The sequence below is a fragment of the Saccopteryx bilineata genome, chromosome X, assembly GCF_036850765.1.
Source record: "Saccopteryx bilineata isolate mSacBil1 chromosome X, mSacBil1_pri_phased_curated, whole genome shotgun sequence".
In the NCBI taxonomy this organism is placed as follows: domain Eukaryota; kingdom Metazoa; phylum Chordata; class Mammalia; order Chiroptera; family Emballonuridae; genus Saccopteryx; species Saccopteryx bilineata.
This window is the reverse complement of record NC_089502.1, coordinates 49,723,762-49,795,850: the sequence shown is the minus strand read 5'-3', so window position 1 is coordinate 49,795,850 and position 72,089 is coordinate 49,723,762.

Below are 72,089 nucleotides of genomic sequence, written 5' to 3'. Positions count from 1 at the left end.
ACTCTGAAGTAAGTGTCTTGGAGACAACAAATATGTAAATATATCTTGTATTCCCATCTATTATGCTACCTATGTTTTTTTATTAGAATGTTTAACTCATTTACATTTAAATTATTGATAGGTAAACATTTATTGCTCTTTTATTCTTTATAACTATGTTACTATGTTTTCTTCTTCTTCTCCTTCTCCTTTTTCTTTTATCTCCTTTAAGAAGACCCTTTCACATTTCCCATAGTCTTGGTTTGGTGGTAATAATCTCTTTTAGCATTTTCTTCTTTGGGAAGCTCTTTATTTTTCTTTTAATTTTAAATTATAGCTTTGCTGGGTAAAGTAGTCTTGCTTGTAGGCCCTTGCTTTTCCTCACATTGTATATTTCATGTTTATCCCTTTGGCCTGAAATATTTCCAGAGAAATCAACTGACATTCTAATGGGGGCTTCCCTGTAGATGACAGTCTTTCTTTTGCTGCTTTCAAGATTCTTTTTGTTTTTAAACTTTGCCATTTTACTTGTGATATTTCTTGGTATGGGCCTCTTTAAGTTCATCTTGTTTGGTACTCTCTGTACTTCCTGAACTTTTGTGTCTATTTCTTTCACTAGATTAGTGGATTTTTCAGTCATTTTTTCTTCAATTAAGTTCTTGATCATTCACTCTTTCTCTTCTCATCTGATACTCCTATAGTTTCAATGTCATTATGCTTCATATTGTTCTAAATGTTCTTTAAACTATTCCTAATTTTTTTTTAATTCTTTTTTTCTTCTTTTGTTACTCTGCAGGATGTTTTATGACTCATTGTCTCCTAAATCAATGATTCTCTCATCTGCTTAATTCAACCTACTATCTATTCCTTCTAGTGTATTCTTTATTTTAGATATTATATACTTCATTTCTGATTAGGTTTTTTTTTTATGATTTTAGTGTCCTGTTTTCCTTAAGCATACTTACAAACATATTTTTTTGAATACTATGTCTGGTAAATTGCTTGCCTCCACTTTATGTAGTTCTGTGTCTCTAGTAGTGTTTCTCCATGGAAGACAGAATCCCTGCTGATTTTCATAACCAGATGTCATGTGGTGTGGTGTGTTCCCCTACCATCTTTCCCTGTTTCCCTCTGGTTATTCATGTCCTGTTGCCTGTATTTATTTGTTATGTATTTGTGCTTTTTTGCCTAATCCCTTCACCTTCTTTCATCCAAGAGAGGAAGACAAACAAGGGCCTAAGGAGGATGAAAATAGACTTTACATGTGGCAGGGAGTGCACAATGCAGTGTGTAGGTGGTATTATATTGAGTTGTACACTTGAAACCTGTATAGTTAAGCAAACAATGTCATCCCAATAAATTAAAAAACTGTATAGTTTTTAATCATTTAAATTTTGGATTTCCTTCCACAGTAAAATTTAGCATGCCTAGATTAATATATATGAGATAACAAATGAAGCTCTAAGTTAGTATCTTTTCCATATATTTAAAATGTATTGCACTCAGTTAATTCAACTGTGATACTCAACTTCATTTTAAAATATCTATTGCAAATCTACTGAGTTCTAGACTGTAATCTAAGAGCTAGGTATACACATAGATTTATGAACAAATTACACAATGTCTGCCTTCAACTCAATATAACACCACCTACACACTGCCTTCATAGAGTATATATTACAATAGAAGAATATGATGAATATTTTCTTTATCTTTTCCAGATCTACACTATATTTTTTGTTATGTTCTATGCTTCAGAAAGCTAATTCTGTGGTAAAAGAAACAAGCTTTGCTATTCTTTGCCTTCTTACTAGTTGTTTTCCGGTGTGGTATGGAAATGAAGTTGATGAATTTATTTCTCTAGTTCTCTCCTTGGCATTTCACTTGGAGGTAAGCTGTATACTTCTACTTAAGACCATGAGGTTATAACTTAAAGTAACACTCTCCACGTAGCTTTCCAATTTCAGTTTTTATAATCACTCCCTCCTTTTGACTCTGCAGGACATGGGTATAATTTCTTCCCATTTTTGCTATCTTTGAGATATTGTACTATCCATTGTTAGTTTCTTTAAACCCTGGTAACACTGTCACTAATATTTCCTCAAATTACTCCTCTCAAGTGTTCCATCTTTTTCCCTTCAGAGCATTTATTGATATGCTATAAGGAGATTACAATAAGATTTATACCTAACACATATTTATATAATATATAATGCAAATTAATTTATGAACTACATCTAAATATTAATTTTAATTATTTTAAGTTCTATGAAGAATTGACTATTCAAATGATGTAGTGATGTTTGCCTGAAATCTATCTACATTTGTTGATCAGTGTCACCCTGTTAAATTTAATTTTCTTAACAAAAAAGAAAAATAATTAAACATTTTTTTTAAAAAAAGAGCCTGACCTGTGGTGGCGCAGTGGATAAAGCGCTGACCTGGAAATACTGAGGTCTCCGGTTTGAAACCCTGGGCTTGCCTGGTCAAGGCACATATGGGAGTTGATGCTTCCAGCTCCTCCCCCTTCTCTCTCTCGGCCTCTCCTCTCTCTCCCTTTCTGTCTCTCTCTCTCCTCTCTAAAAATGAATAAATTAAAAAAAATTAAAAGAAAAATAAACTAAATAAAGTAAGGTAATAAATATTTCATGATGAGTACAATTTTAAATTTAGTGATCAAGGATAATCCCTGATAAGGAGATGACTTTGGAAAGAGACCTGAAAGAATGGAAGAAGAACTTTGCAGATAGAGTAACTTTCAGAAACAAATATCTGGAGGTCAAATCAAGGTTAGTGTATTAAAAGAACTGGAGGAAGTGGAGTGTGTTTAGAAAAGAATGAGTCAATGATAGAATGGTGAAAGGTAAGAATTATTTAAGCTAATTTATATTTTAAAAAGTCACTTTGGAAGCAATGTGGTTTAAAAGAAGCTAGATTAAAGATAAAGCAAGAAGTAAGAAGTCCAACAAAAGGAAAATATTACAGTAGTCCAGAGAAGAGATAATGATGGATATGGTGAGAAATATTTGGGTATGATGTATATTTACCAGGTAGACCCAGCAGAAAATGCTAATGTACGGTACAAGAGAAAGAGGGAGTCAGGAGTGATACCCAGGTTTTTGGACTGAATAAGAAGATGAATCATCTTGTCACTTACTATAATGCAAAGAATTGGGAGAAGAATGAGTTAGAGAAGGAAAGCTCTCTCTATTAATCTTACCCTTTTTAAATGTCCAGAAATACATCAAATTTAACTCTTTATTTTCTTCATGCGTGTATTTAAACATATTAATTTCTATCAAAGCATTAGAGTTCTCATCAACTCTCTTAAGATGCTTTGATTATCACTCTACTGATCTTCTCTCCTCAAAATACAATGTTTCAGATACTTGAAGGTAACAGATTTCACTATGAAAATATGGACCACTCTTTTTGTTATAAAATCATACTTTTATTTTTGAAGGCTGAGAAGAAAAGTTTTACCAACGAGAATGTGCTTGGAGATCTTCCCTCCTGTTAGACTTGAATAACATTATTACATATTTCTGTTTATTCAAGTTTAGATTTCATTCTACTTAACATAAATGCAAACACCGAGACCAACTTAAATTTCATTTTTGAATAAGGCTCTTAAATGTAATTGTCTTGATGTTGATGTATGTAGTCCTCATTCTCTCTTTGTAAACAAAGATTTTGTAAGCAGCTTTTATTTTTAACTCATTCATTACTTCATCCCAACATTCAGTATGTAACTATTATATGTTTATATGTACCTTCTGATTGTCCAAGCTGTTATAGCAAAAAAAGAAAGTAATATAAAAGCAAAAACAAACAAAAAATTAAGAAGTAAGAAACATGAGAGGGCAAGAGACTTGAGTAATGGAACAGAGCATGATTCCAGAATGTCCTACACCATTTTAAACCATAGAGTTTTACTTTTGTCTGAATTATGTTTCCCTGTGAGCTTTACTAAAAAAAAAAAAAAAAAAAAAAAAAAAAAAAAGAGTTCCAATGATTACACCAGGTTACAATTTGCTTTACTTTATTAAAGTGTATAATTTATATAACTTCGAAAGCTATGTATTATTCATATGAACTCCATACTGGTTCTGAAATTCACATGGAATTAGGCATATATCATAAAATTCATGAAATGTCAAGAACTTTTACTGTTTCTAATCCACTGAAAGGGTTTTGGGGGAAATCTGTCTACTTCCACTGTAAAAATCTCTCCCAGATTTAGTCTCTTAGGAGCTTTGAAGTATGTAATATAATATTCTTTACTAAAATCATTATATCTCCAAAATTTTCCATATTCTAAATTCAACTGTGTACTCTTTGAGCAAAATCTCTCCAAAATTCTCACAACTCCATTCCCTTATAAGCACCATTTTACTTTCAGTTTCTTGCATTTTCTTTAAAAAATTTTTATATATGCGTAGTAGCATGCAATAATTTTCTTTGTCTGTTTGACTTATCTTGCTTAGCATAATGCTCACAAGGTCCATCCAGGTTGTCACAAAATGCAATATTTTATTTATTTCTCATAGCTGAATGATATTCCATTGTATATACCACATTTTCTTTATCCATTCATTAATTGATGGACACAGGTTGTTTCCACATCTTGGCTATTCTGAATAATGCTGCAATACACATAAGCGTACAGATACCTTTCTGACATTCTGATTTTACTTTATTTAGCTATATACTTGTAAGTGGAATTGATGGATCTAATAATAGTTTTTTATTTGTTAAGGAAATTCTATATTATTTTCCATAATGGCAATACCAATTTGTAGTCCCTCTAAGAGTGAACAAGGTTTAACTTTTCTCAGCATCCTTGACAACATTTGTTTTCTCTTGTATATTTGATAAGAGCCACTCTTACAAGTGGTATCTCACTGTGGTTTTGATTTATACTTTCTTAATGAAAAGTGATGTTAAGCATCTTTTCATGTACCTGTTGGTGATTTGATATTTTCTTTGGAAAATTGCCTATCAATTTTATTGCCAAATTTTTAATCAAATATTTTGTATTTTATTCATTTTTATAAGTTCTTTATATATTTTGGATACTGTCCCCTTCTTTGATATATGGCTTACAAATATTTTTCACAATCTATAAGTTACTTATTTTATTGATTGTTGTGTAGAAATGTTTTAGTTTGATGTCATCATTTATGCTATATAAAATTGTTGCTTGTGTTTTTTGGTATTATATTAAAAATCATTGCCAGCACTGGCCAGTGGCTCAGTGGATAGAGCCCCAGCCCTGAGTATGAGCATCCAATGTTTGATTTCCAATTAACTAATATAGGAGAAATGACTATCTGCTTCTCTCCCCTTCCTTCTCCCTCTTCTTTCCTTTTTCCCCTCCCACAGCCAGTGTCTTGATTGGTTCAAGCATGGCCCAGGCCATTAAGGATGGCTCAGTTGGCCCCAGCACTTCATCTTTAAGTGTTAAAAATTGCTCGGTACATGATCATTGGCCTCAGATGAAGTTGCCAGGTGGATCAGGTCAGGATGCATGTGGGAGTCTACTCCAGTATCTACCCTCCTCTCAGCTAAAAAGAAAATCATTGCCAAGATCAATGTCAAACAGCTTTCCCCCTGTATTTTTCTCTGTGAAATTTATAGTTTCAGATCTAATGTTTAAATCTTTAATCTGTTCTTAGTTCAGTTGTATGAGTTATATAAAATAGGAGCCTGATTTCTTTCTTCTTCATGAGCTTATCAAATTTCCTCAACATCGTTTATTGAAGAGACTGCCGTTTCTCCACTGTGTATTTTTGGACCCATTGTCAAAATATTATTTGACTGTAAATGCAATTTATTTATAAGCTCTGTACTCTGTGCTATTAGTAGTTTATGTGTTTATGTTTATGTCAGTATCATAATTATTTAAATACTATTACTTTGTAATGTAGTTTAAAATCAGGAAGTCAGGTGCCTCCAGTTTTGTTCTTTCTTAGGATTTTTTTGGCTGTTTAGAGTCTTTTGCAGGTGCATACAAATTTTAGGACTGTACTTTTTATTTCTCTGCAAAAAATCCATTGGAATTTAAATAGAGATTTCACTGAATCTATATATGACACTGTGAAGTGTGGACATTTTAACAATATTAAGTCTTTCCTACTAGAAAATGAGATAGCTTTCCATTTGTTTGTTTTTTTCAATTTTTTTTCAGTGTCTTGTATTTTCCACTGCACAGATCTTTCATTGTTTTAGTTGAATTCATTTTTTTACATTTTAATTATTGATTATTAGAAGATTGAGAGAGAGAGAGAGAGAGAGAGAAAGAGAGAGAGAGATAGGAAGAAGGAGAAGAAATAAGAAGCATCAACTTGTCGTAGCTGTTTCCTGTATGTGCCTTGACCAGGTGATTCCAGGGTTTCAAACTGGCAACCTCAACATTCCAGGTGTATACTTTATCCACTGTATCACCACAGGTCAGGTTTAAATTCATTTTTAAGTATATTATTGTTTTTGATGCTATTGTGAATAAAAATTGTTTTCTTTATTTCTTTTGCTTTTCTTTTTTGTTTTATACAGAAATATTATTTCTGTATAGAAATAATGTTGATTATTTAATATTAATGCAATTAATATTATCTGTGCAATTAATTATCTGTGTTGATCTAATATATTACAACTTTAGTGAATTTGTTGATTAGTTACAACAGTTTTATTCATTGACTCATTGGGATTTTCTGTATATAAGATTATATCAACTGCAAAAATGACAATTTTACTTCTTCCTTTCTGATTTGATGAATTCTATTTTTTGATGGTTTTATCTAGGACTTATCATGTTGAATAAAAATGTTGAGAGTGAGCAGCTTGTCTTATTCCTAATCTTAAAGGAAAATATTTAAACTTTTCGCTAAGTATAATGTTAGCTCTGGTTTTATTATATATTGTCTTTATTATGTTAAATGCTAAATTTTGTAAAGCGTTTTTTCAGCATTTATTGACATGGTTATATATATTTTATCTTTCATTCTGTTAAGGTGGTATACCACATTTATTGATTTGTATATGTTGAACTACCCTTGCATTTCAGGGATAAACTAGTTTTATCATTGTGTATGATTCTTGTAATGTGCTATTGAATTCAGTTTGCTAATGTTTTGTGGAGAATTTTAACATCTATATTTATCAGAGATGTTGGGATATAGTTTTCTTTTCTTGTAGTGCTCTTATTTGGCTTTGGTATCTGAGTAATTTTCTTCTTGTAAAATGAGTCTTGGACTGTTTTTTCCTGTTCAATTTTTTGAAAGAGTTTGTGAAAGATTGCTATTAAATCCTTAAAAGTTTGGTAGAATTTACCTGTGAAATCATTTGATTTTGGGCTTTTTTTCATTGGAAAGTTTTTGATCATTGATTCAATCTCCTCATTAGTTACAAGCTTATTAATATTTTGTACATTTCCAAATCAAAACTGCAATGAGATACCACCTCACACCTGTCAGATTAGCTATTATTAACAAGACAGGTAATAGCAAATGTTGGAGAGGCTGTGGAGAAAAAGGAACCCTCATTCACTGTTGGTGGGAATGTAAAGTAGTACAACCATTATGGAAGAAAGTATGGTGGTTCCTCAAAAACTGAAAATAGAACTACCTTATAACCCAGCAATCCCTCTACTGGGTATATACCCCAAAAACTCAGAAACATTGATATGTAAAGACACATGCAGCCCCATGTTCATTGCAGCATTGTTCACAGTGGCCAAGACATGGAAACAACCAAAATGCCCTTCAATAGAAGACTGGATAAAGAAGATGTGGCAGATATACACTATGGAATACTACTCAGCCATAAGAAATGATGACATTGGATCATTTACAACAAAATGGTGGGATCTTAATAACATTATACGGAGTGAAATAAGTAAATCAGAAAAAACCAAGAACTGCATTATTCCATACGTAGATGGGACATAAAAATGAGACTAAGGCGCTGGCCTGTTAGCTCAGTGGTAGAGCATTGGCCTGGCGTGCAGGAGTCCCGGGTTTGATTCCCGGCCAGGGCACACAGGAGAAGCGGCCATCTCCTCCACCCCTCCCCCTCTCCTTTCTCTCTGTCTCTCTCTTCCCCTTCCGAAGCCAAGGCTCCATGGGAGCAAAGTTTGCCCAGGCACTGAGGATGGCTCTGTGGCCTCTGCCTCAGGCACTAGAATGGCTCTGATTATGGCAGAGCGACACCCCAGATGGGCAAAGCATTGCCCCCTGGTGGGTATGCCGGGTGGATCCCGGTCAGGTACATGTGGGAGTCTGTCTGACTGCCTCCCCGTTTCCAACTTCAGAAAAATACAAAAAAAAAAAAAACAAAAAAAAAGAAAACGAGACTAAGAGACATTGACAAGAGTGTGGTGGTTACGGGAGGGGGGATGGAGGGGGAAGGGGAGGGGGAGGGGCACAAAGAAAACTAGATAGAAGGTGACAGAGGACAAACCGACTTTGGGTGATGGGTATGCAGCATAATTGATCGACAGGATAACCTGGACATGTTTTCTTTGAACATATGTACCCTCATTTATTGATGTCACCCTAGTAAAATTAATAATAAAAAAACACTTTGGTACATATATACTACGGAATACTACTCAGCCATAAGAAATGATGACATCGGATCATTTACAACAACATGGATGGACCTTGATAACATTATACGGAGTGAAATAAGTAAATCAGAAAAAACTAAGAACTATATGATTCCATACACAGATGGAACATAAAAATGAGACTCAGAGACTTGGACAAGAATGTGATGGTAACCGGAGGAGGGGGCGGAAGAAAGGAAAGGGGGGAGGCTGAGAGGAGGGGAGGGGCACAAAGAAAATCAGAAGGTGACAAAAGACAATTTAACTTTGGGTGAGGGGTATGCAACATAATCAAATCTCAAAATAATCTGGAGATTTTTTTCTGAACATATGTACCCTGATTTATCAATGTCATCCCATTAAAATAAAAAAAATAAAAAAAAATTTATATTTCATTATTCATTTTTAATAGATTGTATGTTTTAAAATTTTACTTCTTATACTTTATCAAATTCATTGACATTTTTAATCTTTTCTTATGCATTATTAAAAATGTTTTAATGTTTTTGACACAGTTTAAAATCAATATTATTTTGTATTAGTGTCAGGTGTACAACATATTAGATAGACAATTACATACTTTACATAGTGTTTCCCACTGACAACTTGTTAGCTTTTAAATGTTTATGGTAATTTCTGTGTTTCTATGTATTTTATTCTTTTTTTTAAGTGAGAAGAGGGGAGGCAGAGAGACAGATTCCTACATGTACCCTGACTGGAATTCATCCTGCAATCCCTATGAGAAAATGCTCTGCCCATCAGGGCTTGCTCCAATACTTGGCAACCAAGCAATTTTTAGCACCTGAAGTGGAGGCCAGGGAACCAGCCTCAGTGCAGGGGACCAAGTTGCTGGAGCCAATCAAATCATGGCTTTGGGGGGGGAAGAGAAAGAAAGAGAGAAGGTGGAGGGACAGGTGGGAGAAGCAAATGGCCGCTTCTCCTTTGTGCCCTGATCGGAAATTGAACCCAGGATTTCCGCATGCCAGGTCATCACTTTCCCACTGAGCCAACTAGCCAGGGCCTTAATATTTTTTGTGGCTTATCATATAATCTGTCCAGAAGAATGTTTCTTGTGTGCTTGAAAAGAAGGTGTTTTGTAATATTCTATATATGTCTCTCAGATTCATTTGGCTTAAAGTATGCTCAAGAATGAAGACATTTTCTTTTGTTCTCTGGTGGTCTGTCCATTGTTGAAAGTGAAGAGGGGTACTGATACCCCCTACTACATGTATAATATTATTTTCTATTCTATTGATCAATATGAATGGATTTCACACACCTGTTTGAATGAAAGTTTACAAGAGAAAAAGCAATATATTTTGCCATTAATATACTCATAGAAAGTAAACAAGCAAACCGAATAATAGTGTTAATGGGTTGCATGTTTAAGTAGACAAATCATAAAAACTTAAAGGGAAATAATAATTTAACTCAGTATAGTTGTTCACTTTCATAAAGAAGGTGGGAGTGGGAATTTGGAGGGGAAGGGTGAACTTTGGGATTGTTAAAATTGTTCTGTTTATTGACCTGGGTATTATTTGCATGTGTTTTGCTTTATGAAAATCATACAACTGAGTATTTTAGTTTTTCATATTTACATTTTTGTGTGGTATATCTTCTTATGTAAAATGGTTAAAGAAACCCAAATTAATTCTACCTGTTTCTAAAAGAATTAAATAATTTTATAATTGTTTACATAGCAAAAACAGACAGTTTAGCAAATTTTAAAATAAAGCAAAGTAACATGTTTTCTTCAAAATATATCAGTGGCATTTAATTTAGGATTGTTTTCTTAAATGCATTTAGAATTGTCTGATGGCATGTTTCAGTGTTACAATTACCATATTTTGGCATCTGTTATTGTGGGATCAAAGTTGTAAACATTATCTAATATGTAGAATAATGTGATGGAGTAAATCTCTGTTTCAAAAATAACATTCTCTTTCAGAAATATTACAAGCTAAGAATAGGTGTTTGTCAAAAGTGGTTCATGAATTAAATATAAATATAATAAGATGTAATTTAAATTGTAATATAAAATATTTATATATGTTTTCTCTCTTCTTTCTCTCTTCTATATATATCATTCTATATATATATAGATCTCTATATATATCTATATATAAATGAATATGTAGGTACATATATATGTATTTTCTCTATAGTAAGCATACAGTACATCAATGTATATTTGCATTATATATGTATATAACTCATATCCCTCAGAAAACTACTTTTATTGATTGATTAATTTTCATTCAGTTAATTGTATTAGCTGTAGGTAGCTGTGGCCAAAACTTTCTCCTGGATAAAAGTTTATAGATATAAATGAATACATACAACATATATTTGTGATCCTAAAGATTATCTTTTAAAATTCTAGTTTTCTTTGTTAATTTCAGTTTAGTCCATGTTTTATGGTTTTTTGTTTGTTTGTTTTTTTCTGAAGAGAGAAGCTGGGGGGAGGCAGACAGACAGATCCCTACATGCGCCCAACCGAGATCCCACCATGGAGCAATTCTTGGCCCCTCTGGGGCATTGCTCCACTGCAATTGGAGCCATTCTATCATTTGAAATGGAGGCCATGGAACCGTTCTCAGTGCTCGGGCCAACATCGCTCCAATGGAGCCTTGGCTGTGGGAGGAAAACAGAGAGATAGAGAGACAAGAGATGGGGAAGGCTGGAGAAGCAGATGGGTGCTTCTGTGTGCCCTGACCGGGAATTGACCCCAAGACTTCCACACGCTGGGCCGACACTTCTCCGCTGAGCCAACCAGCCAGGGCCGTTATGTTACTTTTTATTCTTCACATCCTAATTCTTCAGGAAATTTTCAAAAATTTTATATATTACACAATGAGATGTTATACTCTTAAATATGGAAAAGTAGATTCTTAAAACAATCTTACTTTCTTAATCAGTCTAACATTTTAATACACATAAGAACTGCTAATTTTCTTTTTTTTTTTTTCCATTTTTCTGAAGCTGGAAACAGGGAGAGACAGTCAGACAGACTCCCGCATGCGCCCGACCGGGATCCACCCGGCACGCCCACCAGGGGCGATGCTCTGCCCACCAGGGGGCGATGCTCTGCCCATCCTGGGCGTCGCCATATTGCGACCAGAGCCACTCTAGCGCCTGAGGCAGAGGCCACAGAGCCATCCCCAGCGCCCGGGCCATCTTTGCTCCAATGGAGCCTTGGCTGCGGGAGGGGAAGAGAGAGACAGAGAGGAAAGCGTGGCGGAGGGGTGGAGAAGCAAATGGGCGCTTCTCCTGTGTGCCCTGGCCGGGAATCGAACCCGGGTCCTCCGCACGCTAGGCTGACGCTCTACCGCTGAGCCAACCGGCCAGGGCTCATTTTTCTTTAACTAAAGTATAGTAAGCTAAAAGTATTAGTGTTATTTTAAGCCCTTTTAAAATACTTATTTTCAAACTTAATGTAAATTTCTTTTATATGAATTTTTAGTCTACAACTTTATTACATCTATTTTCTAACATGTTAAAGGTTCTTTAATGACAATACTTTTACATCTGTTTGAGTTTTGTGGTTATTTCATTTAAACTTTCCCTTAAATATTACTTAGTATTATAATTACATTACTTTGTGATTCAATTCATTATGCTGAAACATGATTGTATTTTATGTACTTTACATTATTGCATACAAGTAATTTCTTCAAATTTATCACCAAGTAAAATTCTATATGCATTATTAAATTTTATCAAATGCAAAATTAGATGGCTTAGTAAATACAGCTAATTAACATACCTTACCATGAAATGATCATATCTTTATACTTTAAAGGAAGAATAAAGTTAAATACAACCCTACAAAATTCATGTAAAATGAAGAAAGCTTTTAATCAAGAGAATGAATTTGTTAAACAATTTTTGAATTGGTTTGTGATTCAATGACTTTTTTCCTTTAACATGTGATTTTTATTCTGATTCCCATCAGCTAAAATTTAATCAGTTTTTAAATTACATTCAAGTATACAAAAATGAAATTAGTGTCTATTATGCAATAAACATAAAGGGACATCTACATGTATTTTAGGATATAGTATGTTTTTGGAGAATTGACACATGGAAATTTCATAGGAAATGTCTGGACAAATTTTACAATAGTATCCTGTGTCTTTTCCAGACTTTAAATGAATTAATAGGTTATTATATAATAAAGATATAATTTAATGAAAAAAATCTTACCAGAAACAAGTCAAGAAACTATGGTGAATCTTCACCAATTGATATTTAACATTATTTTAAATAAAAAAATAAAATTTATAGTCATATAATATTTCAGAATTTTATCTCTTTTTTTTTCCAGAAGAGATCACTTTCTGGTGCTTTTCTAACAATAAAATTGATAAAATAGCTTTGGTTTCTTGGTTACTTCTATCATACCTATAAAGAGTGAGATGAAAAAAATCAATTAACAGGAAATCTGGTCGCTGCTTCTTAAAGGGCAAGATAAAGTGTCTTTTATTTAATACTTTAGATGATTAACACTGGAGACATCCAATCACAATACTGACAGTTGATCATCTGCTTTATTTAATGGAAATATAATAAGCATGTATAATACCTACATTATAGAGAAAGACACTAAGATTTTGCAACATATTCAAGCCAAATTTTCTTTTTATGTGACATATATATGATCTCTTGAAGGTGTTCCAACATAAGATTTGCTCTACTAGAATCTCTGACTGACAGTATATCAAAATCATCTGTTTTTAAAATGAGGGAATATTTTTACATGGCAGATGGTCAAGAGCAAGAGTCTTCAAACTACGGCCCGCGGGCCACATGCAGCCCATTGAGGCCATTTATCCGGCCCCTGCTGCACTTCCAGAAGGGGCCATCTCTTTCATTGGTGGTCAGTGAGAGAAGCACAGGATGCATCCACATCCTGTGCTCCTGGAGTACTGTATGTGGCGGCACCGCAAAGCACGGCATCGCTCACGTACAGTACTACTTCCGGTGACACGGGATACACATGTCAGGCTCCAGAAGCACATCATATCACTTGTTACAGCTAGCAGTGACAAATATGGAACCGGACATTGATCATCTCATTAGCCAAAAGCAGGCCCATAGTTCCCATTGAAATGCTGGTCAGTTCGTTGATTGAAATTTACTTGTTCTTTATTTTAAATATTATATTTGTTCCCAATTTGGTTTTTTTTTTTTTTACTTAAAAATAAGATATGTGCAGTGTGCATAGGGATTTATTCATAGTATTTTTTATAGTCCAGCCCTCCAGCAGTCTGAGGGACAGTGAACTGGCTCCCTGTATAAAAAGTTTGGGGACCCCTGGTTAAAACTCTCACTCCATACGGCACAACTTTTCAAAGATTCTCAGCATGGTCAAAATATATTCAATTAATTCAAAAGATATTTTCTGAGAACATACTATGTCCCAGGCTATATTCTAGAAACTGATGATACAGTGACAAGATAAAGAAAAAATGAAATTGTTACAGTTTCCACAAATCTTTTAGTTTACCAAATTCATGGGAAATAAGTGCTATGCAGATAATATGTGACTAAACATATTCTGGATCAGTCTAATACAAATAATAGTTTTTTCCCCTCCAATAAATTTGGTGAAAAGAAACTGGTTCTAATCTTACTGTCCTATTACTGTCTTGTTGCTTCTGAAAGACTAAAGGTTTTTTTTTTCTTCTTTTACAGGTGAAAGGAGGGGAGATAGAGACAGAGAGACAGACTGCTGCATGTGCCCTGTCCAGGGTCCACTGACAACTCTTGCCTGAGATCATGCTCAGAACCAAGCTATTTAATTTTTTTTATTTATTCACTTTAGAGAGAAAGAAAGAGAGAGAGAGAGAGAAGTGGGGGAGGAGCAGCATCAACTCCCATATGTGCCTTGACCAGGCAACGCCAGGATTTTCAAAGGGCAACCTCAGTGTTCCAGGTTGAAGCTTCATCCACTGCACCACCACCAGTCAGGCCAGAACCAAGCTATTTTTAAACCCTGAGGCAGAAGCTCCGTATAGCCATCTGCAGCACCAGGCTGATGCACTTGAGCCAATTGAGCCATGGCTGTAGGAGGAGAAAAGAGAGAGAAAAGGGGAAAGAAGAGGGGTGGAGAAGCAGATGGTCACATCTCCTGTGTGTCATGATGGGAACTAATCCAGAACATCTAGACACCAAGCCATCATTTTACCACTGAGCCAACAGGCCACGGCCTGCGGGTTTCAAAGTCTGCAATAGTTTACTTTGTTTTTACTTGCCATAATTCCTTTTGAAGCTGGGTCTTAAATTTACCTATTCCCTCCTATTAGGTTATTAATATTTCTCAGTTATCTTCTTATGCTCCATGCATTATCTCTCTACGGTAAGCAGAAGTTTAAGATTACATCATGGTGACCACTCCTTGTGTGTATACCCTTTCCTCGAATGTTGTTGAGTTTGATGTAATCAGATAACTCCTTATAAAAGAGTGTCTGAAGTGAGAAGTGAGAGAGATTTTCAGCTCTCACTTTGGCCTATAGCCCTGTGATGGCGAACCTTTTTATAAAAACCGCTCACTTTTGCAGTGCTGGTCAACATGGTCCCTCCCGCCCACTAGTGGGCGTTCCAGCTTTCATGGTGGGCCAATCGTGGCGCCGTTTGGTTGCTCCCACTACTGCCCACCATTGAACTACTTTCTGTTTGTTAACAGACATCTTTTCTTAACTGGATTTTTAAAAAAATTTAACCTTTGCCTTTTCTTGGCTTTACTCCTTTTTCTCTTTATCATTGAATATTAAGAGTTTAGGAGTTATCAATACAACATAATTGCATACTATTTTATTTTTAGATTTTTATTTATTCATTTTAGAGTGGGTTAAGAGAGACTAGAGGAGGAGCAGGAAGCATCAACTCCCATATGTGTCTGGACCAGGCAAGTCCAGGGTTTTGAACCAATGACCTCAGCATTCTAGGATGATGCTTTATCCACTGAGCCACCACAGGTCAGGCAGCATACTATTTTGAGTTCTACTTTTTTAGTCAGGGTGTATCATTTATCCTGGCTTGGATTTTGTTCTGGGGCACTAACAGTAGAAATGTCTGGTACCCAGTTAAAAAGTGTAGCTCATATTAAGGCTTCCAAATTCTGAACTATTTTACAAAATTACTGTTCGTTTTATATACAGCATACTTTAGGCGTAAACTACCAAAACAATGAAAATAACAGACAGTTGTCTAAAATTCTGTATTAAGTATATTTTATATAATGTGAGGAATGGTGTTCAAAATGATTCTTAATAAATGTAATATATACAAAGAGATAAAAAGTTTTTATAACAGCAAAAAATGAATGCATTTTGCAACTGTTGTTGAAAACTCCAAATCCATGCAATAAAAAAAAACCCCAATGACCCATAAGCTTAACATTACTTACTTGCTATTTATATTAACTTTTATTTTGAAAAGTATTTGGATTAAATTATGAATTCAGATAGTTGTTTATTTTATTGAACCCTTATTACATGTAAGGATTTCTGCTGATCTCATTTCCACTTACATCATTTTTCTAATTTTTTACTAGTCTCCTATTTTTATTTTTGTCTTTTTATATTCATTTTTCTCTTTTTATTGAATTTATTAGAGTGACACTGGTTAACAAAATTGTACAAGTTTCAGGTGCACAATTCTACAACACATCTCTGTACACTGTTCTGTGTGCTCACCACCCCAGGTCAAGTCTCCGTCCATCATCATTTATACCCCCATATCCACCCCGCAGCAATAACCACACTATGTCCCATCAATTCCACTTCTGGAAACTTATCCAAAGAAACATGAAACACTAGGTCAAGAGAACATATGCACCGTTATATTTATTGACTTTTTACTTTTCTATTTAGATCTACCCAAATATACATTCTTTTTAAAAACCCATCAAAAATATTTCCCAACTTAAAAAGGAAAATCATGTGAGACAATAATTTTGTATTATTCCCTTAAGTGCTTTAGCACTCTACTTTGCTGAGAAAAGCAGCAGCTGGAGGTCAGTAAACTATTTCCTTTGAGCTATGCTGGCATCTGAATTCTGGGGTTTCAGCATGTGCAGTGGAATGAGACATTGCATTAACTTCTACCTTTACAGTTTGTAGAATTTTGTCAGTCGGCTTTCTGTTCCCTATAGTGCATGCAAAGATGTTAATGAGAGAAAAATTTGCAAGATAAATGGGTTTGAAATGTGTAAAATCAGTGTAATGATTAGATATAATAAATCCCATCTGAACCCAAATCAATACATTTTACATTAGCCATTCCCTTGGCTAATAATATGAAGAAAGGAAGGCCTAATTTCATCTTCTTACCATTCCAAATTTCAATCTTCAAATTATACCAATATTTATTCATCACAGTGATAGCTTATTCTGGCTTTAAAGAAATGTTATTGAGTCATGCTTTGAACACTGAATATTTTCTTATCTGCCAAATGACCGGAAATTAAGAACTACCGGCTATGACTATTCTGCATCATAAGAAATTTGAATAGGCCATTCATTCAGTACCCACACATATATCTACATTTATTTAAATGATCATCATATATAGTTATCTATACAAAATATTGGTCTTGTATTAATATAATACATTCTAATTTAATGTAAAATTAAAATATCAGGCTATACTGATGCACAAGAGATTATAAAGAAGTCATTTTTTAAAACTATTATGGAAAATGTGAACCTTTAGAAGTATTAAGCAGTTAATTAAAGTCAACTTTTAGTTAAAATTCATATTTAACTATTTAGAAAAGGAAGCCAAAAGCTACAGAAATTGGACACTGAAAATAAACAAGCTCATTGTTAAACCATCTATTATATATGACATAGGGAAAATGTTAATATTTTAGTGATATATGTTTAAGGACATTGATTTTTGTTGTTGTTGTTGTTGCTAATTTTTAAATGAAGTAGAATATATATCTAGAAAATTAACAAGCCATATCTGTATATCTCATTGAATTTTCAAAAAAGAAAACTGCCTGTGTAACCACAACCTAGACCAAAAATGAAACATGAGTAGCACCAATAACTTGTCTTATGCGCCATTATACTTGCCATCATTTCTCTCTGCTGCCCAACATGGATAATTACTATACTGACTTTTCTGCATTGTATTAATTTTGACTACTTTAAAAAATGATATAAATACACAATACACTAAGATTAGTTTATGGAACATTAAATTGATGAAATTTATCAGGGTTCTTATATGTAGTTGTAGCCTACTTACATTCATTTAAGAAATTTCACTTAATTAATAAATAAACCATAATTGAATTTTTGCATTCTACAATTAATTAAAATTTTAGTTGTATTTAGTCTTAGGCTATTAAAATACTATTATGAATATTACTGTAAATGTCTTTTGGTGTTCATTTTTATAGAAAAAAACATACCTTTTGTTAAATATTTAATCAATATAGAAATATATTTTATTTTTCATGTTTATTTATTTATCTTTTGTTTTTATAGGTCTTAGGTATACAATTCTATAATACATCATCTGTATATTTTACTGTGTTCACCACCCAGTCTAATCTCCTTTAATCACCATTTATCCCCCTTTTACCTTCTTCTACCTGACCCCATTCCTCCTTTCACCTGGCAGTTATCATACTGTTGTTTGGGCTATGAATATTTTTTTGTTTAAACCCTTCACGTATTTTACCAAGCCCCCCAACACCCTCCCCTCTGTCAGCTGTCAGTCTGTTCTCTGTATCTATGGGTATGTGCATTTTTGTTGGGTATATACTCAGAAGTAGAATTGCAAGGTCATAAGATATACATATATTCAACTTTAGTAAATACTGTGAAACAGGATTACAAACTGAGTGTAGAAATTTATACTCCAGTATTACAGAAAATTATATTAGTTGATGCACATTAAGACCAACACAAACTAATTGTCATTTTTTATATTATAGAAATTGTAGTGAATGATACATTATTTTGCAATTATCTAAAAATTAATGTAGAAGAATAAGGTTTTATATGTTTATTGGTCATGTGATATCCTCTTTTTTTATGTTGATTTGAGTATTTTGGTATTTTTTGAACTGATTTTGCATCCATAATTACTGAGTAATAGTTTTTTTTATGTATTGTAGGTATGGGTCTATATTTTTATGTCTTATTAAATGTCTTTCACAACCCTGAGTTCACAAAGATATTCTATTATTTCACATAAACACTTTACTGTTACACTTTTCTATTTAAATCACCAATCCATTAAGAATTGATATTTGTATATGGGGTGAAGTAGAGGTCAAGGTTCTTATTTTCCAACTGACTGAATTTTATTTCCTTAAAGAAATATCCTTTCTCCAGACACTGTTACCTTTGTCTTAAATTAAATGAATTACTCATTTTATATATTTTATTCACTTCCATTTGTGTATTTCTGCTCTTGTGTAAAAACCAAAGCAACTTTCCTGTATACCAGCAATAACAGATAGAATTTAAGCACAATTTAATTTATATTTACACCAGCAAAAATGAAATAGTTAGGTTTAAATCTAACAACAAATGTTCCTGAAAAACAATAAAACCTAGAAGAAAAATAAAAGAGGAACTAAATACATGGAGATATATTTCATGTTAATAGGAGGGCTCAATTTTAACAAGATGTTTTTTCTTTTGCCAACTTGATCTATAGCTTCAATAAAATCACAATCAAAATGCCAACAGGTTATTTTTAATGATTTTTTGATACTGGCAAACATTCCAAAAATTATATGGGTATGCAAAACATTCTGAATAGCCAACATATACTGAAGAAGAACAAAGTTAAGGGATTAATACTACCCAATTTTAAGACTTACTACAAAGCTACAGTAATCATGACAGCATGGTACTGCAAAGCTATGAATCAATGGAACAAAATTGAGTCCAGTATTAGGTCTACTCAAACATAGTGAATTGATGTTTGATAAAAAAAAACAAACAAAAAAACAAAAAAAATGCAATGCTACAAAGAAAAAAAATTTTTTTTCTTGTAAACAAATGTTCTTGGAACAACTGGATATTCATGTGCTAAAAAATAAATTTAGACACAGAACTTACACCTTTGACAAAAATTAACTTAAAATAGAGCATAGCTCTAAATATAATACACAAAATTATAAAACTCCTAGAAGCATAGAAGAAGTGCTTGCAAAATCTGTTTCATCCTTCACCCTAGGCTTGTCTAATTAGTGCCCTGAGGCTGAAGCATTCTCTTTTCAGATAGTGCCTGAGGGCTTCCTTCTTAATAGGATAAATCTTTCCCACTTCTTGGTATACACTTAACTTTTTTGTACTATTTAACTGTGTGCATCATATTGCACTTCTCCAGCCCCATTAATATATCTTCCCCTCAAGGGGGAAAATGGATTTTTGCCTAAACCACAACCGGGGTGCATTAGTGTATCAATCTTATCTCAACTAACAGGAGGGACTAACTAGGCATTGGGGACAAGTGCACATGACAAATACAGAATTTGCTGTATTGGTTCTCCTTTCTACAGTTAAAAGATTCCAACTTGCACCTTGTGCATTGAGTCACCTTTGGCAATATCTGATTCATAAAGGATGTAGTGGGCCAATGTCTCTAGGCTCCTTCTTCTGATGGTATGCATTTTACACCTTTTGTCATTCTCTGTCAAGTGGGACTCCTTACCTGGAATTGATAGCTAGATTTTCCTGCTTGAAAACAACTTGGGTTTGGTGATGACTCTTAGAACATCAAAGACAAGATTCATAAAATATAAGACTAATAAGTTGAATTGCATTAAATTTGAAAACGTCTGCTCTGTGAACTATCTTGTCAAGAGAATCAGAAGACAAACAAAGACTTTGAGAATATATTCACAAAAGTAATATTTTATAATAGCCTGTAATTCAAAATGTGCAGGTGGTGCTTAAAATTCAACTGTAAAGAAAAACCCTATGAAATAAAGGAAAAATATCTGTACAGACAATTCACCAAATAAGATATACAAATGGAAAGTAAACATATGGAAAAATGCTCACCATCATATGTTTATTAAGGCCCTGCAAACAAACAAACAAACAAACAAAAAAAGACAAGTAAAATATTGAGGTATTACTACACACCTATTGGAATAGTGAAAAAAAACCCCAAAAACTGGAGCATGAAAATCATCAAACGCTGGCCTGGATACAGAGAAAGAGGAGCTCTCATTCATTGCTGGTCCTAATGCAAAATGTTAAATCCACAACAGCTCAGATAAGGGCCTAATATCCAAAATATACAAAGAACTCATAAAACTCAACAACAAACAAACAAACAATCCAATAAAAAAATGGGAAGAGGATATGAATAGACACTTCTCCCAGGAAGAAATACAAATGGCCAACAGATATATGAAAAGATGCTCACCTTCTTTAGCTATTAGAGAAATGCAAATCAAAACGGCAATGAGATACCACCTCACACCTGTTCGATTAGCTGTTATTAGCAAATCAGGTAATAGCAAATGTTGGAGAGGCTGTGGAGAAAAAGGAACCCTCATACACTGTTGGTGGGAATGTAAAGTAGTACAACCATTATGGAAGAAAGTATGGTGGTTCCTCAAAAAACTGAAAATAGAACTACCTTATGACCCAGCAATCCCTCTACTGGGTATATATCCCCAAAACTCAGAAACATTGATACGTAAAGACACATGCAGCCCCATGTTTATTGCAGCATTGTTCACAGTGGCCAGGACATGGAAACAAGCAAAAAGCCCATCAATAGATGACTGGATAAAGAAGATGTGGCACATATACACTATGGAATACTACTCAGCCATAAGAAATGATGACATCGGAACATTTACAGCAAAATGGTGGGATCTTGATAACATGATACGAAGCGAAATAAGTAAATCAGAAAAAAACAGGAACTGTATTATTCCATACGTAGGTGGGACATAATAGTGAAGCTAAGAGATATTGATAAGAGTGTGGTGGTTACGGGGGGGAGGGGGGAATGGGAGAGGGATAGGGGGTGGGAGGGGCACAAAGAAAACAAGATAGAGGGTGACAGAGGACAATCTGACTTTGGGTGGTGGGTATGCAACATAATTGAACGACAAGATAACCTGGACTTGTCATCTTTGAATATATGTATCCTGATTTATTGATGTCACCCCATTAAAAAAATAAAATTATAAAAAAAAAAATCCACTTTGGAAGACAGTTTGGCAGTTTTTTACAGAACTAAACATACTCTTACTTAATGGTCCAGCAATCATGCTCCTTGGTATTTACCATAATGAGCTGAAAACTTACGACCTCCCCAAAATTTTTACATGTATGCTTATAGCAGCTTTATTTATAATTGTCAAAATCTAGAAGCAACCAAGATATACTCCAATAAGTGAATTGACAAATAAAATGTGATGCATCCAAACACTGGAATATTATTCAATACTAAAAAAAAAAGGAGCTATGAAGCCATGAAAAGATATAAAGAAAACTAAATATCTATTGTTAAGTGAAAAAAAGTGAATTAAAAAATATATATATACTGTATGATCTCAACTATGACATTCTGGAAAACATAAAAGTATGAAGACAGTATAAATATAAAAAGTGGTAAATGAGGATTTGGGGTAGATAGGAAGAATATTTGGAACACAGGATTTTTAAAACAGTGAAACTATTCAATATGAAATTATAATGGTGTATACATGGCACCATGCATCTGTCACAATCTACAGAATGTAGAATATCAAGACTATGCCTAACATAAACTATGGAATTTGGATGATAGTGGCATTCTAATGGATTGCAACAACTGTTACACCGAGTTGCAAGATGTTGATCGTGGGAATAACTGTGGAAGAGTGTCAGGGAGTTTATATGTACTCTCTACATATTATGTTCAATACTGCTGTAAAACTAGAACTTCCAAAAAATAAAGCCTATTAAAACAGTAATTTCCTACAGCTTTATAATACATTTTGATATACAAAAGTCATTTGACTTGTAGCACCAGTCATCCAGATTTGTTATTCTTTTTCAAGATTGCCTTGTCTAACCTTAGTCTTTATTTTAATTTGTATTTTCAGAAAATAATCATGTGGAATTTTGATTGAGATTAATTCAATCTGCAGATCAATTTTGGGAGAATTGACATATCAAAAATAGTATTCCTTGCATCCAAGAACATGATATACCATGCAATTCTTTTATTTCTTTCAATATTTTATGGTTCTCAAAATAAAGGTCTTGCATGCATTTTATGGTGTTATTTATAGATATTTAATGGTGTTCACTAGTAGAAATTATATCTTTTTATTTTGCTTTTGATGGTGTATAAAATTGCAATTCATTTTTAAACATTCATCTCATATCCACTGACCTTGAAAAATTCACTTTATTAATGCAAAATATTTCTTGTAGGATATTATCTATATAAAAAGTGATTTACAATATTTTGAAAATTATAGTTTTATATTTTCTATTCTAATTCCCCTCTCCCATATCTTTTTTCATTTGATTTCATTACTAGAGCTTCCAGTACAATCTTGAGTAGAAGTGTTCACCGTGTTCACCACGGAAAGACTAGCATTGGCTCTTGGACAAGATAGGTTCTGTGTGGCCTCAGTTATTAATTTGCAGTGTAGTATTTAAAGTTCAACACTTCTCTTGTGACAACCAGAAACAGATTTTTTACATTGTTTAGGGAAGATGGATTGATATTATAACCCTGTTTTAACCAGTCAAACACTCTGACTTAGCTCCATGACCAGGTGGTATAAAAGATGCTGTTTCAAAACATTTGCATGAACTTTCCCTAAAATATAAATTATTCACATATATCTTGGTGTTTCTGAAGGTAAAACATCCTGTGTGATGAAGAAAGGACCACAATGCACTGCTACTGGAAGTCTCTTGGGTTCCTCATGCTTACTTGTGTTTTCTATCCCCTCTGTGTCTTATCTTTTACTTTTACTAAAGTCTTTGTTATGTGTTACCTGTGAGGTTAGGTGAATTCTTTCTAATTTCTGACCTGTGAAATAATTGCAATTTTATTTTCTGCATTTATTAAATTCATTATATGCTATTTATGCTTTATTTTCTGTTAATAAGGTACATTATGTGGAATAATATTTAAGGTTTAAGAAATCCTTGTATTGTGGAACTAATTTCACTTTTTTGATTTATTGTTCTTTTCTATATTGCTTTATGATTTTTAATATTATGTTTGTTAATGTCTTAAAAGTTTAAAAGAAGTTAAGAATGAAACCTGGAGTCTTTGATCACTTTACTCTTTTCTTTGTTTAGAAATTTTTACTAATATATATTAGTTCTCTTCATTTTTTATTTAGAAATTAAGTTTAATGTGGTGACTTTGATCAATAAGAGTATATAGGTTTCAGGTGAACATCTCTATAGCATTTGAACTGTTGATTGCATTGTGTGCCCATCACTCAAAGTCAAATCATTTTCTGTCTCCATATATTTTTCCCTTTTTATTCAACTCCGCCCATCGCCTTCCCTCTGGTACCCACTTCACTTTAATCTATGTCCATGAGTCTCAGTTTTCTATCCCACCTATGTGTGAAATCATACAGTTCTTAGTGTTTTCTGATTTACTTATTTCACTCATTATAATGTTATCAAGGTCCATCCATGTTGTTGTAAATGATCCTATGTCATCATTTCTTCTGGCTGAGTAGTATTCCATTGTATACATGTACCACATCTTCTTAATCCAATCCTCTATTGAGGGACACTTTGGTTGTTTTCATGACTTAGCCACTGTGAATAATAATACGATGAATATGGGGATGCATGTGTCTTTATGTACCAGTGTTTTTGAGTTTTGGGGGTAGATAACCAGAAAGCGCCTGATCTCATCTAATCATTGTAGTTTTGATTCTTTAATAGCTAGTGAAGATGAGCATATTTTCATAGTCTTTTGGCCATTTGTATGTCTTCTTGGGAGAAGTGTCTTTTGTGTCCTCCTCCCATTTTTTAACTGGATTGTTTGCTTGTTTGTTGCTGAGCTTTGTGAGTTCTATATACATTTTAAATATTAACCCCTTTTTCGATCTGTTGTTTATTAATGTTATCTCCCATTTGGTTGGCTATTCTTTTATTTTGTTCTCAGTTTCTTTTGCTGTGTAGAAGTTTTTCAGTTTGATATCCTGCCATCCATTTATTGCTGCTTTTACTTCCCTTGCTTTTGGGGTCAACTTCATAAAATCTTCTGTATGGCCAAAATCCATAAGTTTATTTCCTATGTTTTCTTTTATGTAATTTATTGTTTCAGGTCTTATATTTAGGTCTTTGATCCATGTTGAATTAATTGTTGTGCATGGGGACAAACTGTAGTCATTTCATTCTTTTGCATGTAGCTTTTGAATTTTCCCAGCACCATTTATTGAAGAGGATTTCTTTTCTCCATTGTGTGTTTTTGATCTCCTATGTTTTAAATATAAAGGATGTTGTATCTTACCCAATGCTTTTTCTGCATTTATCAACAAGATCATATGATTTTTGCTCTTTGTTTTGTTGATGTGGTGTGTTATATTGATCAATTTACGTATGTTGAGCTATCCTTGTGCTCTTGGAATGAATCCCACTTTATTGTGATGTATTATTTTTAATGTGTATTTTTTATTCAATTTGCTAGTATTTTGTATAAAATTTTTGCATCTGTCTTCATTAGAGTTATTGGTCTGTAGTTTTCTTCTTTATGCTGTGATTGCCAGATTTTGGTATGTAGGTTATATTGTCCTCATAAAATGTGTTATGGAGTATAGATTATTCTATTTTTAAAAGACATAGAGAAGAATAGGAACCAAATCTTCTGTGAATGTTTGGTAGAATTCACTAGGGTAGTCATCTGGTAATGGTTTTTGATAGTTGTTTCTATTTCCTCCTTGTTTATGGGTTTATTTAGGTTTTCCACTTTATTGTGACTCAGTCTAGGAAGATTGTATAGTTCTAGGAACTTTTCAGTTTCTTACAGATTATTAAATTTGGTGGCATATAATCTTTCACAATATTCTAGTATGATCTTTTGTATATCTGTTATGTCTGTGTTAATTTCTCCTTTTTTATTTTGGAATTTGTATGAATCAGCCATTTTTCTTTTTCCCTTGGTGAGTCTAGCCAGGGCTTTTTTTCAATTTTATTGATCTTTTCAAAGAACCTGCTCTTTGTTGTATTAACTTTTTCTATAGATTTTTGTTCTCTATTTCATTTAGTGCTGCTCTAATTTTTAACATTTTTTTTCTTCTGCTGACATTGTGTTGCCTTTATTCTTCTTTTTCTAGTTCCTTAAGATGTTAGGTTGTTTACTTGGGATCTCCCTTGTTTCTTAATATAAACCTGTAATGATATAAACTTGCTTTTATAACTGCTTTCTCTGCATACCAATAATTTTGATATGTTGTGATATTCTTTTCATTTGTCGGTATAAATGTTTTGAGATCTGCTTTTATTTCCTCTTTGACACAGTCACTTCTTAGAAGTATGTTATTTAACTTCCAAATTTTTGTGAGATAGACCATATCACTCAAGTCTTTTAAATATGGATCTAGTGATCAGAAATGGAGGAAGTAAAAGATTCAAATCTATGGGTGATGGGAATGCTGTCATTTTTGTAAATAAAATTTCATTTTATTTATTTTTAACAAGTTTATTGGGGTGAAAGTGGTTAGTATAATTATATAGGTTTTAGGTATTCATTTCTATAACACATCCTTGTACACTGTATTGTGTGTTCAACCCTCTTCCTCGCAAGTAGTGTTCATCCATTGCCATTTATTTCCCTATACCCTCCTCTACCTCTGACCCCCTTTGGCAATTACCATGCTGCTGTGCATGTGCATGATATCTTTTTCTTTCTTTTTGTCCTATTTTGCTTAATTCTTCCACCCCCCTCAGCCATGCTCATTGTTTTAAGTTATCTATGGATGATTTTGCTAAAAAGTTATGGATGAGTAGTTGTAACAGAGACTGTATAGTCTGCAAGTCTACAATATTTACAACTTGTGCATTCTTAAAAAGCTTGTCAGTTCCAGCTTTAGAGCATTACCTTCCCCTGTTTTTGTTGCTTCAGTAACTTTCTGATGATTTTTAATAAAGTATATCTCTTTCTCTAGTTTTTTGTGAGAGTTCTGCATCAGTGAAGTCTTTAGTTTTAAATAAAACTATTTTACTGAGTTTCCCTCCTCATTTTCTTTTCCAGGGCATTATCCATTCTGCCAGATTTAATCTTAATTCTTAAACTTGCTTTGTGCTCCAGGAAATTAAGCTGTTTGAAAGAGATCAACCAGGCTTTCTTATCTTCTGCCTATAGTTTAGTCACGATCAATAGAAGATCTGTCAGATGTTCAAAAAGTGGGTAGAGGACAATATTAAGGAAAAAATTACTTTGGGTCCTTTCTTATCAGACTATGGATTGGTATGAACTTTGTTCCACTATGAAAACCTACAGCTCTTGTTGGCTGGTATGATTTTATATTCTGAGTTTGAGTTCTAACCAAACTTTCTACCTTTAACCCTTCAGGACTAGAAATGGTAATGTTTCCCTGCTGAGATTAAGGTCAACGTGCCTTATAATACAGTATTGTTTCTACACATTTGAAAATTGTTTCCATACTAAATGCCCTATAATCACACTGATTAATGGTCTCTGTTTTCTGTCAAGAATTATACTGATTTAGGGATTCATCTGTGTTTGTGTCAAGATTTTGCCTGATCCAATGCCACAAAATGCATTTTTTGCTAGTTGTAAATATACAGGATACATAGCTATTAAAAAAGCTCTATTCACTTAAAGTAAATGAGACCCAGTTTGAGATTTAAAAATATATTCTAAAATATTTGATATGTCTAAAGCATGAATAAAGATCAGTATTATTAAAAAAATAAGTAATTAACTTTACATAAAATATTAATTAATTAATTAATTAATTCTTTTACAGAGACAGAGAGAGAGGGATAGATAGGGACAGACAGACAGGAACGGAGAGAGATGAGAAACATCAATCATCAGTTTTCCATTGCGACACCTTAGTTGTTCATTGATTGCCTTCTCATATGTGCCTTGACCGTGGGCCTTCAGCAGACCGAGTAACCCCTTGCTTAAGTGAGCGACCTTGGTTTCAAACTGGTGAGCCTTGCTCAAACCAGATGAGCCTGCACTCAAGCTGGCAACCTTGGGGTTTCTAACCTGGGCCCTACGCATCCCAGTCCAACATTCTATCCACTATGCCACCACCTGATCAGGCTAAAATACTTAGCTTTTATTTTCTATTTAAACTGGCACTTTATATTGAGTATACTTATGAGTATAAACAAATTTGAAATAGAGATCTCTTTTTTAATATAGGTTATTATGTTCATACATTAAAACTAGTAAAATATATCATTGATTTTTTCTTTCTGTATACATAAGTTAAATTAGGGGAATACATATAATTTGTTTTTGTTCATTAAAATATTTAATGTCATATAGTATAAATGCACTTGTTGATATAGTAATGTGTATTTGAAAATAAGAAATAAACTTTTTCTGCCTGACCAGGCGATGACGCAGTGGATGGAACATCAGACTGGGATGTGGAAGGATCCAGGTTCGGACCCCAAGGTCGCCAGCTTGAGCACGGGTTCATCTGGCTTGAGCGAAGAGCTCACCAGCTTGGACCCAAGGTTGCTGGCTCGAACAAGGGGTTACAGAGTCTGCTAAAGGCTCGCCGTAAAGGCACATATGAGAAATCAATCAATGAACAACTAAGGTGTAGCAAAAAAAAAAAATGATGATTGATGCTTCTCATCTCTCTCCATTCCTGTCTGTCTGTCCCTATCTATTCCTCTCTCTGACTCTCTCTCTCTGTCCTTGTAAAAACAAACAAACAAAAACCTTTTTCTTTCTCAAATAAAAATAAAATGTACTCTAAAATATTTCAAAATTAAATTAGGGAAATTAATATTATATTCTCTAAATTTAGTGAGAAATGTTATATGAAGAAATGATGAAAGAAATAACCATTCTTCATCACTTTGTTGATTAAAAATTTGATCCTTCCATTTTTTTCTGTTGCTTTACCTTCATAAATATCTTATTCTCTAACAAAATTACTTATTTTTTTCTTATTTCTACAGAGATATTTACTATTACAAAGAAACTTAATAGTAAAAATCAAAGAAGATAATGAAAATAAGCTGAATTTTGAATTTTTTTTAGCAAAAACATTATTTCATCTTCATTTTACTGCATCCTTATTTCAATAAGGTATTATACTAATACAAAGCCAATCGGTGCCTTTTCTCTACTTTTATAATCATTATTTAAAATATAATTTAATCTCCTTCATATAAATGTCTTGATTCCACAAGGAATTTCAAAAGATATTAGTATTGTAGTGTTAAAAATTGTAAAAAACTGATATTTTACCCCATTTGTAATATGACAAATTATCCTGCCAATTCCATTAATACCTGTATAAGATATGACACTTAAATCAAAGAAGAAGGATAGTTTACTATTCACAGTATTAACTATAGTCAGAATTTTAGAAATTGTGCCTGATTCCTGAATTCCAATTCACACATGGTATTGAGAAGAAGGACAGGTTATACCTGCATTTGCAGTGGGTTCTCTTACTAAAGAAATACCAAAAACATTAGACCCTCAAATTATTATAATGGTCAGTAAGCCTGCCTTACTTGTTTGATATTTTTGTCACAAATATGACAATGTTAATTATATTTATGAAAAAAAATGTGTCTTTCATTTCATATGGAGACACTATTATTATTTTTTAAGGCTCTTCACTATAAAACCTTTTTAAAAAGAAAATCTGGAACAGAACTAGTTAATCCTTTTACTTTCATGGTATGAAGAAACATGAGAGACCTATGAGGAATTGTCTTTCAACAATATCAACCACTCATTTGTATACTTCCTTGATTTCTTAAAGATTTTCCCAGGTGAACACTTCATTGGACACAGAAAAACATATCTAACAGAGACTGGGATCATATCCAGACAATTTGTTTTATATAATATTTAATCAAGGCAACTATCCACAGGACTCTAAGAAGCAAAATTGGATCAAAATGAAGTATTAACTTCAACCATGGTTGCTAGCATTCTGGACTCAGTCAGCTGAACAAATATGAACTAACAGGATATAGCTTAGAATGCGAGATGGTTTCTTCTTTGTTTTTTATTGTTCATATCACTTGATTAAATAAAGTAATCTGGGAACTGCAAACTGCATTAGAAATTGTACAGATGTCACCTGGGTCTCTGGCAAGTATGAAGTCTCTGACAATTCTCTCATCCATAGCAATCCTAGCCAATATATTGAGGCTGACCTGAGTGCTTTAGAAACTGAGCTAGTGTTATTGACAGGGACAGTTTATATACCATTTATTTCTAATTTGATTTTCATTACAGAGATAACTGCCTGCAGAGCATACATAAAAATAAGTCTACTAGTCCTGTGGGAAGCTTTCCTGCCTAACTAAGGTTATACTCATTTTTAAGAGGTTTCTGTAATTATATGAGGCTTATGTGATCTGTGTCATATGACATCTTTTAAGAAGCTAGTAACTGTGTTTTTAAAACACAAGAATTCTTTGGTGTCCATGAAAGTGGCACAGTTATAACCATAGATATGGTACCCTGTAAAGAAAGTGTGTTACAATTGTTGAGGTCCTCAAATGGAAACTGTATCAGTCCAGGATGCAGGTCAACAATTTTTCTAATGTGGGCTTCTTGCCAGTGGTAGGTCTTGGGTTTCCTGGTTAAGTATAAATAATTAATTTTAGTTATTGTTTTCAGTAGCACTGACTATGCAATAAGTATAAACTGTATTGTTTTACCATGCCCCCAGCCAGGTGGCATTCACATGTTTCTTGCAATAAGTGAATGACAAGTAAAGAATTAATGATAGGAAGTACATTTGTGGGTGTTCAAAAAGAGTTTGCTTGGGAAATGCAAAAGCTGGAGCCATCCTCTATGTTTCCAATAAGTTTTATGGTAAATTGTGGCTGGATTCATAATAGTCAAATATATCACACTTGTAGCAATTTGAAAGGGATACACAATGTCATATTTTTTTATGCTGTGAAAATTCTAAAAGATAAAGATCCTTCATTCCTTTGTCACTCAAGGAGTGTATTTTTTTCTTTAGTCAAGATACTGAGTTATAAGAGTTACTGCTCTATCTATACTGACAGAAAATTTGTGTGTCATATGCTTGTAACTGTAACTGCATTGTTTTTTAGAGCATCACCCATTCACACCTAGACCTTTCAACTGAACTCATCAGGTGTGATGGAGACAAGGTCACTATTACAAACATTACAGAAAGCCCGTCATTCCCTTATTTTGCTCACATAGATCACTGTAGGGGACTCAGAAAGCAGTGTGTTCAATACGTAGTATTTATTGTTATGATCTAAAACTGTGTCAATCCAGCAAGATAATCCAAGTAGTTGAACAAGAATTAAACTTGAATCAGCTAGGCCTCCTTTTGGCCACGCTTACACCCAGAGAGCGCACTACTCTTTGCAGAATGAGGTTGTTGATATGGAGAAGCAATAAGTGCTGTTCCAAAGAATGATTAATGACAAATTTATATGCACACTTGCCATTTTTTCTTCAAGTTGATCATTGTCCAGAAAAACACTCGAAGAATGACAAACCATTTAATCAACAAATTACTTTGCTAAGGAAGGTAGAGCAGATATGAAGTGTATAGTCTAAAATCTTTTTGTGTCGATCATTTGAGAAGTTTGTGGGCCCTGTCTGGTCTCTCAGTGAATAGAGCATCAGCCCAGTTTATGGACGTCCCTGGTTCTATTCCCAGTCAGGGCAAACAAAAGAAACGACCATCTGCTTCTCTCCTCCTCCCTTTTCCCCTTTAATCCCTCTTCCCCTTTTGCAGTTAGTGGCTAGATTGCTTTGAGCATGGCCCTGGGTGCTGAGGATAGCTCGGTTGGCCAGAGTATGTCAGCCTCTGGCCAAAATATAACTCAGTACTCGAACATCAGCCCTAGACAGGGGTTGCTGGATGGATCCCAACCAGGTCACATGCACAAGTCTGTCTCACTATCTCCTTTCCTCTCACTAAATAAATGCATAAATAAAAATAAAAAAGAGAAGTTTTTTTCAATGTCTATCTGCCACAAACCAGCGCCGCAAATAATTTTGCAGGTCTTGGTTGGGAATGGCGGAGGATCAGAAAATAAACACAGAAAGAAAAAGGATGGGGTCGGGAGGACCATATTTGCACAGCTGACGGCTTGCAAGAGCAAATTACCCCCAAACTGCTTTATTTATAGGACAGAGCAAAGTCATTAGCAAAACAAAGAAAGTTTAGATACAAGGTCACATTTCTGAGGCAAACCAAGAATCCTTCCAAGTGTAGAAAAACCCCACCCCGCATTACATCTTAACTTCACAGAACAAATGGTAAAAAGAAAACTGCTTCCAGTATCTTCGAGGGACATGGAGGATGGGACGAGTAGAAACCAGCAGCCTCACAACTTGCATAGAAGTGTGGAGAAAGTCATAGCCTTTTGCAGCTTAATCAATCAATCAGAGGTTTGTGGGGAAGAGCTTTAGCCTTTTGGCTTATGTCTTAAACTGCGAAGATCTTTGTCAACTCGCATTCTCCCACATACATCAATCCCACGTGACTGTGCATGGTAAGGGACATGCAAGTTAAACTGAGTATCTTCTTTTTAAAAATTTCCTATTGATGAGAGAGAGAGAAAGATAGAGGAACAGAGAGAAAGAGAAACAACAGCTAGTTCCATTTAGTTGTGCATTCATTGGTTGCTTCTTGTGTGTGCCCACGTCGGGGAACGAATTTGTAACGTAAGCTGGCAGGGTGATGCTTTATCCACTTAACCACCTGGCCAGAGCCTACTTATATATCTTGACAATCAGCCTGTTATTGGCTGACATTTGTGATAAAAGATGCAGCATTAGCAGACTAAAAGTGTACTGAAAAGTGAAACACTTTATACAGGTAAGTTGCAAGAGTCATAATAATGTGGCTGAACTTGGCTGATATAATTGAAACAGGAATGTCATAATATTTAAAAAGTGTCCAAAGCTGTGAGACATCCTCCCAGTAAACCCATGAGAGGGGCTAAGGTCTGATGTAATCAATTCGCCAGAGTAATCAGAGGAATGCCCCATGAATTATGTCCTCCCTCACCATGACAAAACAACATCATCTTTTGGCAAAGTCATAAGCCTTACATTAAATGGTAACCTCTACATCAGAAACAGAATGTTTTCCATTGTGTTTATTATGATTGGTGTGTTGCACGGTACAATACAATGATCGGTCCAGACAGCAATGATGACAATCTGGTTGGTGCAGGCTTAATCAGCATCTTCATTCTATTTAATGTCATTAGAAAACTGGGTCTTTCAGTGGTGGTCTACATGAAATAGCAATAAAGTTTTATTAGTAGAGTGATTTGTCCACAGTTCATGGATCCAAAAGGGATATGAGTAGTAGTGTCCTTATGTGCAGTTTTTTTGAATGAAAATAAAGAATTAGGCATTTTGTCCCTTGAGTTTCTCAATTCATTGGACAAACAGATATTGATATGAGTTCTTATTCAGTCAGAAATAATAGACTTTGGTTATTATGATATAGGATTGTTGCTACATGATAGAAGCAGGGATTAATATACATGGAGTTTGGTAGATTTTTTGGAACATCTCTTGGTGTTTTCGTGATTAGGGTTAATGATATACACTTAAGTAAAAAAAAAACAAATCTTAGATTCTCTGCCTTGGGGAAACTAAACTAAAACAAATAAGCAAAATTATAAAGTCAATAAATATTCTTTTTCATTCCTTCACAGCTTCCTTTAAATGCCCTTCATCTACCTTCAAAATTCTATTTTGCACATTCTGCTTCTCTGTTTCACCGTCTACAAGCTGAACGTTGACTGACCACTGATATTTACTCACGTGTTCATCCTCATGCTCTTCACAGCAAAGGACTGAAAGTTATATCCTGTTTTTACTCTACTGTGTTAATCTCTTCTTGTGCCCTCATTGAGAATACTTGTTAAAATGAGATAGTTTGCCTGAGGTCATCTTTGTTGATAACAAGAGTTCTTATTAGCTGTGATTCCCTTGAGGATAAAAGTAATGTCCTATTAATTTTTGTATTTCTTATGTTCAGTAGCATGATAGATGTGCAATACATATAAATAAACTAACTTATTGGTAAAATAATAAATTATATCATGTGATTTAAAAAAATTTAACAGTGATCTTATTGTAAGAAAGCAATATGAGCATTAAATCCTTTTGAATAAATCCATCACATCACCAACCATATATGTAATGATAAAATTAAAAAATGTGTTTTTCACTTCAGTGCATAATGAAGATTATCACTAAAATGTATAAAGTGAGAGGCCCTGGCCGGTTGGCTCAGCGGTAGAGTGTCGGCCTGGCGTGTGGGGGACCCGGGTTCGATTCCCGGCCAGGGCACATAGGAGAAGCGCCCATTTGCTTCTCCACCCCCCCTCCTTCCTCTCTGTCTCTCTCTTCCCGTCCCGCAGCCAAGGCTCCATTGGAGCAAAGATGGCCCGGGCGCTGGGGATGGCTCCTTGGCCTCTGCCCCAGGCGCTAGAGTGGCTCTGGTCGCGGCAGAGTGACCCCCAGAGGGGCAGAGCATCGCCCCCTGGTGAACAGAGCATCGCCCCTGCTGGGCGTGCCGGGTGGATCCAGGTTGGGCGCATGCGGGAGTCTGTCTGACTGTCTCTCCCCGTTTCCAGCTTCAGAAAAATACAAAAAAAAATGTATAAAGTGAGAAAATAATTTTTAATATATTTTTGAAACATTTATGAATTTCTAAGGTTTTTTAAAAACTCTGTGTTTTAAGAAGCACTCTCCTTATCAGATTCTTATTGTTTTTGTATTTTTAACAATTCTAATCAGTTCCTCATATTTGTGCTCAATTTCTTTTCTTCAGCCCAGATCTACTTGATCATTTAAAAAATTATCAATTTTAGAAAATTATCAGTATCCATAAAATATTTAAATAATATTTGAAATGTCATTCAACTATAAGTTTAAATGATGCAAATATTGAGTTTGAAGTCATAAGGTTGATAAAAGGTAGTGTTTTCCAATGTTTTATATATAAATAAGCAGTTAACTTTTCTTTAGCTATTTTTGTAAAGTTATTCATCTTTTTTGTGCCTTCATCACAAAAGTAAGAAAAAAATGGTAAAATAAAACAACCCAGTTCCTTATAATACAAATAATTTGCTAATATTTGATTACATTTATATCAGTATACATTGAATTCTCTGAAAACCTAATTAGTAATCATCTTATTCCATGCTCAAATCTTAAAAATATTTAATTAAAAAAGGGATTAGTAGCTTCGGACAAAATTTCACATTTACCACTGATAAGAGATTAGGTAGGCAGACCTGTATTATACCTATGGGGAAGTGCAACTGTTGATAATGACCTCCGTATTTAAAAACTTGGCCACTCATGTTTTTATGCCTGATTGTGCGGATTACCAGAGAACTCGTCCTGCCCATAAGCAAGATTGCTCTTAAAAGAGACTGCTGTTTAGACAATTATTATTCTTAAATATACAATTATAAGAATCACTAGGCTTCCCTGAGGATGGACTGAGCAAATGGACTGAGAGTGCTTATATATAAATGTAGTGAAAATCTCTATTCAGGTAAGTTGCAGAGAAAAAGAATTCCTCTCTCTGCACCTATGAATAAATGTATATACTGCAGCATAAAACTATGTCACTAATCAGTGTTGCACTGTTTTTATTTTTTAGCAGTTTTATTGTGCCATAGATTATATACAATAAAGTATTCTAGTGTTTTATTTTGTTTATATTCTAGAATTTTTATCCTTAATTAAATTTATGCCTATATGTATTTAACATTTTTGATGATATAATTGCTATTAATTTTTAATCTTCATTTTCTATTTGTTATTGTTAGTTTACAAAAACAAAAATTATTTTTGTATATTTAATTTGCATACAAAATATAATATTTTTAATTTAATTCTAATATTTTGCTGTGGAAGTTTTAGATTTCTATGCTTTTAAAACACAAACACTTTCTTTTATTTATTTTTTATTTTTTTGTATTTTACTGCAGTTAAAAGCAGGGAGGCAGTCAGACAGATTCCCGCATGCGCCTAACCAGGATCCACCCGGCATGCCCACCATGGGGCAGTGCTTTGCCCATCTGAGGCATTGCTCTGTTGTGGCCAGAGCCATTCTAGCACCTGAAGCAGAGGTCAAGGAGCCATGCTCAATGCCTGGTCCATCTTTGCTCCAATGGAACCTTGGTAGTGGGAGGGGAAGAGACAGATAGAGAGGAAGGAGAGGGGGAAGAGTGGAGAAGCAGACGGGTTCTTCTCCTGTGTGCCCTGACCGGGAATCAAACCTGGGACTTCCACACACCAGGCCAATACTCTACTCCTGAGCTAACCAGCCAAAGCCATGAAAGCTTTCTTTTAAAAATAAATTTAATTTATCATGGTAACATTGATTAAAATCATTTAGGTATACAATTTTGTAATTCAACATCTGTATACTCCATGATGTGCTCTTCACCGAAATTCTAGACTCCTTTCATCATTATATATTTGACCACTTTATCATCTTTGTCTTCTCTCTACCCAATAGATATATGAAAAGTTGTTCATATTTACTAGTTGTAGGAGAAATGCAAATCAAAATCACAATGGAATACTACATGATACATCAGGGGTCGAGAACCTTTCTGGCTGAGAGAGTCATGAACGCCACATATTTTAAAATGTAAATCAATGAGAGGCATACAATGACCCGCGTACATTACGCATTATCCAATAAAAATTTGGTGTTGTCCTGGAGGACAGCTGTGATTGGCTCCAGCCACTTGCAACCATGAACATAAGCCGTAGGAAATGAATGGATTGTAATGCATGAGAATGTTTTATGTTTTTATTGTTATTATTATTTTTTATTAAAGATTTGTCTGCGAGCCAGATGCAGCCATCAAAAGAGTCACATCTGGCTTGAGAGCCATAGGTTCCCGACCCCTGTCATACATATTATTGATAGAATGATTATTATCAATAAGGTGAGAAATAACAAGCATTGGAGAGGATATAAAGAAAAGGGAACCCTTGTTTACTGTTGATGGAAATACAAAATGGTGTTACAACTGTGCAAAACAGTAGAAAGCTCCTCAAAAACTTAAGAAGAAAGTTACCATATGACCCAGCAAATTTTCGCCTGGATATCTGACTGAAAAATTTGAAAATATTTATTCATAAAAATACATGTACCCGTATGTTCATTGCAGAATTATCTGCAATAGCCAAGGCATGGAGACACTCTAAATGTCCTTTCACACATGATTGGATAAAGATGTTGTATATATATACTCAGCTATAAAAAGATGAAATGTTTTTTATTAGTTTCAGGTGTACAGAATATTTTCTAGACAATCATATACTTTACAAAGTAATTCCCTTGATATTTTCAGTACACATCTAGCACCATACAGTGTGTAAACTGTAACTGAAACATAAAATTAAAAAAAAATTGCTGTAAACAATGTTTTATGCTTGCAGCACTCATAAAAAAAGATGAAATATTGCTATTTCTGACAACATGAATGCATCGTTGTTGTTTTTTATGATAGAGACAGAGAGAGAGAAAACAGAGGGACAGATAAGGACGAACAAACAGGAAGGAAAGAGATGAGAAGCATCAATTCTTCGTTGCACCACCTTAGTTGTTCATTGATTGCTTTCTCATATGTGCTTTGACTGAGGGGCTGCAGCAGAGTGAGTGACCCCTTGCTCAAGCCAGCGACCTTTGGGTTCAAGCCAGCGACCATGGGGCCATGTCTATGATCTCATACTCAAGCCAGAAACCCCACACTCAAGCTGATGAGCCCACACTCAAGGCAGCGACCTTGGGGTTTTAAACCCGGGACCTACGTGTACCAGTCCGATGCTCTAATGTACCACTGCCTGGTCAGGCAAATACATCTTGAGAGTATCATGCTAAGTGAAATATGTCAGATGGAAAAGAACAAGGACCATGTGATTTCACTCATGTGGGATATAGAACAAAAAGCAACAAACTAACAAACAAAACAAAACAAGAACATTTTATGAACTTGACTCCAATGGCAAGAGAAGTGAAGGCAAAGATAAATGAATGGGACTACATCAGAATAAAAAGTTTTTGCTCAGCAAGAGAAACTGATATCAAAATAAACAGACAGTCAACTAAATGGGAAATGATATTTTCAAACAACAGCTCAGATAAGGGCCTAATATCCAAAATTTACAAAGAACTCATAAAACTCAACAACAAACAAACAAACAATCCAATAAAAAAATGGGAAGAGGACATGAACAGACACTTCTCCCAGGAAGAGAAACAAATGGCCAATAGATATATGAAAAGATGCTCAGCTTCATTAGTTATTAGAGAAATGCAAATCAAAACTACAATGAGATACCACCTCACCCCTGTTAGATTAGCTATTATCAACAAGACGGGTAATAGCAAATGTTGGAGAGGCTGCGGAGAAAAGGGAACTCTCATCCACTGTTGGTGGGACTGTAAAGTAGTACAACCATTATGGAGGAAAGTATGGTGGTTCCTCAAAAAACTGCAAATAGAACTACCTTATGACCCAGCAATCCCTCTACTGGGTATATACCCCAAAACCTCAGAAACATTGATACGTAAAGACACATGTAGCCCCATGTTCATTGCAGCACTGTTCACAGTGGCCAAGACATGGAAACAACCAAAAAGCCCTTCAATAGAAGACTGGATAAAGAAGATGTGGCACATATACACTATGGAATACTACTCAGCCATAAGAAATGATGACATCAGATCATTTACAGCAAAATAGTGGGATCTTGATAACATTATACGGAGTGAAATAAGTAAATCAGAAAAAAAACAAGAACTACATGATTTCATACATTGGTGGAACATAAAAATGAGACTAAGAGACATGGACAAGAGTGTGGTGGTTACCAGGGGTGGGGGGAGGGAGGACATGGGAGGGAGGGAGGGAGAGAGTTAGGGGGAGGGGGAGGGGCACAGAGAACTAGATAGAGGGTGGCGGAGGACAATCTGACTTTGGGCGAGGGGTATGCAACATAATTTAATGACAAAATAACCTAGACATGTTTTCTTTGAATATATGTACCCTGATTTATTAATGTCATCCCATTACCATTAATAAAAATTTATTAAAAAAAAAACCTCTTTCTGTTTAATACTTACTCTATAGTCTCTTTTCTTTATCACTTTGTGCTATTTAGGACTTCCAGTACAACAATGAATAGAAATAGAGGTAGTTTTTATCTATTTCTCATTTCAAATCTCAGGTGGGATGATTAAATATATTAAATATAAATTTTGTAAATATGACTTTTATCAAATGGAGGTATATTTTGCTAAAATTTTAAATATATTTATTTTTTGTATTAAGAGGTAATCAGTCTTTTCCTCCTTTTTCTGTTAATGTTGTGAATTCCATTGATGTCTCCTAATTTTCCACCACCCTTAAATGATTGGAACAAAGTCTATTTCTTTGTGTTGTGTACAGTAATTTTTATTGTCAGCAGTTTCACTTTCTGCAGTTTTAGATACCTAAGATCATCTGTGGTCTGAAAATATTAAATAGGAAATTCCCAAAATAATTGATATGTTTTATATAGTGTCCTTCTAAGTAGTGTGATGAAATTTTGGGCTGTCATGCTCAATCCTACTCCTTTGTTTAGTGTATCCACGTTGTATATGCTCCCTCCTGTAGTCATTTAGCAACTCTCTCGGTTAACAGGTCAACTGTCTCTGTATTGCAGTGTTTTCATTCAAGTAACGTATAATTTATTTAATAATGGCCCAAAGTACAAGAGCAGTGATTCTTGCTATTTAGTTATGCCAAAGAGAACTTGTAAAACCTTTAGAGTGAAAAAGTGAGTGCAGTGCTGTAAGATATTTTGAATGAGTTATTATTATAATTATTCTATTTTATTATTAGTTATTGTTAATTTTTTACTGTGCTTAACTTATAAATTAAGCTTTACCAAAAGCATGTATGTATAGAAAAATTATACTATATACAGTAATATCTGCGATTTCAGTTATCCACTAGGGGTCTTGGAATATATGTCTTGTGGATAAGGGGAGACTACTATATTGTGTTTCCTTTTTAACATTTTTATTTTTAAATAATTTAGTATCACAGAAAATTCCAAAGTGACAGATTGTTTTTCTATATATTTGGTCCAGTTTCTGACAATGGGTTCACCAAAAATTTTATATTGGTAAATTTGTTTGGATAGTTCTATTCTATCTCTTCCTACATATAGATTCATGTAGCCACCATCAAAGAAAAGACAATATTATTCCATCACCACAGATATTTCCTTCAATCTAGTTCTTTATAATAACACCCACTCCTCTTTCCCAAACTCTTTTTACACCTTGCAGTGTTCTCTATCTTCATAATGTAGTCATTTTAAGAATTTTATATAAATAAAGTCACACAAGATATGACCTTACATATTTTATTTCCTCTGCAAAATAACCTTTTGAACCAAAGTTATTCAAATATCAATTGTGGTTTTTTAATTTTTAATGTTAAATAGTATTGTATGGCATAAATGTACCATTCACTTATTGCTTGACACTTTTTTTTGCAGTTTTTGTGAATGAAAAATCACGCTTCAATAAACAATTGTATACAAATTTTTTGTGGATGCAAGTTTATTTATTTGGGATAAATGCAAAGAAAATGATTGCTGGATCATATATCAAATTTATATTCAGGTTTTAAAAGATCCACTAAATTTTAAAGGTGTACTATTTCCAATGATATAAAAGAGAGAAACTGTTCATCTTCACTAACATTTGATTGTAAGATATGCAATTTACAAATATTTTCTTCTACTCTGTAACTCACTTTTCATTCACCTACAGTAATTTTTTTCAGAATAAACATATTAATTATGGTGAAGTTCAGTTTATCAATTGTTTTCTTTTATTGCTTATGCCTTTGATGACATGGGTAAGAACTGTATGGCAATTGCTGGCCAAAAGATTTTTCACCTATGTATTCTAATGCTGTTATAGTTTTATCCTTTATGTTAAAGATATGGTACATTCTAAATTAATTTCGTATGTTGTTATATTTAAGTCTACAGCCATTTTTAATATCAGATATCCAACTATTCTACTGGCATTACTTATCCAACAGGTAATGCACTTTATCTCACATTGAATTGCTTTTGCATCTGTCAATAGTCATTTATAAATAGTTCTGTGGACCCATATATGAGCTGTTTATTTTGTTCCACTGACCCAACACAAAACTCTGATGATTACCATAACTATACTGTAAGCTTTAGTATTAAGAAGAGTGATTCTTCTTATTTTATTTTTTATCAAGATTTTGTGCTAATTTATTTTTTAAATTTTTTAACTTTAATTTATTGTGTTTACATGAATTCAAGTGTCCCACCAAATATAACTCCCTCACCTCCCCCTTTGTACCCTTTGTCCTCCTTTGTACCCCCTTTGTCTCCTTCCCCTCAAAACCCTCTCCCCTTCCCTCTAAAATTTGCTGTCCTGTTATCTATATCTCTGTGTTATATATCTATCTATATCTATATATATACATATATATATATATATACACAATGGTATATATACCTAGATATATATATAGATATAATTTCATGAATCCCTTTACTTTCTGTGATTCCATCCCCTCATCCCCCTTTCCTCAGACAGCTGTCTCTCTGGTCCCTGTGACCCTGACTCTGCCTCTATTCTGTTCTTCGATTCACATTGTTCATTAGATTCCATATATAAGTGAGATCATATGATATTTGTCTTTCTTTGCCTAGTTTATTTCACTTAGCATAATAGTCTCCAGGTCCATCCATGCTGTCACAAAAGGTAAGATTTCCTTCTTTTTCATGGCCACATAGTATTACATTGCGTATATGTATCACTGCTTTTTAATCCACTCATCGACTGATGGACACTTGGGCTATTTCCAGATCTTTGCTATTGTAAACAATGCTGCAATAAACATGGGGGTGCGGTCTGACCAGGTGGTGGCATGGTGGATAGAGCGTCAGACTGGGATGCAGAAGACCCAGTTTTGAGACCCCGAGGTCGCCAGCCTGAGCACGGGCTCATCTGGTTTGAGCAAAAGATCACCAGGTTGCACCCAAGGTCGCTGACTCAAGCAAGGGGTTACTTGGTCTGCTGAAGGCTCGTGGTCAAGGCACATATGAGAAAACAATCAATGAACAACTAAGGTGTCACAATGCGCAACAAAAAACTGATGATTGATGCTTCTCATCTTTCCATTCCTGTCTGTCTGTCCCTGTCTATCCCTCTCTCTGATTCTATCTCTGTCCCTGTAAAAACAAACAAACAAATAAAAAAAGCACATGGGGGTGCATATCTTCTTTTGAATCAGTGATTAGGTACTCTTAGGATATATTCCTAAAAGTGGGATACTGGGTCAAAGAATAGTTTCATTTTTAAATTTTTGAGGAAACCCCATACACTTCTCCACAGTGTTTGCACGAGTCTGCATTCCCACCAGCAGTGCAGGAGGGTTTCTTTTTCTCCACATCCTCACCGACACTTATTATGTGTTGTTTTGTTAATGAGCGCCATTCTGACAGGTGTCAGGTGATATCTTACTGTGGTTTTAATTTGCATTTCTTTAATAATTAGTGATGTTGAACATTTTTCCATATGCCTATTGGCCATCTGTATGTCTTCTTTTGCAAAGTGTCTACTCAGTTCTTTATCCTATTTTTTAATTGGATTGTTTACCTTCCTGGTGTTAAGTTTTAGAAGTTCTTTATATATTTTTGTTATTAACCCCTTATCAGACGTATTGGTGAATATGTTCTCCCATTGTGTGGGTTGTCTTTTTATTTTGTTAATATTGAATTTATTGAGGTGACACTGCTTAACATCTCTACATCATATTGGATGTTCACTCCCAAGTCAAGTCTATATTCATTACCAGTTATCACCCTATATCCTCTGCCACCCCACACCCTGCTGATCAAGATTTTAAAACTATTTAAGGCCCTGGCAGGTAGGCTCATCAGTGAGCATTGGCTCAGCATGTGGAGGTCCTGGTTTTGATTCCTGCTCAGGGCACACAGAAGTGCCCATCTGCTTCTCTACCATTCCCCCTCTCCTTCTTATTTCTTCTCCTCCCACAGCCAAGGCTCCTTTGGAGCAAAGTTGGTCCAAGCATTGAAGAAAGCTCCATGGCCTCTGCCTCAGGCACTAGAATAGTTCTGGCTGCAAAGGTGCAATGCCCCAGATGGGCAGAACATCGCCCCATGGTGCGCATGCCAGGTGGATACCAGTCAGATTCATGCAAAAGTCTGTCTGACTGACTTCCTGCTTCTAACTTTGGAAAAAATTAAAAAAAAAGCTATTTAAAGCTTCTGTGTCTTTCGATATACATTTCAGAATAGCTTATTATGTCTACAAATAGGTTTTCTGGTATTTTCATAAGAACTGTGTCACAAAACATGTGATAAATTTGGGAAAAATTGACATTTTTATTATTTTTAGTCTTCCAGTTTATGACCATGCTATTTCTCTCCATTTATTTAGATTTTTTTATTTCTTTTATTGACATTTAGTAATTTTCAGTATGCAAATGTTGTACAGATTTTGTTAGCTTTACAACTAAGCATGGGATTCTCAATGACAATAAAGGATTAGCATTGTCTTACTTATGCATTGATTATTTTAATAATTCTTATGTGAATTTCCTGATTCATTAATTTCATTGAAAGTGTATTATATGCCAAATACTAAAGATATAATCACAGTTTTTTCCATTTTTCTATCAAGTGGTTTTTATTTTTTGTAAAAGTTCTTTGTTTATTAATGTCATTAATTACTTAAGGTTTGTATATGTTTTAATAAATTTTATACTTTGATATTTATATTTTCATTTTTATCCTTTTTGATATACAAAGATTATAAAATTTTATTTACATAATTGCTTTATTTTCTTTTGAAGAGTCTTTATGTGATATCATACTTTTAAAGATAGTTATGTCTGTTTGTGCAATTGATTACATCCCTAAGTATTAACCTGAAGTATATGGCATGCAAAAATATAGTGACACATTTGATTAGGAGATGTGAACTCTCCTTTAAGAAGTATTTAAATATACAACAATTATTCAGAAAATATGTAATACAGTGGCTGCATGCTCTGTAAAAAATAACACTGTCTACTAGCTGAGTCGATTCACTTGGTTAAATTAAGCAATATATATCATTTTTAAAATTACTTCAGTAAATAAAAGAGGCAGATTAACTAAGTGTAACCTCACAGATATTTCATAAAAATCAGTAAAAAAAAGTGAACAAGACTTTAAAATGACAATCAGTTTTGTTATACCTGAAACTGGTAATAATCTGAGTTACTAACTGCATAAGTGTTATGTTATTTTGGTTCATTCTCTCTTTCTGACAATTTTATTTAGATATAATTGCCATATAATAATACTTACCTATAAAATTATATGATTCAAATGAATTTAGTATATTCACAGAGTTTCACATCCATCATCACAATCAATTTTGGGAAGTTTTAATTTTTATCCAAAGTATAGCTTGCTCCGCCAGCCATCATTCCCAATCCCCTCATCATCACCAACCTTAGGCAATAGCCAATCTATTCTTTGTCACCCTAGATTTACTTGTTATCGTCATTTCATAAAAATGTAGTCATACAATATTTATGATTGGCTTCTTTATGATCAGCTTGTTACACTTAGCATAATATTTCTAAAATTTATACATGTGGCAACTTGTATCACTTCTTCATTTCTTTAAATTGTCTGATAATATTCCATTGCATAGATATAGCACATTTGATTTGATTTTCATAGTCTACTGTTAATGGACATTTGAATTGTTTCTGTCTTAATCTATTATGAATAATGTTGTGTGAGTTTGCCTGTAAGTCTGCTGTGATCATATGGTAACTTTCGGTTTAACTTTTTGATGACCAGTTTTCCAAAAGGACTTCATCATTTTACATTCCAATACACAGTTTATGAATGTTGAAATGTGCCCCCATTTTCTTCAGCAATCTTTATTACTGCTCTAGTAGGTGTACTGTGATACCTCAAGATGATTTGGATTTGCATTTTTCTTTTGACTAAATTATACTGAGTATCTTCTCATGACCTTATTGACCACTCTACCTTCTTTAGAAACACATCTATTTAAATCTTTAAAATGCGATATTTGTAATTTTACTGTTTAGATATGAGTTCTTTATATGTCCTGCATACACTTCCCTTATGAAATATATGATTTTCAAATATTTTCTTCAATTACTTTTGCTCTGTTTTTCTTTCTTATGGGTGTCTTTTGAAGCATAAGTTTCTGTCCATTTATTTTCTTTCTTTGGATGGGATATATTTTTATGTTTCTTTTTAAGATTCTTCATTTTTTGTTGAAAATCAGGAATTTGAGGAAAAAAGAAGAACCGACTCTCCCAGTGTATGCAAATTAAGTCTGTGCTTGGCAAGTCGTTTTCTAAATAGCTAAAATTGCTCTGATTTTAATGAACAATTGAAGGTGAAACCTTAAGATCTTAGGTATTTTCTGAGAATGTTTCCTGGCTGGGTTTATGGATCAGTCTATCAATTTCCCCTCATGCATGGCTCCTTTCAAATATCTTAATTTCCCCAGGAGTCTTACTTCATTTTTAACTTTGGGTTTAGATCTGCTATTGTGCATTTCCTCATTGTAATCACTGTCCTAGGTCTCTGTGTCTAGAGTTCCTTAAGCTTTTATGAGCAGGGCCTGCAACTTCTTTCCACCTAAGATCAGAGTTAGATAAAACTGAGATTAGTCCTTTAAGCAACCTGCAAAAGTTAGAATGTTATAAACAACGTCCACTCTGTTCCGTTTGGTTTAAAGGAGAGAATTAAGACCTAGGTTACTGTCTCGTTTAGAACAAACTACACCAAGTTAGTGAAAGGGCAGGATAAGTGTGAGTAAAAATGTCATAAAATTTTCAAATGTTTGAATGCAGCTTTCTTTTGATTGAATGTACAGTTTGTTGCAGTATAACTTTACTTATTTTTATATAACTCTTATAAAGTTATTTTATCTGGTCTGATTTTTTTGGTTTGTTTCTTTGTTTGCTTGTTTTGTTGTTGTTTTTTAAATGTTTCTCTGAGGACTAAGGGCTTAGAGTTTTTGGTCTACCATTTTCCTGATGTCACTTCCACAATCAGCATCTTAAAGCAATTGTGTTCAGAGTAATAAAACAATTTCAATATTACAGGTAAATCTTACACCAATGTTCAAATTCCACCTTACCTCCTTTGTACTATTATTGTCACACAAACTACAACTTATATGTTTTTAACCCATCAACATTATATGTAGCTGTCTTTTAAAACAGATAGAAGAAAATATTTCTAACAAAATTATCTTAATATAATTTATTTAGTTATGTATTTACCTTTAGTAATCTTTATTATTATTATTAGTGTGTGTATTTGTGTGTGAATTCAAAGAACTATTTAGTGTCCTCTATTTATAGCCTGAAGGAATGTATAGTATTTATTCTGGGTAAGTTACTAATGATCATTATTTGATAATGCCTTAATTCCTCCTTCATTTATGAACTATAGTTTTCGCTGTATATAGTACTCCTGGGTGACAACATTTTTTAGCATTTTAAATGCTATGCCATTGCTTTCTAACCCCATAGTTTTTAATGAGATGTCAACTCTTACGCTTCAGAATTCACTTCCATGTTGATCCTCTTGCTATTTTTAAAATTATATCTTTAAGGTGCAACATTTGACCCTGGCCAGTTGGCTTAGTGGTAGAGCGTTGGCCTAGTATGTGGATGTCCTGGGTTCAATTCTTGGTCAGTGGACACAGGAGAAGCGCCCATCTGCTTCTCTACCCTTCTCCTCTTGCTTTTCTCTCTCTCTTGCCATTGTGCAGCCATGGTTAATTAAAATAAATTGCCCAGGCACTGAGGATAGCTCCATGACCGCCACCTGAGGTGCTAAGAGCTCAGTTGCTGAGCAACAGAACAATGCCCCAGATTGAAAAAATATCGCTCCTTAGTTGGCTTGCCTGGTGAATGCAGGAGTCTGTCTGCCTTGCCTCTTCTCACTGAATAAAAAATAAGTTTCAACATTTGATTATGGTGTGTCTAGGTATAGATCTTTTTGAGTTTATCTTGCATTATTTTTGAGCTTGCTTGTATAATGTGTTTAATTAAATATGGGGAGTTTTGCTCATTATTTTTTAAAAATAATCTCTGTTTCCATCTCTTTTGTTGTTCTGGAACTCCTGTTAGGTTAGTTTTATGATGCTACTGGTGTCCATAGGTCTTTTATGTTATTTTTATTTTTCTTTATTCTTTTTTCTTTCTCTTCTTTAGGCCACACATCTGAATTGATCTATCTCCACATTTACTGTTTCTTTCTTCTGTTAAAAATACCTGTTTTGGGCCCCTTTATCATTTTTTTATTTTAGTATTGTACTTTTCTTTTCTTTTCTTTTTCATTTTTCTGAAGCTGGAAACAGGGAGAGACAGTCTGACAGACTCCCGCATGCGCTCGACCGGGATCCACCCGGCACGCCCACCAGGGGCGACGCTCTGCCCACCAGGGGGCGATGCTCTGCCCATCCTGGGCGTCGCCATGTTGCGACCAGAGCCACTCTAGCGCCTGAGGCAGGGGTCACAGAGCCATCCCCAGCGCCCGGGCCATCTTTGCTCCAATGGAGCCTTGGCTGCGGGAGGGGAAGAGAGAGACAGAGAGGAAAGTGCGGTGGAGGGGTGGAGAAGCAAATGGGTGCTTCTCCTGTGTGCCCTGGCCGGGAATTGAACCTGGGTCCTCCAAATGCTAGGCCGACGCTCTACCGCTGAGCCAACCGGCCAGGGCCAGTATTGTACTTTTCAACATCAAGAATTCACTTTCTTGCATGACCAGGCAGTGGCACAGTAGATAGAGCATTGAACTGGGATGCAGAAGACCCAGGTTCGAGACCCTGAAGTCACCAGCTTGAGCGTGGGCTTGTCTGGTTTGAGCAAAAGCTCACCACCTTGGACCCAAGGTCGCTGGCTCGAGCAAGGGGTTACATGGTCTGCTGAAGGCCCACGGTCAAGGCACATATGAGAAAGCAATCAATGAACAACTAAGCTGTCACAACAAAAAACTGATGATTGTTGCTACTCATCTCTCTCCATTGTTGTCTGTCTATCCCTCTCTCTGACTCTCTCTGTTTCTGTAAAAATAAAATAAAATAAAAGATTTCACTTTTTTTTAAAAAATAATTTTTGTTTTTATATCAATATTGATTTGACAAGAAATTATTAACATATTTTCATCCTTATGCTTTCCTTTTATTCTTTGGACATGGTTTCTTTTGTTACTCTGAACATTTTTATGAATGTCATGATTTTTATCTTTTGTCTAATATGTTTTATTGAGGGCTTCCTTAAGAACAGTTTTTATTGACTGCTTGTTGGCTTGTATATTGGTCCAACATTTGTTATGCTTTGTAATCTTTGTTAAATATTAGACATTTTAAATAACAATTTGGCAACTTTAGAAATAACCTCTCAGGGTTTGTTCTTTTTTTTAAATTAATTTTAATGGGGTAACATTGATAAATCAGGGTATATATGTTCAGAGGAAACATCTCCAGATTATTTTGACATTTGATTATACTGCATTCCCATCACCTAAAGTCCAATTTTCACCTTCTAACTGGTTTTCTTTGTGCCTCTCCCCTCCCCCAACACCCTCCCTGTCCTCCCCTCCACCCCATAACCCCCACACTCTTGTTCATGTCTCTGAGTCTCATTTTTATGTGCCACCTATGTATGAAATCATATAGTTCTTAGTTTTTTCTGATTTACTTATTTCGCTCAGTATAATGTTATCAAGGTCCATTCATGTTGTAAATAATCCAATGTCATCACTTCTTATGGCTGAGTAGTATTCTATAGTATATATGTACCAAAGCTTTTTAATCCACTCATCCACTGACAGACACTTGGGCTGTTTCCAGATCTTTGCTATTGTGAACAATGCTGACATAAACATGGGGGTGCATTTCTTCTTTTGAAGCAGTGCTATGGTGTTCTTGGTGTATATTCCTAAAAGTGGGATAGCTGAGTCAAAAGGCAGTTCGATTTTTAATTTCTTGAGGAATCTCCATACTGTTTTCCACAGTGGCTGTACCAGTCTGCATTCCCACCAGCAGTGCAGGAGGGTTCCCTTTTCTCCACATCCTCGCCAGCACTTTTTCTGTGTTGTTTTGATGATGAGCGCCATTCTGACTGGTGTTAGGTGATATCTCATTGTGGTTTTAATTTGCATTTCTCTAATGATTAGTGATGTTGAGCATTTTTTCATATGCCTATTGGCCATCTGTATGTCCTCTTTGGAGAATTGTCTATTAATTTCTTTCCCCCAATTTTGATTGGATTGTTTGTCTTCCTGGTATTGAGTTTTATAAGTTCTTTATAAATTTTGGTTATTAACCCCTTATCAGGTGTATTGTCAAATGTGTTCTCCCATTCTGTAGTTTGTCTTTTTATTCTTATTGCCTTTAGCTGTGCAAAAGCTTTTTAGTTTGATATAGTACCATTTGTTTATTCTGTCTTTTATTTCACTTGCCCGTGGAGGTAAATTGGCAAATGTATTGCTGCGAGAGATGTCAGAGAGCTTACTGCCTCAGTGTTTGTTCTTAAAGCATTTAACATTTTTTCACTATTGTTATAGTTGTTGGTATTTGCTTGGTTAATAACTTTCTTGGACTATTTAGACAAAGTGTGCATTCCCTGTCATAAGTGATATTGAAGACTCTGCTATTAGCTCAGCATTCAGCTACTGAATGAAAAAAGTTTGACTTAAATGCCTTGTTCCAATGAGTCTTTCTTCTTTTGAGAGGTGTAGATGTGCATGTCTATGTGATAGACTGTTTATAAGTCTTCCTTAGTCTTTTCTTCTTTCTAATAAAAACTTCAAAGTCACCCAGAGGACAACATTTGAAGCTTTTTAGGGTCTTTTTTTTTTTTTTTGAGCATGCTACTGCCTTGTACATGTATTTGGGTTTCTGGATACTCAGAGTTTTCAAAGTTCCTTTCCTTGTCTATTTGGGTAGTTATAACAAAATACCATAGAATGCTTGGCTTATAAGAAACATAAATTTACTCCTAACAGTTTTGGGGACTGGGGTCCAATATCAAGGTACCAGCACAGTCAGGTCTCATGACAACCTGATTGCTGGTTTACTGCTGACTACCTTCTCATTAAAATCTCACATGTTGGAAGGAAGCAAGGGCAATTTCTGGATTTTTTTAAATAAAAATACTAATTCCATTCATGAAGACTTCAGTCTAATGACTCAATCACTTCCTAAAGTCATTTTCACATGCAAATACATTTATTTTATCTCAATAACTTGAAAGTTTTAACATGTTTCAAAATGAGCTCTAGAGCTTAAAATAAAAAGCCTCATCTAATTGTTATTTAAAATAGATATGGCTGAGACTCACGGTATTTTTTTTTTTATCCTAGGCAAATTACTTTCTACCTGTGAACCCATTTAATCAATATGTTATGTGTTTTTAAAATACAATGGTGAAGGTCCCTGGCTGGCTTGCTCAGTGCATAGTGTCAACTCAGCGTGTGGACATCTCAGGTTTGATTCCCTGTCAGGGCACACATGAGAAACAACCATCTGCTTCTCCTCCCTTCCCTTTCCTCCTTCTCTCTCTCTTCCTGTCTTGCAACCAGTGACTCTATCAGCCACAGATAATGAGGATAGTTCAGTTGGTCCAGGAGTCAGCCCCGGATGGGGGTTGCTGGGTAGAACTCTCTCAGTGTGCATGCGGTAGTCTGTCTCACTATCTTCCCTCCCCTCACTTAAAATTAAAATAAATAAATAAATAAATAAATAATTAAATATGATAACCAAAAGGAGAAAAGAAATGGTGGAACGGGCATAGAATAGACATCCCCATTGCAATAGGTAAAAATAAGAACGAAGAAAGAAGAGTTCTTATACAAGTCCAACAGTATATGGAACTATTTTATTAGATATTTTTTCTCTTTATTTTTATTTTTTTTAATTTTTATTGAATTTATTGTGATTATATTGGTTAATTAAATTATACAGGTTTCAGGTGCACAATTATGCAATATATCATTTGTATATTGCATTGTGTATTCACTACCCCAAGTTAAGGGTTGAGACACTAGGGAAAGTCTCAACTTCCAGACCCACAGGGGCAGTATTCTTGTCCCAACAGTTTTAACAAGCAATAGTTGCGCCTTCAAGGTTCTGGGCAATCCTACTCTCATGGTTTTGGGTGACACTGCCCTTGCAGCAGCTTTGTGCCTGGACCCTTCTCACAAATTTCCTGTGTGGAGTTCCATGTCTATGTCTCTGCCTGTAATTATTTGAAAAGTGAAAGCAATTATACCCCCATGATCCCTGCACTGTGTGCTGACTGAGATGCACCTCAAAGATTGCTTCTTATGTTCTCTGAGCAGTAGCAAATTCAGGCAGCCAATGAAAATGTCACTGGAGTATGGGAAATAAAGCTCACTGTGTGAGACAATGCTGGACATGGCATACCAAGAAGGTTCCATCCTCTTCATTCTTCCATTGTTTTGAACAGTGGTTCTGAGCTTCTGTTGAGATAACTGACTTATCTCCTTATATAATTGTCTTCTTGTCACACCCTTAGTGTTCTCTTTCAAACATGCTGTTTCACTTTTTATAATATGGGTTGGCTCATATGTTTCCATATCTTTAAATTCAACTTTTTAAATTAGCAATTAAGCCATTCTGTCTTCTTATATTTTATCATAAGCAGTCAGGAAGACCCAAAGTGGTCTTTCAACACTATGCTTAAAAACTGTTCCAACTAAATGTTTAAGTTCATGTCTCACACGTTCTACCTTTCATAAAGCATAAAACCATGAAAACAAGTCAGGCAAGTCCTTTGCCAAATTAAAACAAGGATCATTTTCCCTCTTGTTTTCAAATAATATGTTCCTTATTTGCATCTGAGACAGTATCAGAATTGCCTTTACTGTCCATCAATATTTTGTTCAAGATTATTACTTAGGTATTATCTAAGAAGTTTGAGGCTTTCATTATGATTCTCCTCTTTTCTTTCTAAGTACTCATAAGAATTGCCTTTAAAAGGGCTATTTGTGAAAATGTAGTTTTTTTCTATCATGTACCTCAAAATTTTTACGTTTACCCAATATCCAGTTCCAAAACAGCTTCCACATGTTTAAGTGTTTGTTACAGAAGTACTCCACTCTTTGGTACCAACTTTCTGTCTTAGTCCATTTGAATTGCTAATCACCTCCCAAAAGCCCCACTTTCAAATATCATTACTTTGTCTATTAGGATTTAATATATGAGTTTTTTAGGGGTGAGGGGGTATACAACTATCCAATCTATAGCAACTCTTTTTTGGCCATCTTGTACCTCTAATCTTCATAAAAAGAAATTAAAATATTTTTGACAAAGCTCCTGTATGTCTCAGGCCATTGAACTTCTGGAGGCAAGTGGCTAATCTGGTAAAAATAACAACTGTCTGGGCATGTATTTCTCCAAGGAAACACAAGACAGGTTAAATAGTGATAATTATCTGAGGGTTGGGATTTTGTGTAGAGCTCCAAACCTTGTCTATTCCCTTTAAAATGGGAGTGAGTTTTCAATCTTTGGTGAAGTGATATTTGGGATCAAGTTACAATGTCTCAAACCTTGCTTTCCCTGTCAAAGTAAATTCAGCATTTTTTCTTGAATAAATGTTTCTCAATATTATTTCAAACCTCTGATTATCTTCTGGAAGTTTTAATTTTGGCTACCGTGTGTTGTTCCTTTTATGAAAGGGCAAGTCAAGAATTTGACAATAGTGTTTTGTTCTTTTTATGGAAGAGAAATTTCAATATCCTATTTTGAAATTCTGACACTTGGAACTTATTAGTTCTGTAACTGAGGCAGGTTCCTTTTCCACCTGTACTTCAATTTCTTTATGTTTAAATGGAGGTAATTACAGTACCTACCTCATATGGTTATTGTAGAACTAGTATATTAGATTTTGCACATTTAATGCAGTACCCACATTGGCGCTATGCTAAATAATTAGTATTATATGTAAAGGTTATCTCATCCTGGTGTTTAAATATATTTTCCCTTTTATCTGTTAATGGTAAAATAAATGTCAATTTGTGGAATTTTAATTATAAATACATTTTCGTATAACTGTTCATGCTGTTAAGAATAATGACTGTAAACGTAATCATCTTCAAGCAAAAATAGTCCTTGTTTGGTTCTACCACAACCTGTTTTCTCTCAGAAAATGATGTTTGTGAGTAGTTTTTTGCCCAATTTCTTCATAAAAGATTGGTTTTCTTTCATTTTGTAAGCTGTGAAAATGAGACCTTTGAATGAAAGCCAATTTAATTAGGTATATTTACTAAAATATCCTGGAAGGATTGTTTGCTTGATGCTTTTTCACTGAAACTCTAGTACAATGAAGCTCAGTACGAGCTTAATCTTCTCTTAATCTATAACACTAATCATCAAAATCACCTTCAGTTTAAAACACAGCTTGTCTCAATTTCTGGGCCTGAAAAAAATTATTTTCTTTGCTTACAAAATATTATCCAGCCTGACCTGTGGTGGTGCAGTGGATAAAGCATCGACATGGAACGCTAAGGTCGCCGGTTCAAAACCCTGCACTTGTCTGGTCTACGCACATTTGGGAGTTGATGCTTCCTGCTCCTCCCCCCCCCTCTCTCTCTCTTTCTCTCTTTCTCTCTCTATCTCTATCTCTATCTCACTCTCTCCCCTCTCTAAAAAATGAATAAAAATAAATAAAGATAGAAAATATTATCCAAATTACAAAAAGACTTTATTCTAAGTAAACTCAAGGACAACTATGCACATTTTTGCAATGGTGTAATTCTTTTGTAAGTGAAGATAAACACATTTTTAGCTTTATGAATGTGCATGACACAAATGAGACAAAAGAGGGAATTATTCAGTTAACAAGAAGATGTTTTTCGTAATTCCAAAATTACCTCAAACTGTGCTGTTCTTTAATATATCATTTTCCTGTTAATATTAGGAAGGCAAGATCCAATTATAGAACCACAAAACATTGAAGTAATAGCTTAGTTGGTAGAGTTAAACTAAAGCACATGAAGATAATAATGTAATAATTATATCTTTCTCATATTAAAATGTAAAGAGTATTTTGAAAATTAGTGACTGATGTTTCCCTAAAAATTAAAAATATTTTCACAACTCATTTAGCCTACAGTGTTAGCCTATTGTAAAAATTATGATAGAGTTTGGTTTTGATAATCTAATAGTGTACCTTCAAATATAGAACTTTAGCAGTAAAAGTGCTGAACTTCCAATATAAAAGTAGAAGTCTATAGACTAGGTTGAGTCTCTTAAAATTTTTCAGGTTGTTGGTTACTAACTTATTCCTGAATGTATCAATAAAAGCAATTCTTCAGTAGAAAGAGCATAGGCATTCAGTTCCTCCCAAGGCCAAAGCTTAGAGAACCAAAATAGAAGGCATTAAAAAATAAAGTATATTAATTATTTAAAAATATTCTGTTACCTCTCATTACCTATATGTATTAATTTGATTGAAGAAAGGTTGAAATTCTACCCAGTGAAAATTTTGAATTCATTTTTAGCTTTTAAGTTCATACAATCTTTAAACTGAGATTTGAGAAAATCTTCAAAGTGGAACAAAATTAACAACATAAATGTTCTATTTGTAATCAGAATTAGAAACTTTCTCTCTTGAGATGGTTTTATTTTTAATTAAAGATATGTCATCAAAAGTAAATATGTGAATATCATTTTTGGATATTTTTCTTTGATTCCAGACTTTTAATCTCAATAATTTAAAATATTTTATTAGAAAATCCTTGAGGTTATAATATTTTATAGCTTGAATTTTTGACTGAAATTTTTTCAAAGCATATAGATACAGTTTGCAATTAGTTTTGACATATATCATCTCATTTGAATATTTCATATTAATAGAAAGTGTATTAATGCTGAACTTTTAAATTTTACTGAATTATACATATAATTAAAATTGAATACAATCTTTAATATTTGATTGTGTGATACTATTCTATCTAAATTTCAGTGACATTTTATCTACATGTGCCTAAAATAAAATCGTGAATATTTTGAAGTAACCTTTTATCTTTGATCAACACGATTATTCACTATTAAACTGTTTTTAATTTTGACCTTTAAAATAATGAACACCTTGAACTGCACCCATGGAATATAATTTAACACTAGGTTAATTTTCACTGATAATTAAAGTAAAAACTTTGCTTTAAAATTGAAGCACGTCTCCTTAAAAGTCAAATTGATATAGCAGATATTTATAATAAAACTGAAAATCACTATATTTTCTTATGTCTCAGGATATAATCAATATTTATAATAACCTGGTTTTGGTCAATGTAACATTTCTCTTACTGCTATCATTGCACAATCTTTCATACTACTGTTGAATCACTTGATTCTCCAAATTTTATTGAGTTACTTAGCAACTTAAAGCAACACACAAATTTACAGTAATGCACATAGATAAACATACGTAGATTTGTTAAGGGAAGTATATATGTAAACTAAATGACTCCTAAGAATGTTCCCTTCTTTCCACTGGTGAAAAAATGGTATAAGTCCAATGGTCAGATTGTCAGATGATGATAGAAGTTCCTTGTGCTCAAAATGATTTCTTCTGACAAATTCTTTTTTTTTTTTTTTTTTTTTTTTGTATTTTTCTGAAGCTGGAAACGGGGGGAGAGACAGTCAGCAGACTCCCGCATGTGCCCAACCCGGATCCACTCGGCACGCTCACCAGGGGCGACGCTCTGCCCACCAGGGGGTGATGCTCTGCCCCTCCGGGGTGTCGCTCTGCCGCGACCAGAGCCACTCTAGCGCCTGGGGCAGAGGCCAAGGAGCCATCCCCAGCGCCCAGGCCATCTTTGCTCCAATGGAGCCTTGGCTGCGGGAGGGGAAGAGAGAGACAGAGAGGAAGGAGGGGGGGATGGAGAAGCAAATGGGTGCTTCTCGCATGTGCCCTGGCCGGGAATCGAACCTGGGTCCCCCGCACACCAGGCCGACGCTCTACCGCTGAGCCAACCGTCCAGGGCTCTTCTGCCAAATTCTTGATTGAAGTTAAAATGAAAAACAAACAAACTAAATAATGAAGTGCTGGGAGCAAGACAGGCTCCAAAATAGATAAGAAGACATAAATCTTTTTCTATTTTTATTTATATGTGTGTGACAGAGACAGAGAGAGACAGAGAGAGGGACAGATAGGGACAGACAGACAGGATGGGAGAGAAATAAGAAGCATCAATTCTTTGTTGTGACACCTTAGTTGTTCATTGATTGCTTTCTCATATGTGCTTTGACCGGGGAGGGGGGCTAAAACTGATCGAGTGACCCCTTGCTCAAGCCAAGACCTAGGGCTCAAGCTGGTGAGCCTTGCTCAAACTAGATGAGCCCGTGCTCAAGCTGGCGTCCTAGCAATTTCGAACCTGGGTCCTCTACCTCACAGTCTAACGCTCCATCCACTGCGCCATGGCCTGGTTAGGCTAAATCCTTTTGTTCTTCAAATTAGAATATTATTTTAAGAAACATGCTTTTTTGTGTGTGGTTTTAAGTGGTTAATAATATAATAAATTTATCATATTAAAAAACCATTTTGGTCCTGGCCAGTTGGCTCAGCGGTAGAGCGTCGGCCTGGTGTGTGGGGGACCCGGGTTTGATTCCTGGCCAGAGCACATAGGAGAAGCGCTCATTTGCTTCTCCACACCCCCCTCCTTCCTCTCTGTCTCTCTCTTCCCCTCCCGCAGCCAAGGCTCCATTGGAGCAAAGATGGCCTGGGCGCTGGGGATGGCTCCTTGGCCTCTGCCCCAGGCGCTAGAGTGGCTCTGGTCGCCGCAGGGCGACGCCTGGGAGGGGCAGAGCATCACCCCCTGGTGGGCAGAGCATTGCCTCTGGTGGGCGTGCCGGGTGGATCCCGGTCCGGGGCATGCGGGAGTCTGTCTGACTGTCTCTCCCTGTTTCCAGCTTCAGGAAAAAAAAAAAACAAAAAAAACAAAAAAAAGAAAACATTTTAAATATTTCTGAAGAAACATTCTTCATTTAGCTCTTCAAAAAATGTTCTTTAACCACAGTTAATGTGTGGAACAAGATGAGTATGGGAAAAAAGTAGATTAGTTTGCAAAGGAAATGCTTTGTAGTAGTAAATAGGAAATAATTTATTCCAACAGCATTCTGAAATTATATTTCTGGATTTTTTTTTATGTTTTGTTTTTCATTATTTCAATTGAGAATTGACATGTAAAAGTGTCAAACATGTGGTAGCTACGAATTTCCTAACAAAAATGTTATTACAGAACACTCTATAATATACAGTTCATTTCTTACTTGTTGAAACAAAAGTTGGTTTTGTCATAATAAAATGAATTATGTGCTAAATGCCCAAGCATAACTTTCAGAAAACACATTTTTCATATTCCATTAATGTATTTCTTTGTATTAAAATATTGTATTTAGGCCGTGGCCAGTTTGTTCAATGGATAGAGCCTTAGTCATCTTACGGACATGCCAGATTCAATTCTTGGTCAGGGCAAACATAAGAAACGACCATCTGCTTATCTTCCCTTCCTTGTCCAACCTTCGCTGTCTCTTCCCTTCTTTAGATAGTGTCTCAAGCATTGGCCCCTGGCACTACTAATAGCTCAGTTCATTCAAACATAAGCTCAAGACAGGGATTGCCAGGTGGATCTGTCTGGGTGCATGCAGGAGTCTGTCTCCCTTCCTCTCACTTAAAAAATATACATATTTTGTTTGACTTACACTCAGTGAAATAAAAAATCTCTGTACACCATATATTATTTTCAGTACCAAAATTGTCCTTTCATTGACTTTTGATGAAAACAAACAAACAAAAAAAGCATTCAGCAAATGTAACTCATAGAAATGGAAATGAAAAATTCTCAATATGTATAATATAAAAGAGAGAAGACTGAGTTTTTAAATGTGTATGGAAAGTAAAGTTGAAATACAAATCATCTTTAGAAGTAAATGATGAAATAACCTGGCCGGTGGTGACACAATGACTAGAGCATCAGTCTAGAACTGAGGTTGCCTCTTTGGAACCCACGGTTCTAAACCCAGGGTCATCAGTTTGAGTGTGGAGTCATCAACATGATCCCAAAGTGCTGGCTTGAGCCCAAGTTCGATCCCCAGTTAGGGCTCGTGCAAGAAGCAATGAGTGCACAACTGGGTGGAGAAATAAATTGATGTCTCTCTCTCTGAAAAAAAAGGGAGTTAATAATAAAATAGTTGAAGAGATTTTTGTTTTCTCTGTGTTAAATATCTGCTACTGAAAATAAGTATGTAGAAGAGAAGAGCAAATCCCAAACAACATATGCCGATACTCTTCTTCCCAGGATATGAAGGTCAATTGTCCTCCCTTCTTTAATATTGAGGGGTACAATATGCTGTGGATAATGACAAAAAGATTAATAATGCCATAAGAGTGAGGAAACCTTATAGACACCACCTTCACTAAGTGATCAAGATTATTATCACCAGAACTAAGTCATATTACTATCATGTATCCATGATATTCTGTGATGAGAAGGGCACTTGAGTTCTGTGATACCTCTTCAGTAAAAACCCCTCACTCCAGACAACTAATAAAGAAGAAAAAACCCCACACAAATCCAAATCAGGGTCATTCTACAAAAAAAGTGACCAGTATTCCTCAATACTGTCAAGGTCATAACAAAAGGGAAGCATGCCAAATTGTCAAGGATTGGAGGAGGTTAAAGAGACATGATAACTACATACAATTTTATTTCCTGGATAAGATCCTGGAATGGAAATGAGTTCATCTGTAAAAAAGCTTGTGAAATGTGAGTCAAGTCCAGGGTTTAGTTAAAAGTGTTATACCAATGTTAATTTCATAATTTTGCAATTGAGTCAAGGTTATGGTATGCATATGTTAATATTATTGGAAATTAGATAAAGGTTATTTGAAATAATATATACTATATTTGGAATCTTTCTGTAAATCTAGTAATATTCTCAAATAGAAAAAGCTTAATAAAATTTTGTCATTGAAATCTATTAAAGTAAATGATTTTGGAATATATGAATAGTGTATAAAAGATAATTCTTAAATATTTTCAAATGAATTGTAAAAATAAAAAAACAGCTTTTAAAATTTTTATAACTTACATAACAAATTTTATTTTTATGAATTTTTTAAAGTTGTTCTTTGAATTTGAGGTTTTGTTTTATTTAAACTTAAAATTTCTTAGTGAAATAAAGGTCATATAAGCTACCTGTCAATATATAAATTCTGTAGGTAACAACTATAAAGCAATTGCTTAGAAAATCTGATAAATGGCCTTTAATGGGCAGAATTACATCCCCTTAAATTTAAATGTTTATTTCCTAATCCCCAGTACCTAGGAATGCGACCGCATTTGGAGATTGGGCTTTCAAAGAGGTAATTAAGAGCCTTTAAAGAGGTATTAATGTCATATGTGTGAGGCATACTAATATGACTGGTAACCTTATAAGCAAAGGAGATTAAGACACAAACAGGCACAGAGGAAAGTCCATGTGAAGAAACAAGAAGGAGATTTCCCTCTACAAGCCAAGGAGAGAGGCCTCAGAAGAAATCAATCTTGCTGATCCCTTGATCTTAGCCATCTAGCATCCAGAAATGTGAGAAAATAAATTTCTGTTGTTTAAGTCAACCAGTCTGTGATACCCTGTTATAACAACCCTAGTAAACTAATGCACTATAAAAGAAAAAATTTGGAAAAGTAAAAATTTTCCAGTTTTCTTTTAGCATACTTAATATTTATATTTGGTCTTTAGAATCTCATGATGATAACTCACCATTTTCTGATTTATACTACTTTGATTCTCCATGGTTCCAATACCCTCATCCTTTCCCTCAAGAAAAGAATAACCAGAAAATGCACTACAATTCCCATATATTTTAATACTTAATATTGAAAATACTGCACTTAAATTTTTTTTTAAAACTACATAAAAATTTCTCCTTTAAAAATTTTTGAATATTGGGATATCTTACTTATTTTATTTTAAAATTTATTATTTTAATTTTCTAAAAATTGAATATATGAAGATGGTTTAAACTATTAAAATTATATTAGTAAGAATTATTTTAATAGCATTATATGTTATACATAAGAATATAATTACATAATGAACATATCCAATTTCATAGATGAAATGCAGAGGTGGGATATAAATTGAACTTCTATTATTAATATTCTCTGTGACATTGGGCCATTTTTTTTATAGAGACAGAGAGAGAGTCAGAGAGAGGGATAGACAGGAATGGAGAGAGGTGAGAAGCATCAATCATTAGTTTTTCATTGCAACACCTTAGTTGTACATTGATTGCTTTCTCATATGTGCCTTGACTGCGGGCCTTCAGCAGACCGAGTAACCCCTTGCTTGAGCCAGCGACCTTGGGTCCAAGCTGGTGAGCTTTTTTTGCTCAAGCTAGATGAGGCCACGCTCAAGCTGGGTACCTCGGAGTCTTGAACCTGGGCCCTCCGCATCCCAATCCAACACTCTATCCACTGCGCCACCGCCTGGTCAGGCTGGACCATTTTTTAAAAATCTAATTTCTCTGCTCTTCTCTCTGCTGTAAATAAAGAATTGTTCAAATAAAATTATCAAATGATCTTTAATATTTATTACAGTTCTAAATTGACAGAGGTGATATATCAGAAAATATATTGTTATGAGATATGCCTGAGATTTCACTGTCTATGTTTTCTTCTAAGATTTTTATGGTTTTGAGTCTAACATTTAAGACCTGAATCCACTTAAATCTATTCTTCTATATAGTGTAAGAAAGTGGTTTAGTTTAATTTTTTTGCACTTATTTATCCAACTTTCCCTACACCATTGATTGAAAAGATTATCTTCACTCCATTGCATATTTTTTCCAATATGTCACCTTTAGCAAAGGAAACAAAAGAGAAAATAAACTAATGAATGACATCCAACTAAAAAGCTTTTTTACAGCAATAGAAACAATCAACAAAATCAAAATAGAATCCACTGAATGGAAGAATATATTCTCCATGATATATCTGATAAGGGGTAATGCCCAAAATTTATGAAGAGCTAATAAAACTCAACATTAAAAAAAACAAAAAACAAACAAAAAAATAACCAAGCAATACAATTATAAATTAAGAAAAGGACCTGAATAAACATTTCTACCAAGAAGATATACAGATGGCCAAAAGACATAAAAAAATGCTCAATGTCAATAATCATCAAAGAAATGCAAATTAAAACCCCAATGAGATATTATCCCATACCTGTCAGAATGGCTAGCATCAATAAATCAAAATCAACAAGTGTTGGTGAGGATGTGAAGAAAAGGGAATCTTCATGCACTGTTGATAAGAATACAAACTGGTACAACCACTGTAGAAAACAATATGGAGTTACCTCAAATAATTTAGTGTACTGTCTTAGGGCCTGACCTGTGGTGGCGCAGTGGGATAAAGCGTCGACCTGGAACACAAAGGTTGCCGGTTTGAAACCCTGGGCTTGCCTGGTCAAGGCACATATGGGAGTTGATGCTTCCTGCTCCTCCCCCTTCTCTCTCTCTCCCCTCTCTCTAAAAATCAATTAAAAAATCAATAAATAAAGTGTACTGTCTTATGACCCAGCAATTTTACTTCAGGAAATATATCCAAAGAAAGGCAAAACACTAGTTCAAAAGAATATATGCATGTTCATCACCATTTAGCCCCCCTATACCCTCCTCAACTCCCTTTCCTATCACCACACTGTTTTGATGTACAGAGATGTGTTGCAAGATTGGTCACCTGATACCTGGTTAATTATATTAACCAATGTCAATAAAATAAAGAATATATGCACCCTTATGCTCATTGCAGCATTATTTACAATAGCCAAGATTTGGAAACTGCCCAAGTGCCCATCAGTATATTAGTGGATAAAAAAGCTGTGGTGGCCTGAACTGTGGTGGTGCAATGGATAAAACGTCAACCTGGCACACTGAGGTCACTGGTTTAAAACCCTAGGCTTGCCTGGTCAGGGCACATATGGAAATTGATGCTTCCTGCTCCTTCCCCCTCCACCTCTCTTTCTCTCTCTCTCTCAAAATTAATAAATAAAAATCTAAAAAAATACTTAAAAAAAGAAAAAGCTGTGATACATTTATTCAATGGAATACTGCATGGCCATAAAGTCTTATATTATGCAACAGCATGGATAAACCTGGAGATCATTATACTAAGTGAAATAAGCCAGTAGAGAAGGTCAAGTACCATAAGATTTCATTCATATGTGGAAGCTAATGAACAAAATGATCTGAATGACCAAATGGTGACACAGTGGATAGATTATTGACCTGGGATGCTGAGGACCCAGTTTTGAAACCTTGAGGTCACCAACTTGAACCCAAGGTTGTTGGCTTGAACAAGGGGTCACTGGCTCAGCTAGAGCCCATGGGTCAAGACACATATGAGAAAGAAATCAATGAACAACTGAAGTGCTACAAATACAAGTTGATGCTTCTCATCTAGCTCCCTTTCTGACTGTCTCTCTCTCTCTCCCTCTCCTTCTCTTCGACTTAAAAAAATGATCTAATATTGCTTCTTAATGAGTATTTTTAAAGACTTTATTTATTTATTCATTTTAGAGAGGAGAGAGAGAGAGAGAGAGAGAGAGGAGGAGCAGGAAGCATCAACTCCCATATGTGCCTAGACCAGGCAAGCTCAGGGTTTTGAACCAGCGACCTGAGTGTTTCAGGTCAATGCTTTATCCACTGCGCCACCACAGGTCAGGCCTTAGTGAGTATTTTTACTGGATTAAGAATTTAAGTTGCACCCCTCTGTTTATCACACCACTATTCACAGTAGCCAAGACATCGAAACAACCAAAGTGTCCCTTGATAAAGGATTTGATAAAAAAAAAGATGTGGTACACATATACAATGAAATGCTACTCAGCCATTAGAAATTATGGCATACTAAAATTTATAACAACATGGATCGACCTTGAGAACATTATGCCAAGTGAAATAAGTAAATTTTAAAAAGCTAAGAACTATATGATTTCACACATAGGTAAGATATAATAATGAGACTCATGAACATAGATAAAAGTGAAGCAGTTACCAGAGTGAGGGGGTTGGAGGATGAGGGGCCTGAGGGGTGAAATAAAGAGGGAGAAATATATAGTGACAGAAAATTATTTGATTTTGGGTGATGGGAACACAGCATAATCAACAGTTCAAATGTTATAGAAATGTTAATGTGAAACTTATGTACTCTCGTTGATCAATGCAACTTCATTAAATATAATTTTCTAAATATTATAAAAAAATTTTTTTACTCTAAAGAATTTGGGTTCCAACTATTTTTTTCAACTTTTAAATGTGTTTATATTGTTTTGCCTTTTGCTTTTATTTATTTATTTATTTATTAAATATTTTTTTAAGATTTTATTTATTCATTATAGAGAGGAGAGAGAGAAAAAGAGAGAGAGAGAGGGAAGGGGGGGAGGAGCAGGAAGCATCAACTCCCATATGTGCCTTGACCAGGCAAGCCCAGGGTTTTGAATCGGCAACCTCAGCATTTTCCAGGTTGACGCTTTATCCATTGTGCCACTACAGGTCAGGCCTATTCATTTATTTTTTGAGAGACAGAGAGATAGACAGAGAGAGGGATAGATAGGGACAGACGGACAAGAAGGGAGAGAGATGAGAAGCATTAATTGTTCCTTGCGGTACCTTAATTGTTCACTGACTGCTGTCTCATGTATGCCTTGACTGAGGTGCTACAGCAAAGCGAGTGATTCCTTGGTCAGGCCAGCAACCTTGGACTTAAGCCAGTGACCTTGGGGTTTCGACCCTGGGTCATCTGTGTTCCAGTCTGACACTGTATCCACTGCACCACTGCCTGGTCAGGCTGCCTTTTGCTTTTTATCATTTCTGTTGAGAAATTTTTCTTCAAACTTATTGTTATTTTCATAATTATTTGCTTATATATTTATTCTTCATGCTCTCAATTTTCTTGTCTTTGTTTTTCAAGGAAGTTTTAGTATAATTTACATAAGTATAATTATCTCTGTGTTTTTCTTTCTTTGATTTTACTGAGCTTTTGAATCTATGGGATGAGTCAATTCATTTTTCTTGTGAAGTTACTGGCCATTATCTTTTTTGCTTCCATCACATTCTTTCCTTTCTTTCTCGGGTTTAAATTGTATGTATGTTGTTGCATGTCTCACTTCCCTATTACACTTTAATCTGTTTTTTCCTTCATCACTTATTCTCTGTTTGGGTATTTCACTTACCTGTGTTTAAGTTAATTAATCTTGTGTAGTACTGTCCGATTTGTTATTAAAGTTATACACTGAGTTCCTAATTACAGATATTTTATGTTTCAGTTTTAGAATGTGTACTTGATCCTTATTTTCGTATTTAAAATTTCTGTTGATGTTTTATCTTTTCATCTACCTTTTCATTTACATTATTTTTCTTTTACATGTTAATTTTAGTAATTTAAATTACTATTCACCTCACTCCAATATCTGAATCATGTGAGCATCTGACTCTTGTTTGCCTTTTCTTGTGGTTATATGCAATATATTATCTGGTAATTTGTATTTCTATCATGTTTTTATCAATTCTTGTGTATTAGAAGTATATAACTATAGAAGCTCCAGATGATTTTATTTTTCCCCAGAGAGGATTCTCCCATTTTATGTTAGGTTGATTAATGGCAATACTGATAACTTCAATCCAAAATTAAGCCAGTTGAGGCTGGGCTTCAGTTTTTGAGATTCAGTCTATCTCTTGTTGTTTTTTTTGTTTTTTTGTTTTTTTAATTTCCAATTATAAGTATGGCCTGCCTGGGGCTCTAACTGGAACGTGGGCAGCCCTCTGTCTCGTAAGTCCTTTAGAGAGTCTAGTTCTGCCCTTTACATATTTTAGCTTAGTTTGATAACTTCCCACCTCTGATAGTTTCAAATTCTGGCAAACGTGTTGAGGAATAGAGTGGTGATATACTTGAGGAAAGTCTTTGTTTCCTGTGCCCTGAAATATTAAGAAGATTTTTTATCTCCTTTAGAGGTTTTCTAGCTCCTGAGCCTCCTTCAATGTACCAAAATTAATGAAACATCTCCTGATTGAAACCTGGTCATGTGTTTTAGATTTCTTAATTTTTCAAGTTGTCATTCAAGCCAGTTGCCAAAAAATATTAAAAGCTTTGCTGATCTTTCTTTCCTTCAGCTAGTGTACTTAACCTGGGTAAGTTTAAATCTGGGAGAGTCAGCTACACTGATAACAGAAAATGGACTCTTGCCCCTTGGAGAAGTAATAGCCTGAGGTTATCAACTCACTTCAGAAAACTTCTCTCCTTACTTACATTTTAGATTTACTTAATCTTGCTTGCATGTCTTTCTGATTTCTTTAAAATACAATTTTTGTAATTTATCAGGCTTTTTCTAGTTGTTTCAGTAGGAATATTGGCCTGCCACTGTAAGTATCTTATTCAGAAGCAAAAGTCAAGTCATGGCCTATTGTTGGGCAGATAAAATATATTATGCTCACTTTGTTAAAGATGGCGCTGCCCACGTGGAAGCCGTTGCCCAGGTGATGTTAATGTGTGTTGGGGGTGGGCTGTGGGCAGGCAAGATCCTTGTAGCCTGGGGCTTGGTTTCAGGACTAAGCCTTTCCCACCCTTTTTGATGTGGGGTGGTGCAATCCCATCATGCCCCAGATAAGTGACTGTGTATTAGACACTTCACTATTTTGCATATTGGATTAAAGGTTTGGATTTCTACACTATACAATGGGGGCAGAATGGGAGCTTGCTCTTGGTTCCTGAGATTAGCATTAGAGAGGAGAGAGCAGACAAGAGAGCAGAGAAGGGCCACATGGAGGATGCCAGGAGAAGCAGCCAAGATGGCGGAGTGTTGAGTGAAAAGCCAGTTTGGGCAGACTTTGTGCAGGGAGAAGGAAGGAGATGGGGAACAGAGGTGAATAAGTCTGGTGAGCTAGAAACCTTTGGTTCTAGGAAACTCGGATAAGTCAGTGGCTTTGTGAGCACTGAATGTGATTGGGTTTTGGAGCCCAGTGTGTGTTGTACTTGCCCGCTGGGTGCAAGCTAAGATTAAAGATGATGGCCCACCAGTTCTTGACTCCGTCATTTCTTTACCGAATGTCCGAATCCAATGCGAACCTGCATGGGCTAGGAGGCTGTGATAGTGGCCCAGGCTACTGGCTTTACACCTATTTTTTCACTTTTTACAATAAGACAGTTTAAAATTATTATTCACTTTAAAAAAGTTTTGTACATGACAATCTTGTTTTTGGAAACATCTTATTTTCCCAAACATCTTTTTTTCTAAGCATTCATTTTTTGTAACCTATTTCTTATCTAAATGTTTTGAAAAGAAAGAGCACTTTCCTGGTTAAAAAAAACAAAACACACACTTAAATCTTAAAGGATACATTCAGCTGTTTCATAGACAAATTATATATTGTGTTTGTTGGTTGTAAAGCCAAGAGGCACGGCCAGGGCCACTATCACAGCAGCCGCCTGGCCCATGCAGGTTCGCATTGGATTCGGACAGTCGGTAAAGAAACCATGGAGCCAAAAACTGGTGGGCCATAGCCTTTAATCCTACCTTGCACCCGGCGGGCAAGTAAAAATACACACTGGGCTCCAAAACCCCAGTCACATTCAGTGCTCACAAAGCTACTGATTTATCCGAGTTTCCTAGAATCAAAGGTTTCTAGCTCACCAGACTTATTCTCCTCAGTTCCCCATCTCCTTTCTTATCCCAGATACAAACTCTGTACAAACTGGCATCTCACTCAGCACTCCGCCATCTTGGCTGCTTTTCCTGGCCTTCTCCACGTGGCCTCCTCCCGCTGCTGGCTCTATTCTCTCTGCTCTCTCATGCCAACCTCAGGAACCAAGAACCAAACTCTCATTCCGTCCCCATTTTATAGTGTAGAAATCCAAACCCTTAATCCAATTGTTGGGCAGATAAAATGTATTATGCTCACTTTGTTAAAGATAACACGAGGAGGCCATCGCCCAGGTGATATTAATGTGTGTTGGGGTGGGCTAAAGGCAGGCAGAATCCTTTAGCCTGGGGCTTGGTTTTGGGATTAAGCCTTTCCTACCCTTTTGATGTAGGGCGGTACAATCCAATCATGCCTCAGAGAAGTGACTTTGTATTAGAGACTTCCCTGTTTTGTATATTGGATTAAGAGTTTGGATTGCTACACTATAAAATGGGGACGAAGTGGGAGCTTGGGCTCTTGGTTCCTGAGATAATCATTAGAAGAGAGAGCAGAGGAGAGCAGAGAAAGGCCACATGGAGGAGGCCAGGAGAAGCAGCCAAGATGGTGGAATGCTGAGTGAGAAGCCAATTTGGGCAGAGTTTGTATCTGGGATAAGGAAAGGAGATGGGGAACAGAGGTGAATAAGTCTGGTGAGCTAGAAACCTTTGATTCTAGGAAACTCGGATAAGTCAGTAGCTTTGTGAGCACTGAATGTGACTGGGTTTTGGAGCCCAGTGTGTATTTTTACTTGCCCGCCGGGTACAAAGCTAGAATTAAAGACTATGGCCCATCAGTTTTTGGCCCTGCTATTTCTTTGCCTACTGTCCGAATCCAATGCGAACCTGCATAGGCCAGACGGCTGCTGTGATAATGACCCTGGCCGTAGCTCCTGGCTTTACACCAATATACAAAACAGGGAAGTCTCTAATACAAAGTCACCCTCTGAGGCATGATAGGATTGTACCGCCCCACATCAAAAAGGGTAGGAAAGGCTTAATCCCAAAACCAAGCCCCAGGCTAAAGGACTCTGCCTGCCTTTAGCCCACCCCAACACACATTAATATCACCTGAGTGACGGCCTCCTCCTGTTATCTTTAACAAAGTGAGCATAATACATTTTATCTGCCCAACATTGGTCAAATAAGTTTGTAAATATGATATATATGTTTGCTCGCTTGTGACTTATATTGGGTGTGGGGGACAGGCTATAAGCAGGCCAGGTCGTTGTAGCCTAAGGTTTGGTTTTGGGACTGAGCTTTTCCCCACACCCTTGACTGATTGTATGATCTGGGTGGTGCACTCTCATGAGGAATCCAATTATGCCTTGGATAAGTGACTTTGTATCGGAGACTTCCTTGTTTGTATATTGGATTAAGGGATTTTGGTTTTCTACACTATAAAGTGGGACAGACCAGGAGCTTGGACACACAGTTCCTGCTATCACAATTGCAGGGGCTCCCCTGATCCCTTGCCCTTCATGGGAAGAGCTGGTTTTCTGCTTTTCCCTTGTCTTCTTTTGTGGTTTGCCTGTCTTGGTGAGACACCAATAAATAGGATGGCCCCCCATCCTCTGACTCCGCCATTTCTTTATCGTCTGCCCGAATCCAATGGGAACCTGCATGTGAATGGCCACGATGGCGGCTCCTGGCCTTACAGTGTTTTTCTCCTTTTTAAGTAAGCAACAAAAATGCCACAAATGCCACATTTGTGAATCTATAGAAAAACACATTTTCAAAATCCAAAAGGACCCAAGATATGTGTAATTTAGTTTCTGTTTGGAATACCTTTCTTTAACATTTAATATAAAACTGGATTAAAGTTACAGACATTTTTATTTTATATATATATATATATTTTTTTTTTTTAAGTCTTAGTACGTATTCATTTCATGGCTACTTTGCCAGTAGTATAAAGACAGTGCAAATGGGCACAAAGAATGCACTTCTTATAACAGAAAGTTTTCTTGACATTTAATGTAACTGCTTTTACTCTGCTATTAATATCAGGAAATTATTTCTGACTGAAAATGAATCTGTTTTTGATTAAACATGAAATTCCACAGATGATTATAGTATTTATTTATTTAAACACAGGCCATTTCTTGCAAGCAATATAAAGTCAAGCTAGAGTAGGGCAATCTAGAGTGGTCTCACTCAAGTGTAAAAAAATTTTTTTGGCCTCTTTCTAGATTCTGATTATATGGGTGTGCTTATCTTCAACTGTTAGAAAATCATCCCTTGAGGACTTTTTTCTCTCTTCACTCCTCTCCCTGTGAATGTTATCATACTCCTTTGTTCTAATTGCCTCAAGTGCTTCCTCAATGTTCCTTTTCCATTCGTTATGGTTTCTAATATTTCAGTTATCTCTGTTTTACTCTAGATACTGCTAGAATAGCTTCAGGTACTATGGCCAAAAAAAATAAATAAATAAAAAATAAAAAAAAGATAAAGGAAAGCTGCTTTTACAGGTTTTTCCTTCAAGGTCAAGAATTAATGTTTTGGCTTTCTGTTTTTCTGTAAAATACACTACTACAAAAATGAGTGGTTTAAAATGAAACGTTTATTGTATTTTACATTTTATTGGATAAAGCTGTATGATTATTTTTTTAGATTTTATTTATTGGTTTTTGGAAAGAGATGGGGGAGAGAGAAAGAGAGGGAGAGTGAGAAAGATGGGTGAGAAACAGGAAGCATCTACTCATAATAGTTGCTTCTTATGTGTACTTTGACCAGGCAAGCCCAGGAATTTGAACTGGCGACCTCATTGTTCCAGGTCGAGGCTTTATCCACTGGGCCACCACCGGTCAGGCAGGGTGATTCTTTAAAAAAAAAAAATTGAATTTATTGGTATGACATTGGTTAATAAATTTATATAGTTTTCAGGTGTACAATTCTATAATACATGATCTATTCCCCTTCTACGGTCCTCAACCTCCAACATCTCCCTTTCTCTCCTATAATCCTCACACTGTTGTCTGTGTTTATAACTTTTTTCACTTAATTCTTTCACATTTCATTTATGTAGCACCCTAACTTGCACCCTCTCTGACAGCTGTTAATCTATTCTTTGCTACTGTGAGTCTATTTCTATTTTTTGTTAGTTTATTTTGTTCATTAATTTTCAGTTAATTGAAATATATAGTACTTTTTTTTTCTCTGACTAGCTTATTTCACTTAGCATAATAATCTCCAGGTCCATCCATTCTGTAGCAAAAAGTAAGATCTTTTTCTTTCTTTCTTTTTTCATTTTAGAGAGGAGAGAGAGAGAGAGAGAGAAGGGAGGAGGAGCAGGAAACATCAACTCCCACATGTGCATTAACCAGACAAGTGCAGGATTTCAAACTCGCAACCTCAGCATTCCAGGTAGATGATTTATCCACTGCCCACTGCACCACCACAGGTCAGGCAGATCTTCTTTTTCTATGGCTGAGTAGTATTCCATTGTGTAAACTTACAACAGCTTTTTTATCCACTCATCTATTTGTTATAAATCTTTCACCCAGCTGCAGTCAGATGTTAACTGGCAAGAATCACCTGAAGGTCTCTTCACATAGTTAACATCTTAGTTGATAGATCTAGAAGAGGAAAGAATTGGCTGGATGTCTCACTTTCTTTGAACATGACTTTTTTTTTAACTAGCTTGTCATTGTTACTGCATGGAAGTGTCCAGGTGGTTGGATTTCTTACATGGTGGCTAATTTCTCTCAGGAAATATGTTACAAAATACCAAAACAAAAGCTACAGATTTTATTATGACCTTACTTTTGAGGTTACCCGCCATTACTTCTATAAAATTTCATACAGTTAGCAATGTTTTAGTGGTAAAGATTATTTGATATCCTCAATATCACATACTGTTTTTCATGTTTCCTTGAAAGATTTTTCCTGAAGAATAGCTCATACAAACTACGTGATGAGACAGTACTTCACAGAAATCCTGAATGTTTTTTTTTAAATAATACATTTTCTTCATTTTTGGTTACTATGCAAATCTCACTTCTATTATTCTAGTTTTGCATATGCTAGAACCCCGATTGGGAGTACTTTTCTTAATAAATGACTTGGAAGACATTCACGGCTGATCTCATTTTTTACAGATAAAAATTGTTATCAAATGTAATTTTGCCTTTGTAGATTAGTGGCATGTAAGATGATACCACCAAGGAGAAAGTTTTATTACTACTTAAAAATTACCTGCCATTCATTCATTCCTTGTTATCTTTAGTATTCAACACAATTTTATAAAACTTTAGTTATTACTTATTAAAGAATATAGTTAACTGTAAACTTCCCAATTCTTGAGATCATGTTAACAGTACTCTTTGCACACCCAGAGAAGTAAACATATTGGGCTTCATTTTTTTTTCTTTTTCTTTTTTGGCAGAGACAGAGAGAGGGACAGATAGGGAAAGACAGACAGGAAGGTAGAGAGATGAGAAACATCAATTCTTTTTTGCGGCTCCTTAGTTGTTCATTGATTGATTTCTCATATGTGCCTTGACGGGGGGGGGGGGGGGGCTATAGCAGAACGAGTGATCCCTTGCTCGAGCCAGCAACCTTGGTCTCAATCTAGTGAGTCTTGCTCAAACCAGATGAGCTCGCTCTCAAGCTGGCAACCTCGGGATCTCGAACCTGGGTCCTCCACATCCCAGTCTGATGCTCTATCCACTCACTACGCCACTGCCTGGTCAGGCCATATTGGGCTTGATTTTATTAAGTCAACCTTGTCTTCAGAAAGATAATTTATATTAGAAATGAGTGATAAAGTAAAAACATTTTGTTGTTAGAAATCTGGACAGATAAAACTATAACAGAAAAAAATACACTGAGGACAAATAGCAATACCTACAACACATGCATTTACTTCATAGTAAATACACAAAGGAAGGATGGAGAATACTTAGAAAATTACTTAAGATTTTCTTAGGTTAAATTGCAAAATGAAAATATTATGATGTTGATAAACATGTTCTGCAGAAACAAAAAAAAAAAAAGATGTTTCCAGCACCAAAAAAAATATGAACAAAAGTAGCACACTCTTTTAGATATTCATGGTTACGAAAGTACCAGACCTTTTTTTAAGGCTTTTTTTGTTCTCTTAAATAAGATTACCATTTCCAAATAAGCTTGTTAATGACTTTGAAGTCACACTTTATATTTCTAAAGGAAAACACATAACTATAAATTAAATTTGTAAACACTGAACAGTCACATTTTTGTTAAGATTTGATTTTACTCAAAGACTGCAAGGATTTTGTATTATTTTAATTTGCATGGATTTTGTATAATTGTGCATTGGATGAAAGTTAGTGGATCCATTACCAAGTGATTACTTACACATATTAAAATATGACAGTAAAATTCTGGAAATGAAGCAATTAATATTTCCTTCAGTTAACATTT